At 36.2% G+C, this 71,414-nt stretch overlaps 6 protein-coding genes and 2 long non-coding RNA genes across 9 annotated transcripts in view; 4 read left to right on the top strand and 4 right to left on the bottom strand.

The window, feature by feature from the left end:
* The window catches only part of LOC125189780 (type I inositol polyphosphate 5-phosphatase 12-like), a 4,920-nt gene extending 4,613 nt beyond the window's left edge, over positions 1–307 (bottom strand). Inside the window, exon 1 of the mRNA XM_048087015.2 lies at positions 1–307. This exon is cut by the window's left edge and continues 218 nt beyond it. Within this exon, the coding sequence (XP_047942972.1) occupies positions 1–229 (229 nt within the window). The 5' untranslated portion in view covers positions 230–307.
* A 1,243-nt stretch (positions 308–1,550) lies between these two features.
* LOC125187231 (putative thiol methyltransferase 2) lies at positions 1,551–5,408 on the bottom strand. The gene is made up of 8 exons (XM_048083781.2): positions 5,182–5,408; positions 4,952–5,082; positions 3,831–3,917; positions 3,006–3,106; positions 2,814–2,913; positions 2,669–2,715; positions 2,455–2,533; positions 1,551–1,852 (listed from the first exon to the last, which is right to left on the bottom strand). The coding sequence occupies exons 1-8, from the start codon at positions 5,357–5,359 to the stop codon at positions 1,799–1,801; spliced, it is 777 nt and encodes a 258-aa protein (XP_047939738.1). The 5' UTR covers positions 5,360–5,408; the 3' UTR covers positions 1,551–1,798.
* A 10,165-nt stretch (positions 5,409–15,573) lies between these two features.
* On the top strand, positions 15,574–17,706 carry LOC148926371 (uncharacterized). Its single transcript, XR_016130949.1, has 2 exons — positions 15,574–15,717; positions 17,280–17,706. It is a non-coding gene; the product is annotated as an uncharacterized LOC148926371 (long non-coding RNA).
* Positions 17,707–32,639: 14,933 nt separating this feature from the next.
* LOC125187827 (pelargonidin 3-O-(6-caffeoylglucoside) 5-O-(6-O-malonylglucoside) 4'''-malonyltransferase-like) lies at positions 32,640–34,154 on the top strand. The gene is made up of 2 exons (XM_048084472.2): positions 32,640–33,229; positions 33,309–34,154. The coding sequence occupies exons 1-2, from the start codon at positions 32,719–32,721 to the stop codon at positions 34,034–34,036; spliced, it is 1,239 nt and encodes a 412-aa protein (XP_047940429.1). The 5' UTR covers positions 32,640–32,718; the 3' UTR covers positions 34,037–34,154.
* Positions 34,155–34,491: 337 nt separating this feature from the next.
* LOC125190229 (vacuolar protein sorting-associated protein 20 homolog 2-like) lies at positions 34,492–37,595 on the top strand. The gene is made up of 6 exons (XM_048087475.2): positions 34,492–34,715; positions 35,438–35,590; positions 35,681–35,833; positions 36,681–36,764; positions 37,106–37,265; positions 37,350–37,595. The coding sequence occupies exons 1-6, from the start codon at positions 34,614–34,616 to the stop codon at positions 37,373–37,375; spliced, it is 678 nt and encodes a 225-aa protein (XP_047943432.1). The 5' UTR covers positions 34,492–34,613; the 3' UTR covers positions 37,376–37,595.
* Positions 37,596–37,884: 289 nt separating this feature from the next.
* On the bottom strand, positions 37,885–41,157 carry LOC125190228 (uncharacterized). 2 transcript variants are annotated; one of them, XM_048087472.2, is made up of 6 exons: positions 40,774–41,157; positions 39,479–39,634; positions 39,199–39,315; positions 38,774–38,923; positions 38,355–38,413; positions 37,885–38,194 (listed from the first exon to the last, which is right to left on the bottom strand). In XM_048087472.2, the coding sequence occupies exons 1-6, from the start codon at positions 40,945–40,947 to the stop codon at positions 38,059–38,061; spliced, it is 792 nt and encodes a 263-aa protein (XP_047943429.1). In that variant the 5' UTR covers positions 40,948–41,157; the 3' UTR covers positions 37,885–38,058. The 2 variants fall into 2 exon arrangements, with proteins under 2 accessions (XP_047943429.1, XP_047943428.1); XM_048087471.2 differs by having other exon boundaries at positions 39,479–39,661; positions 40,774–41,155.
* Positions 41,158–43,773: 2,616 nt separating this feature from the next.
* Positions 43,774–45,701, bottom strand: LOC125190945 (uncharacterized). Its single transcript, XR_007171002.2, has 2 exons — positions 44,154–45,701; positions 43,774–44,044 (listed from the first exon to the last, which is right to left on the bottom strand). It is a non-coding gene; the product is annotated as an uncharacterized LOC125190945 (long non-coding RNA).
* A 15,310-nt stretch (positions 45,702–61,011) lies between these two features.
* LOC125186029 (bidirectional sugar transporter NEC1-like) lies at positions 61,012–62,448 on the top strand. Its single transcript, XM_048082333.2, has 6 exons — positions 61,012–61,121; positions 61,212–61,248; positions 61,345–61,555; positions 61,659–61,820; positions 61,923–62,042; positions 62,130–62,448. Exons 1-6 carry the CDS (start codon positions 61,073–61,075, stop codon positions 62,298–62,300), a joined length of 750 nt encoding a protein of 249 aa, XP_047938290.2. The 5' UTR covers positions 61,012–61,072; the 3' UTR covers positions 62,301–62,448.
* Positions 62,449–71,414: the final 8,966 nt, after the last annotated feature.

The following is a 71,414-nucleotide window of genomic DNA, read 5'->3' on the forward strand; positions in this document are numbered from 1 at the left end:
CGGTGGTGATGGGGTAGCGGTAGAAATCGTCCTCTTCGGAGGCGGCGGCGGCGGCGAGGATGTCGATCTCGTCGAGGCTGTGGTTGCGGGGGTGGTTGGAGTGGCGGGGTTGCTGGCTTCCGGTCATGGTCCGCAGCTGCTGGCTGTAGTAGAGGGTTTTCCGACGCGGCGGCGAGTTGGAAATCGCCTCCAGCGCATTGATGTCGGGATCAACTGGGAGATCGTCCATTTTTCTGTTATTATTATTATTATTATTTTATTCTTTGTTTGAAGAATTTTGGTGTTTTGTGGGAATGAGGAGAGAAGTTGGTCATTGTGCGAAAATTGGGAGGGAGAGTGAATGTCGGGATGTGAAAGAAAGAGTCAGAACAACAAAAATAGTTGAGGGAGGTTGTTGGCGGTTGCAAACACCATAGATTTTGGGAATGCTAGGACAGGTAGGTGGTTTGATTTTAGATTTGAATTTTAAAATTGGTCAAGAAAGTAACGAAATTTGTTCTACCATTCTGGTAAAAATCATTTCTAAATAGCTTTTCGGATAATTTAGGTGGAAGAACACAATATCGTTTTGACAAATCGGAATGATAACTCAACCAAAACAACTTTGTTTTATTTGATTGATGTGAATCAACTTAGAGTATTTTTCTCTTATATTTGATGCATTTTTTAAATACTAAAGAAAGACTGATTATGGTGTTAATTACTAGCCTTTCAAAAAAATTTCTTTATAGCATAAAAACAGTGACTTTAGGAATGACTGAGTTTTAATAAGAACTTTGATAAGTACGAGAGAGATAGAATGAAAAGGTAATTGAAGTAATAATAGTAAAAAATATGACTCACCTCATAAGAGAAAATATTACTACAATCAAATATCGAAAGACACTATAATCTGTAGGACGTAATAGAAAAATGAAACTAATTTTATGAGACAAAAGAGTGTGATTTTTGATCCTTAACACTATTCAACTTCCTTACACCAATCTTTTCTCTACTTGAGGCGAGTCTACGTTAAAGGTTCCCAAAAGGGAAATTTATGTTTTAGGGAGACAGTGTGTTGGTGTATGCGTCTTTGAAAACGAATTTTATGTATGCGTTTTTTTAAAATTGGCATAGGCAGCATAATGTCATCATCATAATCATGGAGCATACTACTCGCATTCACTTGAGGAATGAAGCATGGATGTCGTCTAGGAAACTTGAAGTCATCATCAGAATCACCGTACTGCTGCGAAGCCTTGACCTTTCTTCCCGGACAGTGTTGTTTTTTCTCTTACACGAGATGCAATATCGACTATCTGTTCACTACAAATGAGAATACTCCAGACATTCATCCTAAACAGAACCCCTTAATCCTTCATCAAGTATGTTCAAAACTCTAGGCAAGTCCAGTTAGAATGTATGATCAAAATTCTTCCCAAACCTTGCAACATGAAATTCTTTCCAAAACTTGCAACATGTATGTGACTTACCAGAATAATGGAAGAAATTACCATTTTTGGGAAATCATACGCATTACAGAGTTCAGATTTCTAATTTAGAGATGAGAATAGAAAGCGATGGGGAGCTTCTGACCTTGCTGCAAACATATTAATTACAACACTTGAGCATACAACAGCCAAAAATTTGACCTTGATCGTTACAATAGTATGTTAAATCTGGAAATAACTTTTTAGAATATGTTTCATCAAAGATTGCCTTTTTTATGACTGAAACAACCGAAACAAGATAGAGAGGCGAAGTAGTACAATATATGGATCTTTATCCCGAAAAAATGGTGTTTATCTGCAGTGCATGATCAAAGCGAGGCATGGTGTAGAGATCTTCTCCATCTCCCTAGTTTCTCTCGTCCCTGTCAAAGATTCAAGAACAATGTTTCAGAAATGTAGCAAATTTAGCATACGTTAAACCGGAAATATGGTTATTAACTTATTATATCTTCGTGCTGCCCTCATCCTAATTCTGAACTAATCTCTTACTCAAAGTATGCTCGAGTTGTATATTCCAAGAGCTAGTGATTTGTATACATCCACATAACAACATGACCGAGTGTTTGGCTAAGCTTATTTTAGACAGCTTATAAGCTCCAAAAGCTTATTAAATGTTTGAAGATTTTATAGGATATAATGTGTTGAGAGCTTATAAGTTGTCAAATTTAATTGAGCTTATTATGAGTTCAAGAGAGATTGTGTGTTAGAAAGAGAAATGAGTTTATAAGCTGTTGGAGCTTATTTTCACAGCTTATAAGTTATTTAGGAGCTAATGTTGCCAAACATTTCTCAAGAGCTTATAAGCTCTATACCATTTATAAGCTGTTTGAAGGAGCTTACTAGCTCGACCAAACACCCTTCAAGCAACATCCATTAATAAGCTGTTTGAAGGAGCTTACTAGCTCAACCAAAGACCCTCTAAGCAACATGTGAAGGACGACAGATTTCACACATAATATTTTACCTTTCGAGGAGCAATGGCCAGCTCGTTCTCTGAAATCTGTGTTGCTTCGAAACCAACAGGATGCAATGCCTCTTCATAACTGCGTAGATAGAAGAATTTTTCAACAAAAGTACACCAAGGCTTGTATGGAGCCAAATTGTAAAGAGAAAGATAGGTATTCAAAATTCAACACATAAATACTAGAAGACTAGAAGTGAGTCAGAGTGGAAATTACTCGGCAACTGATACTTTAAATGGAGGGCCGCCCTCATGGTCATCTATCTGACAAAGTCGAGAATATGCAAAATGCATAAATGATCAGATTACGGAAGTACAAAATATATGAAAAATATTGAAGGACAGTAAAATTCCTGACTAACTGGATAAATTAGTGTTATGAGCTCCCCATCCGGTTTCAGAAGGTTAGACATTTTCTTGGCCCATAATGATCTTAGCTCGGGTTCGATGGCACAGAAAAACCTGTAGAGACAATATCATAGCGACATAACCTAATGAACATTGATGAAATCACAACATACTAATATCTTGAATGCACCACAGATGAAACTTACGTATAATCAAAAATGAGATCAAACAGCTGATCCGAACACCAAGTAAAGAAGTCTGTCTTTAAGAAAGTACAGTGCTGTGCATTTGGTGAGCCAGACGACAACTACAATGTAATGCAACGATCATAGTGAGGATTTAACAACATTGTAGACGAAAACTACAGATTACGAAACTAATGTTTCAGCTGGAAGATGAAAAAAAGAAATCACATACTCCCTCCATCCCATCCACTTTCCTTTCTGGTTTGTCCCAACCAAGATGACTCATTACTAAAAAATAGAAACACCTTTATTTCTACTTTATTCCCTCTCTCTTACTTTATTCTCTCCATAACACACAAAATAAAGTTGCATAAAATCTCGTTCTGCCCAAGGAAGGGGTCATCTTCCTTGGGACGGAGGGAGTAGAATATAATGCTTAGTTAAATTTTAGAGTTATACCACGTGTCACTGCAATCCCATGAGGTTACTCACTAAAAAATGGAGTTTTGAAGAAAGAAACATAATCCTACTGTGGACTACATTACACACAAATACTATTTGCTGTAATCTTCTCGTTAAGTCAGCTCAGAAAATATACAGATAGATATCACTCGACACAAACAAAACCAGTTGTTCGGTTTGCTAGAACGAGTACTTTAATCACATAACACAGAAAAACAACACAAAATTACTTCAAATAACATCTGTATACTTTAGATCAAAATAGTGACAATCCGAAGTCTTTTTTCTAGACTACCATCAAGTCAAATTTCATCAAAATCCATAAGGCAAGTTGCAAATTTTTATAAATGTCTATTGATGAAAAATCATAAAAGCAAGTCTTACTTCTATTGCTTTCTTAATGGCAATGTCTGATACATCCAGACCTACAACATGACGCTCGGCACACGCCATTGCCACTACATCATAACCCTGCATAAATAGAAGTTTCTAATTGATAACCAAACTAGAGAGAGAAAATGTAAAAAAAGGGAACAGAAAGATGAAATCACAAACTAAATACATCCCAACCATTGAAAAAGCGGTTAAAAATCGACATATAATACAACATTACAACTGCAGCATAACAACATTGTTAGTAAACCTAGCCAAGTGGATCATCAAGCTGCAAGCATGGAGACTGATAAAGAGAGTCAACGTGTACATGATCAAGCAGCTGGTCCATTGAAAACCGAGAATAGACAATCTTCGCTCAAGAATGATGTGGTGGAAGCAGCTCCAGCTGTGATTGTGGCAGCACGAGCTGGAGCAAAGCAGAAATAATCCATTTTCGGCTGTGATGTTTGCTCTCTGACTGAATAGTCTAGATTTAGATGCTTTAAGGGTTAAGAAATGCATGATCCGAGATCCTTCTCTTGGGTCTATTTATTAGTATTTATCTTTGTAATCAGATCATTCAATCCAATACAATCTTCTGAGGGAATTTCTCTATACTTGCTTCATATCTTGTTTAATGGCTTGGTTTATTTTCCATTAGACATTAGTATTACTGTTAACAGAGTAAAACACAAAACAAATTATACATCAACCGATCCACAACACCAAATTTTGAGACACCCCTCTTCTCATGAATTAATTGTCTGGGATATTAGCCCTTAATTTCATGGAACTTTCAAAAAGTTGGGTTTTTCCCACGAACTTTACCGCGAGTTTTTTTTCGTAATTTCTTGACATCAACTTCGAGAGCTTCAAGTTCTTCAATCTTTGAGGATAGTACCCTCCAAAATTGTTCTTCAATCCATTAATATAACCGGAATTTTTTCGTTGGGGGAAAATAACAAACTCGGGTAAAGTTCGTGATATTATTTGGCAAGTTGAAAGTTCGTGGGAAAATCCCAACTTTTTGAAAGTTTCATGATTTTAGAAACCAATGTTCCCTAAAATTAAATATAAACATCCACATTCTGTTGAAGTAATCGAAATTTGAGAGAAAGAGAGAGACATACACTGCCGCAGCCAGGAACAAGAGCTCTACCCTTTGGAAGTGATCCAGTGTTGTGAAGGTGTACAAGAACTGGGGTAGGGTTCCCCAAATCCCAAGGCGTCAGACCTTCGTCCCAGCATTTGTCCCAACTATCTGAAAATTCACATTAAAATAATCCGATTTTTCTCAACGATCAAGGGAAAAAAGAACCCAGACAAAAATTTCTGAACGATTTGGTTAGAATTTAGTTACCGGCGGGGCTGGAGTGAAAAACTTGCTGAAATTTCTGGACTTTTTCAGCAGCAGTGATAGAGGGCTTTGGTTCCGGTAAATCAGTTGACATATAGTTGAAGCGTATTCGGCGATAAAAAGGTGGAAGAAGTCGAAGTGCAGGTGAATGGTATAGCTTGGGAAGGAGGGAAAATCGCATTGGGGTTTTGGATAGTTTGATTCTGAGGATTGAGATTGAAGAACAAAAATTAGTTACGAAATTTATATGGGATTTTGTAGACCATTTGTGCATTAAGTCAAGTAAACATGATAAAAATATATTGGTTCGACGGGGAGATATCTATTTCTTGCGTGATTTCTTGGGTGATCTGAGATTTTATGCTATTTTACTCTATACATTAAGACCATTTAATGGTACATTTAAAAATGATACTCCCTTTCTGTTCGTCATTAAGAGTGCCGGTCACTTTTGTGCACTTGTTTTATAAAAATGATAATAAATAGTTAAAGTGGAGAAATAGTAAAGTAAGATAGAGAATAATATTGAGAAGAGTCTTTTCTAAGTTATTCTCTCTCTTGTTTTACCATTTCTCCACTTTAACTACTCCCTCCGTCCCTGAAAATTTGTCACCTATTTCCTTTTTCGTCCGTCCCTAAAAATTTGTCACATTTCACTTTTACCATTTTTGGTAGTGGACCTCATATTCCACTAACTCATTCTCGCTCACATTTTATTGTAAAACTAATATATAAAAGTATGACTCACATGCCACTAACTTTTTCAACCCACTTTCTATTACATTTCTTAAAACCCGTGCTGGGTCAAATGGTGACAAATTATGGGGGGCGGAGAGAGTATTTATTACTCCCTCCGTCCCCCATTAAGAGTCACACTTTTCCATTTCGGTCCGTCCCCAATTAAGAGTCACACTTTATTTTTACCATAAATAGTAAGTAGGTCTCACATTCTACTAACTCAATTCACTCACATTTTATTATAAAACCAATATAAAAAAAATGGGTCCCACATTCCACTAACTTTTTCCAACCAATTTTTCTTTACATTTCTTAAAACTCGTGTCCGGTCAAAGAGTGACTCCTAATAAGGGACGGAGGGAGTATCATTTTTACAAAATGAGTGTGCAAAAGTGACCGGGACTCCTAATAGCGGACGGAGGGAGTAGATAATTAGCTCTAATGGTACTCCAAAATCAATCTCATTTTTTAATAAAAAATCTATTATTAGGTTTGCACTAAATCAAAATAAAAAAAAAATTCAAATTTTATGAGTGAAAGAGGCATAAAATAGACAATATTCTTTTAAGTTTAAGTTTACTTTAAATGGTGGGAGTGGATGTGACATTACAGTAAAATGAGTTTGAATTTAGTGTAATTGGTTGGAGATGCTCTAAGTGAAGAGAGTAAAGTAAGAGCATTCACAATAAGAGAACCCTCCAAACAACCCTCTAATATAAATTATTTTAATTGTTGGTGTTTATACTCGAGAGAATGAGAAGTGTGAATAAAATGAAGTAAAATGAGTTGTGTATATAGAGGTAAAAGGATTCACAATAAGAGCGTCGTCCTGCCGCCACGCGGACGGCGCCCCTACAACACCAAAGGCACTCCTCCTCTAATAGGCGTTGACCGCACAGCGGCAGGATGGCGCCTCTATTGTGAATGCTCTAAGGGAGGGGGATAAAAGTAAAGATAAAAGTGATTTCAATTTAGTAATGAGTAATCTTGATTTGGACATACCAAAAAGGAAAGTGGGTTAGTAGAACGCGGGGGAATGCATACTACTCCCGCCGTCCCAACTACGTTGGGGCAAAACTTTTGGTCACGGAGATTAAGAAATTGTGTTGAAAAGTTGAATTAAGAGATAGGTGTGATACGCACGGATTTTGTCTGTTTTGAATGTCAAAGTTGAATTACATGTTCATTATTTGCATATTTTTATCTATTTTGGTATCTTAATGTGTTTTGTGATAAATATGCAAAATAGAGCCTAAAAAGATACCTAAAAGTCGAAGTTTGAAGGCTGGAGCATTCGAGCCAGCAAGCGGTCTGCTGGACCTTACTCAGCAGCCGCTGGTGCTCATCCACCGTTGTCCCTGTAAAGGCCCATCTTGGATATCGTGCCTAAAAGAGGAACACGTTCAGTGATCGCTGGATTGTGCACATTGACTGCTCATAGTAGATTAGTAGTACAGATAGTTCCAGAAAAGTTCACAGCGACCGCTGGAAGTTGCCCAACAGTTCGCTAGAATCCCCGCTAGAATCGGGAGACACATTATTTTACATAATTTCTCTCCAAAACTTACCTAACTGGGATAGAAGATTTACCATATTATCATACATGACTTGGAGACTTAAATACCCCCTCAAATTTCGTCAGATGAACCTTTTGCTACATATTACACTATAGAATTATATTTGAGAGTTCCTTCCACTGTTAATCATCTTTCCATCGTACTTGGAGTTTGAAGCTTGGAATCAAGAGAAGATCAAGACTACGAGATTCAACATTTGAGTTCTATCATCTTAGTTCTTATGTTTCTAGGGTTTCTTACAAACTATGAGTTTAGTTTATTTGTCTATGAGCACCTAAATCTATTGACTTCTAGGGATGTGTTAGTAACGACTTTGGTTTATATTTCATCTACGGCTGGGTTGGCACAAAAAGCTGTAAAAGTAGAAAAAACATAAGATAATTGCAGATCCGATTCTCTAACTACCTCCTTCTTCATCTTCTCCAAATAACTATGCTAAAACAAAGTAAAAACAGAGCATGCTTCAAAACGAAATGCGAACAAGAAATTTAAGCTAAGAACTACTGGATCTACGCTAACTGATCAACTAGAGCATCGAACAAACAGAAACAAGACATAATCATGCCATTTCCAAAATAGAACATCCTAGATCTATGAGTTCAAACGCTAACTAACAAGGATCTACGAAATCAGATGTTAACAAGCTAGATCTAAAACATCCTAACAACTGCCAATTGCGAATAACATCCAACATATATAAACAATGCTCAACATCTCAAGATCTAACTACCAATTGCGAAAAACATCCAACAAAAACTTCCATAGCTTCAGAAAATAAACCATATTCAAGGCTCCAAACGAAAATACTCAAGCCAACAACTAAATACTAAGAGATTCTTAAGCTAAGATGTTCTAACCAGGGAAATATTCAAGAAACGAAACCAAATGCATCAAAACATGAATGTAAAGATTGTATCTTCGCTCCTTGGAGCTGTGGAACTACGACGAAATGTTGGAATGGACGGAACTAAGGTGCTCTCCCCTCCGAGCTAGGAGGCAAAGAGCTTGAAATAGGATTTGGAGTGGACTTGCAGCTAAGAACTCTCTAAGAACTAGTATGTGACTGTGTGTAGAATGGTGAGCTCCCTCTAGCCGCTCTCTTCTTCCTTCATGTTGCTCCCCTTATATAGTACGGCTTAAGGCTCAAATACCTAGGATATGCCTTCCATGATTTGACATTTGTGCCCTTAAAATAAATGGTGTCTTCGAATTCTATCTCCACGGTCCCCCTCCTTGCAACGCCTGCTCCGCTTGATCAGTTGGGTGGCTTTTCTGCAATTTAACTCCTTTTTACTCAATCTACGTTTGATCAGTCAGTTTGCACGACTACTTGATCCAGCAGCAACCTGCACACTAAAACTCACAATTTGTGCATTATCTCCCCCAAAAGCATGTAAACTTACCCAATAACCAATGCATGAAATGCCTTACCAAACTGCTCACATTTAAGCCATATTCGTCCTCAAGTATAAAAGAACAAGATAAAAGAGAAGAGACAAGTTTCAATGCATGGTTCCTCTTTTGACCGACACTAGAAGAAAACTAAAAAGAAAAGACTTAGACTGACTAAAACACAAAAAGACTCATATAAACAAAAACACATTAACACATACTCCCTCCGTCCCCAAAGAATATGCACTTTGGGTTCAGCACGAGTTTTAATGCAAAATTGGTAAAGCAAGAGATGGTAAAGAGAAAAAGTAAATAAAGTACTGTTAGTGGGGAATGGGTCCCACCTCATTAGAGAGAAATAGTTTCCAAAATTAGAAAGTGCATATATTTGTGGGACGGGCTAAAAAGGAAAGAGTGCATATTCTTGTGGGACGGAGGGAGTATATGCATAAAACTAGCTTAACTTGTAGCAACTGTCCCCACAAGTTTAAGATCAATCCAATTGTCAACAGTCTTTGATTCCTCCACCTCCCTTGTTCAATTTGATCAGTTTGTCAACATAGCCTTCATTTTTACCAACTGTTGAATTCACTCGGTAACTCATTTTTTATCAGAGATGTTAATACCATTCACTCATTATGTTGAACCATAGATGCTTTGAGTTCTACAAACACAAGATAGTGCCTTAAAGCCTTTCTTTGGGTTGTAATGGAGCTTTGGGGTTATAATGTATAGAGGTGAGAGTCCTAGAGGTTCTAAGTAAAAAAAAAATGTAAATAAAAGTATATGAGAAACATGTGAACTTAGGGACAAATATTGGAAACAACTTCCCTATCATGATTCTGACTTCCCACAAACTTGGAGATATTTCCTGACCATTTTGGCCTTATTCATCTATTCCCGCAAACTTGGAGATATTTCCTGGCCATTTTGGCCTTATTCATCCATCCATTTTTCTAATAGGATGCTATGATACATAAACTTGCACATAATTGTTGATTTTCTGGTTTTTACTTATGTGAGTGCAAGTTTGGCTACTTCTACGCGAATTTTTTCAAGGTATGTTTTTCTTTTCAGTAGTTTACTCACGTCCCTACCGACTCTACAAACTTATGTTACACTTTGTTGTAAATAAGTTTGGGAGAATGAAGTGGTGGACCGTGAGTTTAGGCTTTTGTTTTAGGGTTTTATTTTTGTTTTAAGTTTTTGCTTTTTGTTTTTCAAAACCCCGTAGGAGAATTTTGTGTTCTAAAAATGTTTTCTTGAATCCATGTCGTGAACTTAACGTGAAGAACTTAGAAACACGCATGCTTAGGGACACACTTTAGACTGAATTGCCGATGATATTACATTCCATCCATGTTTAAGTATGGCTTGACGTTTTGATTTGATGGTTTGGTGAAAAGGTTCATAATTAGTGAATTGCTTGTTCGCCTAGAATCATGTTTTATACCTTGTGAGGATTTGAGCCTTAATTTCTTTCTTGTGTGATTTATTTGTATTCGTGTATATGTTTCTAGAACTTGCTCCTAGTCTACCTAAGTTTACATAGTGTTTAAGTTGATTTAGGAGGATGATTGGCCATCTTTTCTAGCCTACTTTTATCCAAAATTTTTGACCCTCTCAAATTTTCAAAATTTTTTCCTTTGGAGCCAATTTTGAGTCTTTAAGCCTTTTCTTTGGAAGCCAAAATAATGGGGACAATTCCTTGGGTTAGTTAGCTTTTGTTATCTTGTTTTATGAAGGAATTGGAGAGATAAGGAGGAAAGTAGTGGTGTGCTTAAATGTAAAGAAAGTACAAGTTATGAAATAGAAAAATTCAAATTATGTCCTTGATCTTAGAAATGATGCCTATAAAAGAGAAAGAAAGGTTGAAAAAGAAAAAAAAATGTGAAAGGTTGTGAAAAAGAAAAAGAATATAAAAGGATTGAAGGAGAAAAACAAAGTGTTGAAAGTGTCTTTGGGTTTTTAGAAAAGTGGAGTCAATTTAACTCTACTTGGGATATTTTTATTTTGAGTCACTTTTTAGCCAAATATTTCTCACCTACCAAAGAGCCTACATTACAACCAAAGATAAAGACCTTTCGGACTTTTGATGCTTAATCACATCTAGTAGAGGAGTGATTAGACTTTGAGCAAGCCTATGGTAAACTTTGCATGATGCATGATTGAGAGTTATATACACATTACCTTTATACACTTTGAGAGTGAGAGAACACTTCCCATCTTTGGAAGTTTTCCATATGTGAGTGCCTGAATTCAAGGTGTTCTACGAGTTAGTAATGAAAGTGCACTAATAAGCCTTGCTTGATTTGATTGCGTTAATACATGCTTAATCTGATCTTTCATCTTTCGAGACAATTATGACGTCTAGTCCTTGTACATTCTGTGCGTCTATTCTTGTGTCTTTATTGTTTTGTTTGAGGACAAACAAAAATGTAAGTTTGGGGGAGTTGATACACTCGGATTTTGCACGGTTTTATGGCCATTATTTGGTCCGTTTTTAATGTCAAAGTCACTTTACATGTCGATTATTTGCACAATTTATCTATTTTGGTATTTTGACATGTTTTGTGAGAAATGTGCATAAATGAGCCGAAAAAGGGAGTCAAAACGAAAAGTTTGGAAATCTGGAGTCAGACGACGACCGACGACTGCTGCAAGGTTGTACGGCGACCGCCGGCGCCCAGCGGTCAGAATCATGCAGCGGCCCGCCTCGGAAATTTACGCTTGGAAAGGAGTCTCGCCCGGCGACCGTCGGAAGTCATGCGGCGGTCCGCCGCCGAAATGACAGAGTCTCTGGACTCCAACGTGGCGACCGCTGGCCAAGGTGCGGCGGCCCGCTGGTGAAGGCGGCGAATCCGACTTGACCTAGATCTGCTCCAAGATTTACCATATTTTGAAGATCTTTTCCTTCTACAATTGGATTGACTTTCCCTATAAATAGGACCTCAAGCTTCATCAAAAGAGAGAGCTTCTTTTTGCAACATAAATTCCCAGAGATTAAAAGCTAGAGTATGTCATTGTGCAAGGAGTTGAAGAAGGATTTCAAGAACATCAAGAACGACAAGGATTCAACCTACGAGTTTTATTTGCTTTAGTTTTATGTTCAAATTGTTCTCTCTTCAATATATGTGTTTAGCTTATTCCACTATGTGTAACTAAACTCATAGGATTCTAGGTGTGACATCCCTGACCGGGAACATGCATCATTTTACATATTTACACATTTTTATTTATTATTATTGCATATTTATATTATTGCTTGCACAATAAATAATATATGTGTGATTATATATATATATATAGGGGTGCATTATAATGATAACCCCAATTTGTGTAATAACCCTATAACTAAATCTCCACCACACATTTTTAAAATATGTGGTCTAGATTTAATCTAACAAAACTATCATTTTATCAAACAAAACTATCATTTTATCAAATATTAAGGGCAAAATTGTCATTTCGTTCTAAAATTTGGTGGGAAAGAAGGAAACTTGACGCTCCATGCAATTTCTCTAACATCAAACCCTCTGAATCGCGTTTCAAACCCTACGAATCGAAGGAAAAATCATTACAATTCTGGAATATGTCGAAGGAAAACGCTGAAGCTTCACCGAAGAAAGGTTGGATGAAGTTTATTACTTATTTCACTTTTGATTTTGCTCGATTTATCATTTTGCTGAAGATTTTCTCGATTTTTTTTAGATTCTGTAGTTTTTTAGTGTAGATATTTCTTACATTTATACAATATCGTTCATGCATAACAATATTGAGAACAATCAACATATTTAGATTTACATTTTACTGTGTATGCTGCTGGTGTGTGTTTTTCTGTGTTTGTGTGTGTGTTTTGCTTTGTTTACGTGTGTTTTGCTGTGTGTGTGTTGCTATGTGTTTGGTTGATCTGTTTAAATGTAGAAATTGTGATTTTGCTTGATAAAATGATACTTTGTGAATAGTGTTTTGTTTTACTTAAGTGACAAGTTATGCCCTCTCTGCTTTTTTGAACTCATTGAAATTCAGAAAATGATAGTTTCAGATTATAAAATGATAGTTTCATGGGATATGGGATAAAATGATAGTTTCATGGGATAAAATGATAGTTTACATTATAAAATGATAGTTTCATGGGATAAAATGATACTTTATGTTTGTTTGTGTGTGTGTCCTGATGCTACTGCTGCTGTGTTTGTGTGTGTGTTGTTGTGTGTGTCTCTGTGTTTTTGTATGTGTGTGTGTGTTGCTATGTGTTTGGTTGATCTGTTTAGATGTAGAAATTGTGCCTTTGCTTGATAAAATGATACTTTGGGTGCATAAAATGATAGTTTCTGAAAATGATAAAATGATACTTTGTGAATAGTGTTTTGTTCTACTTAAGTGACAAGTTATGCCCCCTCTGCTTTTTGAACTCATTGAAATTCAGAAAATGATAGTTTCAAAAGATAAAATGATAATTGCCCTTGATAAAATGATAGTTTCAGATTATAAAATGATAGTTTCATGGGATATGTGATAAAATGATAGTTTCATGGGATAAAATGATAGTTTACATTATAAAATGATAGTTTCATGGGATAAAATGATACTTTATGTTTGTTTGTGTGTGTGTCCTGATGCTACTGCTGCTGTGTTTGTGTGTGTGTTGTTGTGTGTTTTTGTATGTGTGTGTGTTGCTATGTGTTTGGTTGATCTGTTTAAATGTAGAAATTGTGTCTTTGCTTGATAAAATGATACTTTTGGTGCATAAAATGATAGTTTCTGAAAATGATAAAATGATACTTTGTGAATAGTGTTTTGTTCTACTTAAGTAACAAGTTATGCCCTCTCTGCTTTTTGAACTCATTGAAATTCAGAAAATGATAGTTTCAAAAGATAAAATGATAATTGCCCTTGATAAAATGATAGTTTCAGATTATAAAATGATAGTTTCATGGGATATGAGATAAAATGATAGTTTCATGGGATAAAATGATAGTTTACATTATAAAATGATAGTTTCATGGGATAAAATGATAGTTTCATGGGATAAAATGATACTTTATGTTTGTTTGTGTGTGTGTCCTGATGCTACTGCTGCTGTGTTTGTGTGTGTGTTGTTGTGTGTGTCTCTGTGTTTTTGTATGTGTGTGTGTGTTGCTATGTGTTTGGTTGATCTGTTTAGATGTAGAAATTGTGTCTTTGCTTGATAAAATGATACTTTGGGTGCATAAAATGATAGTTTCTGAAAATGATAAAATGATCCATTCAAAACATTTATTAATTGATCCATTCAATAAACTTGAGGTATAACACATAATCAGCAATACATAATATTAATCTAAAATCAAATTGAATACATGAAGCAAAACAATCAATAAGCTAAATAATAGAGACTGATTGTTACCTTCGGTATTTCCTACAAACTCCATCGAAAAAATTTGTGACGGCAATTGAACAAGTAATCAATGAAAATAATGAATTATGCAAGAAATATGGAAACAAAATCTGAAGACTATGGAAAATGAATCAAATCGGAAGAAAATCTGGAGCCTATGGAAACAAAATAAGCGAGAAATATGAAAATAAAATCTGGAGCATATGGAAACAAAATCGCAGAGAAGAGGAGAGAATCGAAAATCGCTGAGAAGAAACCGATGAGAAGAGCGTGAAATCTGGAGTGAATCTGGAGCGAAATTCAAAAATTAAATGAGCGAAATGACATATTTACCCTCTGCGCCTTTTTTTATTAAGTAAATCTAAGTTTGAATCTCAACCACAAGATTATAAAATATGTGTGGTCCAGATTTGGTTATAGAGTTATCATGTGATTTGAGGGTTATGATATGATCACATCTCTCTCTCTATATATATATATATATAGGGTAGTGATATAATGCAAACTTATATATTGTACAAACTCAAAACTCCTCAATACAGCTTCAACACTGTTTCAATACAATATCAGCACAGTGTAAAATTTCAAGATTTTACTGTCAACGCAGTATCAACACAATATCAACACAGCATCAATCATTGACTACCGTTGAAATTCTGTTGAAAATTTCTTGTTGATGCTTTTTTGTGATCTGTTGACATTTTTCAATGGTCCAGATCATAGTTTTGAGTTTGTACAATATTTAGAGTTTTCATTTGATCACATTCATATATATATATATATATATATTAAAATACTAAATAGTTAAGCTAAATGCATTAGTAATAATGTGTGCATGTAAATATATATATATATGTGTACGTACTAATAGTCTAATTAAATTTGTTTATGTAATTGTTCTAATATTCTTTTACTATGACTTTTGTTTACACTTATTTGTATAATTGATTTGCTCTTATTGGTATAATTGATTATGGCACATATATATGTAATATTCTATTTTTAACTTCAAGAATTTGAATTCATTTAACAAAAGGTGAGCATGACGTGTAAAATTTTATTAAAATACACGTATAGAATGTGCATGCAAAGTAGATAAGTGTAACCTTGTGAATTAGCTTTTTTGTATTTAATTACATAATCTAAAATAATAAGTTTATTTTATATATATGTATAGGAGAAGGAGAGGGTACGTGTAGTTCCATGAATTACTGCATGTCTGTCTTGTATCCAGGTGGATTAGTGAAACCATATACAAGTGGATTAATTAGTATGCTCACTATATCACTTATATAGTGTAGAAAACAAAAGAGGAGAAAAAGGTGTAAATTAGAGAAAGAAAAGGGAAGAACGGAAGAGCAGAAAATACATGGCATATTTATGATATAACGATTGAGGGTGGTAAATTAGGAGGCGAAATCAGGAGTTTGGTAGATTATCTGTCGTAATCAGGTGTGTATAAATCACATCTTTAGTTTACATATTTTATGTGATTGATTGATATGTGTTAAATTGGAGTGAATATTTGAACTATATGATATGAGCCTGAAATGGTTATGTGTTATTTGATATTGATGTTGTAAATGATGTGGATATGTGATTTGTGCAATGAATGTGTTTATCTATAGTATTGGAGTTATTGGTGGAATATATTGATGTAATTGGTGCAATGGATATGTTTGATGCATGCTATTAAAATTATTTGAATCATGGAATTAAAGAGGATATGTGACAGTCTTACCCTGGGTTCTACGGGTCATATTCAATGATAATGGACCTACGGGTCAAAGAAAATGTGCATAGAGGGGCCTTCGTGGAAAGGTCAAAATGCAAAGAGGGGCCTTCGTGGAAAGGTCAAATAAATGAAAAGGACCTTCGGGTCGTATACAATGGAAATCCCGGGTAGATACTAGGCTTGACCAGTCACAGAATAATAAAAAGAACGGAGAGGCATATGCATATGAATACTAAATTGTGTATGATATTTATTACTTCTGGTGATATATGTTTGTGAAAGAATATGTTTGATATTTGTGTGAAATTAAAGATAAGGTTTATATACACTGAGTTGTGGCTCATATAAACCACTAATATTTTTCAGTAATAAGATATCAATGATGCGTGGGTTGATGTGAGTTACAGTTATTATAAGGGTCGGCGGCTGACGCATTTTGGCAACTTCTCTTCCTCATCATTTTGCATATAGATAAATGTATAGTATATAGTGTGGTGATAGGGTCTCACTGCTTTTCAGAATGTTTTGAAATATGCCTGATATAATATGTGGATTTTATATAGTTGACACGTGGATTATTTATTTTAAATTTCGAATTTAGTTATAGTAAGTGTATAAGTCATAAGGGTTGAGGTGTGACACTAGGGCTATGTTAGTAACGACTTTGGTTATACAATTCCAATTTTCTATTTAATATTAATTTTTTTTTACTTTGTTTCTTCCCTAAATAATTCTGATGCTACATGATTGAGTGACACAATTATGTATGATTTAATATAACTTGCTTCATAATTGTGAGAAAGTTCTAGCAAGTTAGGTCTACTTAGTAGACGCTACAGTTAGCTTCCTTTAAAACGGCACTGTTAATTGAGAGTGAGGACTTTTCAAGGGTCTTAGGAGCTTTTTGGAGTTACGTGTTGGGATTGACAATCCTAATCTTGTAATCAACGTTTGCATCGCATGAGCATAAGCTAGGTGACTCGTCTTATCAAAGTAATAACTATGCTAGGGTATTGTAGTTTGGAATTTGTATAACCATAACTGTGAACACACATCCCTGGAATTCCCTTATCTCTATATTTTATCTCCGTGTTTTATTTGCAATCAGTTGTTATTTACTTTCTATTGCTTTCAGTTTTTAAAAAGTTTTCAAAATTCTCTTGATTCTCCATATAGTATTGAGTCTTAGAAGAAGATAGACAGTCTGTGTTTGCCTTCCCCGTGTTCGATATCCGGTACTGATCTTTGGCTATACTATTTCTATTATGTATACTTGCAGGTATTAATAGTGCTAAAAAATAGTGCATCAGTGACCTGGGTTGTATTATTTGGTTCGTTTTGAGTGTTACAGTTGCAATTCATGTCCATTATTTATACATTTTATCCATTTTGGTATTTTGACGTATTTTGTGAGAAATGTGCAAAATAGAGCTTAAAAAAACATAAAATTCAAAGTTTGAAGTCTCGAGCATTCGAGCCAGCCAGTGGTCCACTGGACCTTACTCAACGACTGGTGATCATGTAGCAGCCCGTCTCGGAAATTTGTGCTTGAAAGGAGAACACGTCCAGCGAACGCTTGATGTGCTCGAATTTTACACTGTTTTAAGATCATTATTTTGTCAGTTTTAAGTTGATGAGATACTATTCCTTTTGAGTGGATTATTGTTGAGATGATCTTCTAATTTTATTCGTGTTATTCCCATTTATTTCGATCTATGGTATGTTGCGTTGTTTTTTCATTTCTTTCCCACTTCTTTAACCCTCCCCTAGTCGTGATAAACTGTGTATTCTATCCTTAGAAAATGTGGTCATGACAAAAATATCTATGTGTGAAAGCCATGGTTGCGGTTCCTTCTATGCCGTTAGAACCAAACCGCTCCCGACGACCTCTCCATGTCCAGGGTAGGCCATCAATAGTTACAACAATCGACAAGCGCAGATGCAGCTGCGGAAGGACCTCGAAGCCTAGTTTTCTTTTTTCATATGGATCTGATAAGTTTCTATCGGCTTTACTTTTTAGCACACTGCCTTGTAAATCCATCTTACTTGTTTTTCAGGATTATTATAGGTTGCTCCGAGATCTAAAAGACAACCCCAGATCTGGAAGGCTCATTTTTCTCGGTAGAGCCACATCTCTCATGCTGATGATCAAGAACCTCAGATCTTACCAATTTCTACTTTATAATTCATGTTTTGTGATATTAGAGATCTTTAAAATAAAATTCTCTCATTTAGAAAGATCTTTAGAGATCTTTATTTAAATTTTTATCCCAAAATTACTTATGACTTCCCAATTTATTAAATTAATCGTATTTATTAAATTTTTTCACAAATTGCTTTACTGAATTACTCTTATTTGAATCGAATGAGGCTGATTATATTCTCCCGTTTCCCCCCAAATTATCGAAGCACGCGCTCTGGATTCTCCCCTTTCCGCCCCAAATTATCGATGTTTGCATTCTATCGAGCACTCCATTGAAATTTCCTAGGTAACTGAAATTTACCCTCTCCCAAAATGCTGTGAATTCCCAGACTTCAACTCCACTCTTTGAATTCATTTTTATAGTCATTATTTCATTGTTTCTTGTTTTTCTTCTTTGGTACCATGTTTTTTACTCACTTATCTCTGGAATACATGAAAAATGGTTTAGGAGAGGTGACTCTTTATTTTCGAACTTCTCAAGTTGTACAAAATGTTACAATTCTCTTATATTTATAGCCATCCTAATTTGTTCCAGAAATCTCGACTTCATTCATTTTATATTCTAAATATCTAAATTTTTCTCTATAAAAATCTAAATATTTTCTTAAATAATATTTATAATCTAGAGAATTCGATATCTAGATAATTCTCCTAAAATACCTAATATCTAGAGTGTTCTACATAATATCGAAATATTTTCATTACAAAAAGTCAAGTTTATTTATATTTATTCCCACAATTATTACTCTTTCATCTTCCAAACTGTCATTTTTAGTGACTTTGGGATTCAAGTCGGTGACTGTTAGAGATGAATTAGACTTCTTGAAGACCGTCTCAGTTTTGAACTGTAGTGTTACTTGATAAGAGGTAATTTTGCGTCGGTGCAGTCTCTATCGCTGAAGGGATGTATATGGTCTTGGGATATTGTGAAGATATTTTATTACTATGCTATTTGTGTATGGAGGTTGTGTTGATATCAAATTAGTTTGGCAAATAGACAATGTTAAGTCATATCTTGTCTTCAATTTGGAAAATTCATTGTTGATCATCCTCGGTTACAATATTTCGATTTACTTGGTGGTTTGTTCTAGTCTTTTGCTGCTGATCTTGATTTGGATGCTTTGGACAGGTTTAAAACTGGGTTGATTGAGGTTTCTATAAAAATAAGTTCTCCCAAAAACGGCGAAGGAAAGTTGTGTTGGTCTTATGGAGTTACAAGAGATAACCGGGCGTAATACAACCCAAGAAGGAATATAGAAAAGAACTGAAACGAAAATTACAAACGGAAATCGAAACAGTAAACTGTAGAACAGGAAATAGCCGAGTCGAGGAGACCTCTTTCCGCAAGACGAGATACGCCCCGGTAGTGCTCTTCGGATTGGCATTTCGTCCCCAAAGATAAAACGGCTACGTCTCTGGTGAAGCAGCACCGCTATCAACAGAGCTCCGGCGAACTGGATGGAGGAGAGGGCAGAGCTTTCGACAGAAAAACAATGCAGAGAGGGAGAGAGCTTATGATGCAGAATGCTTTCCAGTGTTTGATGTGTGTAGAATGCATGTAATGGCTAGCCTATTTATAGGCTCAGTTCACTGCAGGGGTCAACACAGCCTTGATGGCTATCATCAATGCTAGACCGTAACGGTCGTCGGTTACGAGGCGTTACAAGCCGTTACAGAGCTGAGAACAGAGCTGAGAGTCTGAATCTAGAAGCTTCTAGATTCGTTCATGACGTGGACTATCACGTGTCAGCCACGTTGGCTTACCGCGTGTCATACTGACGAGGTGTCATCCCGCTTGGCTCGCTGACGTGGAAACGGTGGTGGTCTAAAAAGAAATAGACCCACTAGCCGTGGGCCAAGCCCACAACTAGGCCCAAGCACCAAGCCCACAACTAGGCCCAAAGAACAGCCCAAAGACCAATTGCCAAGATCCAAGATCCAAGTCCAAGGACAAGGAAAAGGACAATGGCACGGGCACGAGCACGAGCACGGGCGCGGGCACAGGCTCGAGGCTCGCGGCTCGCGGCGGGGCGGGCGGCGCGCGCGTGTGCGCGCGTGTGGGCTCTTACAGCCCATCTTAGTCCACTATAATTGTTACATGTAATAATCCTTCTTATTAAATACTAGTTTAATAAGGTTGTAACTTTCAATGTGTGATAATTAACTCTCTTAATTATTCCCTAAGCTTCTCTCATAGCTCATTAAGTTTGCAATTTTGCACAACTTTAATCAATTATTTCTCACTCACCGGGAATCGGATTTGAGAAAATAAATATACCACGGTCATCTACTCCGAACGTAGATCGACGCTATGTCATTTAATTTTACAAAATTAAATGTCTCGTTGAAATTATAATTGGTCAGAGTTCATTGACCGAACATAGATTCCAACAATCCCCCACATGAGTGGAAATAGCCAGATGCATATGCATGCAGACCCAAGCTCAACCCTCGAGAGGTATATAAGCATAAGGATAGGTAGATTTTAGCTTTGAACCTTCCATAGTCAACGCCATCGGATACACAGGCGGCCTAGTAGCACGATGCTTTGAACTAGTCCCCCACGACGTGCACCTAGTCAATGGTGTTAACACTTAAACACCTCAACCTCATCCGTTCTCACATTTTGTGTCCTTTGCGGCCTTGGACACCACTTTGGATTCATAAGTGTGTAATTTGAAGCGGCCACACTTCACACTTACATAGGTGATTCCTACTCGAGTATCTTGCCCTACTCGGTCTCTTTGAGAACTCAATCTCCTTGAGATCTTTAGGAATCATTAAAAGTCATAGACTTATCCTCACCACAAGGCAAGTTTTTTAACACTCTATTGCTCTTTAGGGAATAGATGTAGATGAGTTTTTTCACACGAACTCTCATAGCTTAGTTTTCCTATTGAACCAAGTTCTTGGGATCTCCAGTCATCATGGTTGGGTTACCACTATGACAATTCTTTAGTTTGTGGATTTCAAACCCATTTCCTCTAGCAACTTATTCATTTGATCACGATTTAACCCTTTGGTTAGCGGATCCGCTAGATTATCTATTGACTTCACATAGTCAATTGTAATCACGCCTGTTGTGATCAAATGTTTTACGGTATTATGTCGTCGACGAATGTGTTGAGACTTACAGTTATAGAAGCCATTATTTTCCCTCCAGATAGCGGCTTGGCTATCACAGTGAATCAACACTGGAGGCACTGTCTTACACCAACCTGGAATATCCTCAAGGAAGTTCTTAAGCCATTCGGCTTCTTCCCCAGCTTTATCTAAAGCTATGAATTCTGATTCCATAGTTGAACGGGCTATACATGTCTGTTTCGTGGATTTCCACGAGACAGCCCCACCCCCAATAGTAAAGACGTATCCACTTGTTGAAAGTGAGTCCTTATTGTCGGATATCCAATTCGCATCACAGTACCCTTCAAGTACCGGGGGGTATCTCGAAAAGTGTAGCCCATGATTTTGAGTATGTTTTAGATATCTCAAAACCCTTACAAGAACTCTCCAATGCTCTTTGCTTGGATTACTCGTGTAGCGACTCAACTTGTTCACGGCACAAGCAATATCCGGCCGAGTGCAATTAGTAAAGCACATAATGCACCCAATGACCCGTGCATATTCTTCTTGTGCAACGGGTTCGCCCTTGTTTTTGCTCAAGTGAACATTGAGTTCAATCGGAGTCTTAACCGGCGCGCCATCATAGGCATTGAATTTCTTCAATATCTTCTCAACATAATGTGATTAAGTTAAGATGATTCCATCGGATGTTCTTAGAATTTTCATTCCAAGAATTACATCGGCTAGACCCATGTCTTTCATGTCAAAGTTCCTCTTTAACATGGCTTTTGTCTCGTTAATCACTTGAGTGTTACTACCCATGATTAACATGTCATCAACGTAAAGACACACTATAACGTGCCCGTTATCAGTGCTCTTAATATAGACACATTTGTCGCACTCGTTGATTTTAAACTCATTTGATAACATCACATTATCAAACTTCAAGTACCAATGCAACGGCGCTTGTTTTAATCCATAGAGGGACTTAACCAGTTTACATACCTTCTTCTCTTGTCCGGGCACTACAAACCCTTCGGGTTGTTCCATATAGATTTCATCCTCTAGTTCACCATTTAGAAACGCAGTCTTAACATCCATTTGATGAATCTCAAGATTGTGCAATGCAGCAATCGCGAGAAGCACTCGGATAGATGTAATCCTCGTTACAGGTGAATAGGTATCGAAGAAGTCATGTCCTTCCTTTTGTTTAAAACCCTTTACAACTAGTCGGGCTTTATACTTATCCACTGTTCCATCGGCCTTAAATTTTCTTTTAAGCACCCATTTGCACCCTAAAGGTTTCGCACCTCGGGCAAATCAACCAACACCCAAGTGTGGTTTAGCAAAATTGAATCAATTTCGCTTTGAACAGCTTCTCTCCAATGTAACCCGTCTGGGCCATCGAAGGCTACTTTTGTTGACGTTGGCTCTTCATCCAACATAAAAGCAATGTAGTCAGGACCAAACGTTTTTGATTTTCTGACTCTACTACCACGTCTTAGTACTGCATCACTTGGATCAGGTCTCACTCGCTTGCGTGATTTTGGCTCTTCATCCGTGGATTTAGAACTAGTGGCTTTATCCACTGTTTTAGAACTAGTGGCCTCATCTTCAATTCTTGTTTCAGAATTGTTTGGGACTTCTTCTTTGTCCTTGCAAGGAAATGTATTTTCGAGAAATACGGCATTCCTTGACTCGATTGTTGTTCCTACTGTGATAGTCGATATTTCAGACTTGTGAACAACAAATCTATATGCACTACTGTTATGTGCATATCCAATGAAGATACAATCAACCGTTTTAGGTCCAATTGTGACTTCTTTGGGCGGGGGAACCATCACTTTCGCCAAACACCCCCACACTTTGAGGTATTTGTATGATGGTTTCCTTCATTTCCATAACTCATAAGGAGTGATGTCTTTTCCTTTGAGTGGAATCTTGTTTAGGATATAGTTGGCTGTCAAAATAGCCTCCCCCCCACATGTTTTGGAGTAATCCTGAACTTAGTAGCAATGCATTCATCATCTCTTTTAGAGTTTTATTTTTGCGTTCTGCTACACCATTAGATTGTGGTGAGTATGGAGCTGTTGTTTGATGAATTATACCACTTGCGTTGCATAACTCCTCAAACGGGGCTACATACTCGCCTCCTCTATCACTTCGAATCGCTTTGATTTTACAACCAAGTTGATTCTCAACTTCGTTCTTATAATTTTTGAACGCTTCAATTGCTTCATCTTTACTTCTTAAAAGATAAATGCATGTAGCAATATCTTGTGCAGTCATCTATAAAAGTGATAAAGTACTTTTTACCACCTCTAGTTTGCACCATCCTTAAATCACATACATCCGTGTGAATTAATTCAAGGGGTTTTATTTTTCGTTCAACTGAGTGAAACGGTAACTTAGTCATTTTAGCCTCAAGACATATTTCACATTTGTCTTGGCTATCCACTTCAATTGCCTTTAGTAAATCTAAGTTCACCAATCTTTTAACGGCTTTTGAATTTACATGTCCCAGTCTACAATGCCACAAATTTGAAGACTCGGTCAAATAAGAGAAAGTAGATGCTTTATTATTATTGTTAGCCAAAGGCTTTGGAACAAGGCGCGTAGCCACACTAAGCTTGAAAAGTCCGTCGGTTACATAACTTTTTCCGAGGGACTTCCCAAACTTGTACAAAGCAAACCTATCAGACTCGAATACAAGTTTAAACCCCTTATTAACTAGTATTGATCCTGACACTAGGTTATTGCGGATGTCCGGGACATGCAGCACATCCTTCAAAGTGATAGTGACGCCAGACGTCATCATGAGAATCACGTTGCCAATGCCGAGGACCTCGGACGATGCTTGATTCCCCATGTTGATCTTCCTCCCTTCAACAGCAGTGTAGGAATCAAACTTGCTCCTATCTGAGCAAACATGAGCAGTAGCGCCGGTGTCGATGTACCAGCCGCCCTTGTTGTCAACAATGTTGACTTCTTCAGTGACCACGGCAACGAGGTCATCTTCATTCCAGTCCTTGAACTCTTTCTCAACAACGTGGGCTGCCGGCTTCTTCTTCTTGCTGCGGCAGTCTTTGGCAAAGTGGCCAATTTTGCCACACTTGTAGCACTCGCCTTCAAATTTCTTTGCAGGCTGCTTGCCCTTCCCTTTGTCTTTCAGATTTGGGCGGGGGCGTTTGTTGGAGGGTCCGCCCCGCTCCAACAAGTTGGCCTTGTCATCAAGTGGGCTAAAGCCCTTGACCTTTTGATCGATCTTGCGCACATCCGCTTCGATGCACAGCTTCACGATCAAGTCTTCAAGACTCATCTTCTTTCGCTTGTGCTTGAGGTAGTGCTTGAAGTCCTTCCAACTAGGAGGGAGTTTCTCAATAAGTATGCACCGAACAAAGTTGTCGGGCAAATTCATCCCTTCAGCCGCGAGTCCGTGGATGATCATTTGGAACTCTTGTACTTGTTCCATGACCGGTCTAGAGTCGACCATTTTGTAGTCCATGAACTTGGATACTACAACATGTTTCGTACCGGCAGCATTGTCTATACTATACTTCTTTTCTAGGCTTTCCCACATTTCTTTGGATGTGGTTACAAGGGAGTATACATTGTACAAACTATCATCTAATGCACTTAGAATAAAATTTTTACAAAGATAATCTCATTTGCGTCATGCTTCATAGTCCGCCATGACCTCAACACTTGTCTCTTGATCACTTGGCGCGGGCGGCTCGTTCTCCGTGAGGAAGTTGGTGATGCCTAATGTTGTTAAGTAGAACAACATCTTTTGGTACCACCTCTTGAAGTCAGCTCCTCCAAATTTAGGTGGTTTTTCGGCGGGTGACATCATTCTTGGTGCCAAAGGTGCCACACTTGGTCCTTGGAAGGAACCAATTCCGTTGCCCCCGAAGGAGCCAACAACATGGTTGGGCATAGAGCCCCCACCATTCATGTTGGGCGTAGAGCCCGCCATGGTCGCATTGGTCCCGAAGGAGCCAAAGCCCGTGTTGAACCCGAAGGTTCCAACACTCGCATGAGACCCGAAGGCCCAAGTAGTCGCGTGAGACTCGAAGGTCCCCGTATTCGTGTGAGACCCGAAGGCCCCAACACTCGATCCATTAAAGGATCCGAAGGAACCACTAAAAGTGGAACCAACCGACCCACTCGAGGTGGATCCACCAGTGAGCCCCTGGGTATTAGTGTGCACCCAAGGGGTTGTTGATGAAGATGGATAGAGCCCGGGAGTTGGCATCATCGTGGTGGATGCCATGGTGGAGGAAATGATGGCGGCGGTGGTGGCCGGATTGGTGGCAGCGCGGTATTGGATTCAGTCGACATCTCCAGCAAAGGTGATTAAAGTTTCGAAAGTTTTAGTTTCAGTTTTAGGTCCAAATCCCTTCAAAAGCAAGTTATATCTCGTCTTGCGATTGTTGGTCTTATGGAGTTACAAGAGATAACCGGGCGTAATACAACCCAAGAAGGAATACAGAAAAGAACTGAAACGAAAATTACAAACGGGAAACAGTAAACTGTAGAACAGGAAATAGCCGAGTCGAGGAGGCCTCTTTCCGCAAGACGAGATACGCCCCGGTAGTGCTCTTCGGATTGGCGTTTCGTCCCCAAAGATAAAACGGCTACGTCTCTGGTGAAGCAGCACCGCTATCAACAGAGCTCCGGCGAACTGGATGGAGGAGAGGGCAGAGCTTTCGACAGAAAAACAATGCAGAGAGGGAGAGAGCTTATGATGCAGAATGCTTTCTAGTGTTTGATGTGTGTAGAATGCATGGAATGGCTAGCCTATTTATAGGTTCGGTCCACTGCAGGGGTCAACACAGCCTTGATGGCTGTCATCAATGCTAGACCGTAACGGTCGTCGGTTACGAGGCGTTACAAGCCGTTACAGAGCTGAGAACAGAGCTGAGAGTCTGAATCTAGAAGCTTCTAGATTCGTTCATGATGTGGACTATCACGTGTCAGCCACGTTGGCTTACCGCGTGTCATACTGACGAGGTGTCATCCCGCTTGGCTCGCTGACGTGGAAACGGTGGTGGTCTAAAAAGAAATAGACCCACTAGCCGTGGGCCAAGCCCACAACTAGGCCCAAGCACCAAGCCCACGAACATACCCAAAGACCACCCAAAGACCAAAGACCAATTGCCAAGATCCAAGTCCAAGTCCAAAGGCACGGGCGCTGGCTCGAGACTCGCGGCACGCGGCTCGCGTCGGGACGGGCGGCGCGCGCGTGTGGGCTCTTACAGCCCATCTTAGTCCACTATAATTATTACATGTAATAATCCTTCTTATTAAATACTCCCTCCGTCCCAAGATAAGTAACCTACTTTTTTTGGGCACGGGATTTAAGGAATGGTATTTAAATAAGTTAAAGTGGAGAGAGTAAAGTATGAGAGAGAGAAAAGTAGAGGAGAGAAGAGAGAATAAAGTAGGTGGAGAATAAAGTAAGAGAGATGACTTTTTTGCTAAAAATGGAAATAGGTCACTTATAGTGGGACACCCCAAAAAGGAATACGAGTTACTTATCTTGGGACGGAGGGAGTACTAGTTTAATAAGGTTGTAACTTTCAATGTGGGATAATTAACTCTCTTAATTATTCCCTAAGCTTCTCTCATAGCTCATTAAGTTTGCAATTTTGCACAACTTTAATCAATTATTTCTCACTCACCGGGAATCGGATTTGAGAAAATAAATATACCACGGTCATCTACTCCGAACGTAGATCGACGCTATATCATTTAATTTTACAAAATTAAATATCTCGTTGAAATTATAATTTGTCAAAGTTCATTGACCGAACATAGATTCCAACAAGTTGAAGTTATTGAATGCGATTCTAAAGCATTCAACTAGGCTGAAGAAACTTCGTATCAACGCTTTTGACTTGGAAACCTTTGGCATAGGAGCTGGCTCTTTTTTTTGATGATTTGGATACGTTTGGTTGGAAGAACAAGAATTTGGTATCATTTGTCTAGTTTTTTTTATCATTTTGACTGTAAATGATGGATTTTATAGTTGAGTTATGCAAATGTTGGATTTTGTACTTGGAGTGTTGTGGATATGAATTTGATGTTCTTGGAAGGTTATGTTAATACTATATGTTGAATTTTGTAGTTGGATTTCTGTAAATGTGGAATTTTGTATTTTGGTTTTTAGTATAGTGAAATCTTGTTTCCTGCTGATAGATAAATTTTGCAGGCACCCTTGTTAAGGCTACGATTTTGACGTTCTCGGAAGATTATGTTAATGTTGATAGTTTAAATTGAGCATGTCAAAATTTTAATGATTACTATGAGTTAGTTGATATAGTAATGCTGAAAAAAGGATGGGCATAATGATTGACAGTAATATTAACATTCTTAAAATCTTAAATTAAATTCAAATCACTGGTCAAAATGTTGATAAATTATTAGTAAAACAGTAGAAAAGTAGTAGTAATAATTTATTTTGTCTTTCTATAATTTTAGTGAGGAAAATGTGGGGGAATAAATTATACACATAAGTTTAATTTTAGACAATTAGAATTCAGATAATATCTCTGAGAAATTTATAAAATCATAGTAATAAATTTGTAACTGATTTCTATCTCGAAATACAAGAAAACGAAGTTTCAATTTTCGAAAATATTATCAAGAAAATTCATTGAAATCTGAGTAATTTTATACCAAGTACAAAAAATTGTAGTTACTCAAAGTTTATAAAATTAATTCACAATTTGATTAGCACACAAAAGTAATTACGAATGGAGCCTATGCTATAAAATCCAAAATGAGCTGTAATTTTGTTTCTTGATAGTATCGGTAAAATGAGTAATTTCATTTTGTCATGACAAAAAAAAGTAGCATAAGTCCATTAATTGAACTGGACATGACTAGCTTGTGTATAAGTAGGTAGCGTTCGGTTGCCATGATTAATACCATGAGACTATCCATCTAGAATTAAGTTGTGGGATTATTTTAGTTGGAGGGTGCGGCTATAACTAATTATCATGAGACTATCCATCTAAAATTAAGTTGTAGGGGTCAATCTTATGAACCAAACATGATACATATTTAATCATGAGATTTAATCTTGGCAACCGAACACCACCTAGATGTTCATATATCTCCAACAACATATGCACATCATTCTCATTCTTTTAACATAATACATGTTATTCATTTTAATAGGAAACGCACTCTCCTCAAATTGCGAATACGACCTCACGGTGATACTGTGGTCATCCCTTCCTCGAACACATTTCTGGCCTTGTCGAGAAGGCCTCTTCTTATGTACTCCCTCTGTCCCAACTAAGATGACACGTTTTCCTTTTTAGTTTGTTCCAACTAAGATGACACATTTCCTTTTTTGGCAACTTTTTCTCTCCAATTAATACACTCAACCATTTTTCCCACTCCTATTTAAATATTTATCTTTCTTTCTCTATCTATTTTATTGCTTACATTACTTTTTTCTCTCTCCAATTAAATACATTAACCAATAACTTCTAAAATCTCTTGCCGACTAAGAAATGTGTCATCTTAGTCGGAACGGGGGGAGTATTAATCTTCCAAATAAAATCACCCCTATTGAATTTAAAACTATAAATCTATCATAATTCATACTCCCTCCGTCCACAAACAATAGATCTATTGTTGTTCGGCACGAGTTTTAATGTAGAATTGGTAAAGTAAGAGAGAGGATGGGAAAAAGTAGGTAAAGTAAGAGAGAGAGGGAGAAAAGGTAAGTAAAGTATGAGAGAGGGAAAAAAAAGTGGGAAAAATATGAGAAATAAACTTTCCATTTTTAGAAAGTTATCTATTTTTTTGAACGTCCCAAAATATCAAAAATGATCTATTTTTTATGGACGGAGAGAGTAATATCTAAACAAATAAAATACGCCTATCTATGGAGTATCGAATAACATCTGAGATAATATCTCTAAAAGTCAACTAACCAAATCTTAAAGCAATTATCAAGTAGTACTGATAAATTAACACATTTGTATATACAATATTGGAAGTACTAACTCAATTTTATAAGAATAGATCATATTTCCTTTTTCATCCATCTCATACAAATATTTCACTTTTATTTTTAGCAACCTTTTTCTTATTCTCTTTTATTTTCTTCGTCTCCAAAGAATATGCACTTTAAGTTCAGCACAGATTTTAATGTAAAAATGATGAGGTAAGAGAGAGATGGAGAGAAAAAGTAATTAGGTCATATTTGGTTGACAAGAAAGTAAAGTTGGAAAGGAAAATTATTCCAGGAAAAATGAATCTCGGGAATATGATTCCTAATAAATTCTTTCCCGTGTTTGGAATATATCAAGATTTTATATTTTACATTTAATTTAAACTCCAAACTAAAAATATACTACTACTTATTATTTTTTATCTATAAAAAAAAAATTAAAATTTTAATAAATTATTATTACAAATGATAATAATTATATTTATTATTACGATGGATAATTTAAATATGAATCACCATCATAATATATAAAAATATAATTTTCATAATAGTTACATGGATTATTATAATCATAAATGGTTATAATAATAAATAGATTATTATTATTATTATTATTATTATTATTACTATTATTATTTAAATTTATTAAATTATAATAATTTTAATTATAATAATTACGGATATTATAATTAAATAAATTATACAATTTAAATTTCACTGCGATTTTATTGAATAATTATTAATTTATAAAATAATAGTAATAATTATTTATTATTATATCATTTATATTATAATTATATTTTAATTATTTAATAAATTATTAATTACTATTATGATAATAACATTTATAATAATATAGTTATAATTATAATAAATTTAATTATAGTTATTTATTTTACTGAAATTGTGGATGATTTATAATTCTAAATTATTATTAAAATATTATATTTAATAATAATAATAATAATATTGCATTAAATATGTAAGAATTCCAAAGTTGGAAAAGAGAATACCTAAGAAAAGCTAGGATTCTGAATCCTGGAAAGTTGTACTCCCTCCGTCCCAGCTAAGATGACACATTCCTTAGTCGGCATAGGATTTTAAGAGTTATTGGTTAATGTGTTTATTTGGAGAGAGAAAAGGTGTGTGTAAGTATTAAAATAGAGAGAGAAAGAAAGATGGATATTTTAATGTGTGAGACAAAGTGGTTAAGTGTATTAATTGGAGAGAGAAAGTTTCCAAAAAAAGGAAATGTGTCATCTTAGTTGGTACAAACTAAAAAGGAAAACGTGTCATTTTAAGTGGGACGGAGGGAGTACTAACTTTCCTTGTTCCCGGATTCTGATTACTTTCCCAGTTTAATTAAAATTCAAAACAAACACAAGAATTTAAAACGTAAGGAATCAGATTACTTTCTCAAATAGAATCCTGACAACCAAACATGACAGTATTGTTAGTGGAGAATGGACCCACCTCATTAGAGAGATGACTTTCCAAAATTAGAAAATGGATATTCTTATAGGGCTTACTAAAAAAGAAAAAAGTGCATATTCTTGTTGGACGGAGGAGAAAATATTCCACATACTAGACATACCAAGGTGTATATATGATGTGGTACATCCCACTAAATATAATACTCCCTCCGTCCACGAAAATTCGTCCCGGTTTGACCGGGTATGAGTTTTAAGAAATGTAATGGAAAGTGAGTTGAAAAAGTTAGTGGATTGTGGGTCCTACTTTTAAAGTATTAGTTTTATAATAAAATGTAGGTAGGAATGAGTTAGTGGAATATGAGGTCCACTACCAAAAATGGTAAAAGTGAAATGAGACAAATTTTGGGGGACGGACGAAAATGAAAAACTGAGACAAATTTTCATGGACGGATGGGAGTATTTAGACAAATGGAATTCACTCTCCAGCTGGAAGAATGCACTACCACGGAGTTAACGGCACAAAATATGGAAAATTTGAATAGTATACACAATGCCCCACTAATAATATACACAATATATATACGCATGCATAGTATATATATGCATTAAAGATCCAATTTTTACGACTTAAATCACCCATTAATAATCTTTCATATCAATTAAAATAATTCAATACTACTAAAATACTAGTAGTACACTTTATTAGATTTAAATTATGTATAATTTGATATGAACTCATACAATTAAAATACTACTTACTATTTATTACTTATTCCGTCCAAACTAAGCTGAATCGCATTCCTTTTTGAAATATCCCAACTAAGTTGAGTCATTTCCCCTTTTGACAAAAAACAAAACATCACTATAATGATTAATCAAGAACAGAAGGATTGTTAACTATAAGGCGGAAACATACCTTGATTTATCTAGAATTAAATAGTAAAATTGCACACCAAAATTGTATTGCAACACCTATGGATTTTCCAAACGATCAAAGACCATAACCTTACGTCCCTACCTAGCTTATATTTATATGCATATAAGAACTTTTATTTTCTGTTCGATCCTTCAAGAAATAGAAAATCTCATATAGTATCCACGCTTATTTTCATAATAAACTAAATACATTTAATTTTTATCAGATTACTCTAATTAGGTGAATTCCAAATTTCCAACAACACATTATAACAAATTAGGTAAATAATTCACGTGTTCATGTATTTATATTTGATTACTTGTACTCCCTCCGTCTCGGAGTATTAGACTCACTTCTTTTGGGCACATGATTTAAGGACAATATATTTAAATAGTTAAAGTGGAGAGAGTAAAGTATGAGAGAGGGAAAAAGTAGGGGAGAGAAGAGAGAAAAAAGTAGATGGAGAATAAAATAAGATAGATGTTTTTTGCTAAAAAAAAAGAAATGAGTTAATATGTTGGGACATCCCAAAAAGGAAAGTTGGTCTAATACCTTGGGACGGAGGGAGTATTAATTTTCTAACAGAGGATGTGGATTTATAGGCGTTTAGTAGCAGTTATTCATATTATAAAAACACTTAAGGATTGGGCCGAAAGATATAACTTCTCAACTAATCATACTTAAATAATACTCCCTCCGTCCCCGATTAAGAGTCACACCTTGACCGGGTACGGGTTTTAAGAAATGTAAAGAAAAGTTGGTTGAAAAAGTTAGTCGAATGTGAGACCCACTATTTTATATTGATTTTATAATAAAATGTGAGTGAAGTGAGTTAGTGGAATGTGAGACCTACTTACCATTTATGGTAAAAATGAAGTGTGACTCTTAATTGGGGACGGACCGAAATGAGAAAGTGTGACTTTAATCGGGGAGAGGACGGAGGGAGTACCATTTGTTCTTTGTTCTTTGTGTGTTATCATTCACCAAAGTTAACAACATGAAAACTGACAGCCTTAGATATTTTTAGTGCTTGTCTTGTCGTCTATTGTTTGATACTAAAAAATACAGATGCTTCATGTTTGAAATTTGAAAACACTTAGATCTAGATTTACACTTTCTTGTTTAGCAACCATGAGAGCAAACGTAGTAAGAAGAAAATTGATCAAACCATCTTCCCCAACTCCTCAAAACCTCCAAAACTACAAAATCTCATGCATAGATGAGCTTGCTCCATCCACCAACATCGGCGTCATTTTATTCTATCCATCAAAACCACCCCGAATAACTCAAAAACTCGAAGAATCTCTGCAGAAGATCCTCCCACAATTCTACGTCCTTGCCGGAAGATACATAAAGACCGATCAGTCCATCAACTGCAGCGACGAGGGTGTCGAGTTTGTGGAAGCAGAAGCCCCAGATGTGGAGCTGGCCAACATTGTCGGGACAAGTGAACAACTGAACGATCTCCTTCCACGCCGATCTCACCAAATGGATGGAGAATCGGATCCTCTGCTTTCAGTTCAGATCACACATCTGAAATGCGGTGGATTGGTGATTGGCGTCAGCGTCTCGCACAGGATATTCGACACTTGTTCACTCTCGACGTTCATTTCTGCCTGGTGGAATGCCTCCAGCAGTTCAGGTGAGAACATCAGTCTTGCTGCTATCCCAACTTTTTATGAACATCAGTCTTGTTGTTATCCAACTTTTTCCTCCAGCAGGTCCTGATGCTATCCCAACTTTTTATGAATCTACCGCGCTTTTCCCTGGAAGAAATTGGTCTAAAGTGGAATCTTCCAGAACGGAGGGAAATCATGGGATAGTGTGTAGAAGGTTTTGCTTTAACAAGGAAGGTATAGACAGGGCTAGGTCGAAGTTAAGGGTTAAAGACGGGGGAGGGATGGTTTCGAAGGTGGTGGTGGTGTCTGCTGTGATAGCGAAAGCGCTGATTGGCCGATCTGGAGACGGCTGTTACATCAGTCATGCAGTTAACATGAGGGGGAGAACAGTGCCACCTCTGCAGAAACATGCATGTGGTAATATTGTGTTGCAGGCGGTTAGCAGCTGCCCTGCGGGGCCAGAGATGGGGATTCAGGGACTGGTGGATCTGATGGAGGAGGCTATTGGGAAGGCCATAGCAAAGTGTAGTCGGATTGGTTTTGGCGGTGCCTCTTTGAAACCGGTGGCGAATGCACTTCCCGGAGTTGGTGCCACGACTCTATGGTTTAGCGATTGGAGTAAGTTTGGATTCTATGAAGCGGATTTCGGATGGGGGAAGCCGGTTTGGGTCGGTGTCGCTCCAATGCACGCTCAAGACATGACGATTCTGATGGGGAACGGAGATGGGGATGGAATTGAGGCGTGGGTGCATTTAAGCAAGGAGGATATGAAAGTGTTTGAGCAAAATCAGGATATTAGACCTTTTGTAACCTACGATAGTAATCGATAGTGTAATGTTATTTGCTTCCTTAGTTTTCGAATTCAAAATTCATTTACAATTAAAACACCAAAGTATGTAGTTCTTGGATTTAAGATCATTACATTATTAGTGTTGTGTTTTGATGCTAGCCTCCAACATTGGATCTAGATTTAAAAATATTTCAATATTCAATTACTTATAATGCTTTTGAAAAAGTTGACACTTTAGTTTTAAATTATATCTCAAAGCTCTACACTTTTTTGGTATGAACAAAATTTTTAATACTTTCATTCAACACAAAATTGATTTATTTTTAATTTATTCTACCAAAGTTGAAAATTTGAGAATCACAAGATAAATAAAGCACTCATTAGTAATTCTATTTCTTAATTTTCTTTTGAAATTCTATATTGTTCTGCGATCGCATAATAATATAAATTCACTACCTTTTGAAATCAATTTCTCGAAATGAAAATAATTAAATTATTGGGAAATGGAAATTGGCTACAGTCTATTTCAATTTCGTTTTTGTCCAATTCCATAATCTCCAATTCTCCATGATATCTATTACTCATACTACCTTTCTGAAAGGGATTGAGTGAATGGAATGGGGAATGTGTTTGTGAAAAAACCGATGATCACGGAGGTGGACAGAGCCATTCTTTCCCTCAAAACCCAACGCCGCAAGCTCGGTCAATACCAGCAGCAGGTGCGATTTCATCGTGTTTCATTAATCTTGTTCTAATTAATGTATGAACTCAATTTGAGTTTTTGTGTCGCTCTTCATCATCTTCAATTTGTGTGGAATTGTTCGAATTTGGGGATTTTTTTTTTTTTTTTGTGAACTTATCCCCGGGGACTGCTAATCTGTAATGGGAATTGATTTAGTAATATTGATTGCTATGATTGGAAATCATAGCTGATAATCCCCTTGTCTTTAGTTCATAGGGGATGTATCCAATGTTATATTCTCTTTTACTAAACAACAGATAACACTTCTTTAGGTACTCCCTTATAGTGGGGCAACCAAAAAGAAAACGACTCACTTATAGTGGGACGACCAAAAATAAGATCACGACTCGGTTATAGTGGGACGGGGTGAGTAATTATTGTTAACGGATGCAAAAATAACCTTGTGGTGATGTTATATTTGAGCAAAAATCAACAAAATTGATTATTTTGAGATCATGACTGAATGGCTGGCAACGATTCCACTTTAAGCTGGGATCTTAAAAATCACCAAGGATCATTATGTAGTAAGTATGCTGATTTTTAGTTGTTAAAACTTAATCAACCAGTAATCAGCACTGGTCATTAGGTAATAAATAGGCTAAGTCATTGTCATTGTTTAGTGATTTTTTTTCCTTGACAAGCTACTGGTGGTCAGTGTCATATGAGATCTATTAACATTTCTGCCTTTGACACTTTCAGCTAGAGGCTGTCATTGATGCTGAAAAGCAAGCTGCAAAAGATTTACTTCGGGAAAAGAAGAAAGACAGGGCATTGTTAGCATTGAAAAAGAAGAAGGTTCAAGAAGACCTATTAAAGCAAGTTGATGGCTGGCTTATCAATGTAGAGCAGCAAGTAAGTCTACTTCGGCCAGGTTCTCTTCATTTTGGGTGGTTTCTTATACGTATTAGATTTGACATGTATATTCTGCTGGATTCACTTCAGTTAGCTGATGTCGAACTAGCAAGCAAGCAAAAGGCAGTTTTTGAGAGTTTGAAGACTGGAAATAATGCAGTTAAAGCGATGCAAAGTGAGATAAGCCTTGATGATGTTCAAAAACTGATGGATGATTCTGCCGAGGCAAAAGCTTACCAAGAAGTGAGTGTCACTATCTCGTCATCCCATTTCTACCTGACATTGCTACAGGGTTTATTTCCATTAATTGGGTAGTAAATATTGCTTTCACTGATTCATATTTTATACTCCCTCCGTCCCATAAAAATATGGGCTTGATATGGCACGGGAATTAAGATAAAATTGGTAAAGTAAGAGAAAGGAGGAGAAGGGTGGTTAAAGTAGTGTTAGTAGATAGTGGGACCCACATTATTACTAGTGTTTAATGGTGGTATAAGTTGTAAATAAGTTGATGTATAGGGGTAATAAATTGGGATAACTTTCCAAAAATGGAAAGTGCACATATTTTTATGGGATCGAGGGAGTAACTTAAATCACACTTACCCAGCCAGTCAGTCAACTAGTATTGTCTATAGAATTCTTTAGCGTATAAAGTTCTGTGGAGTTTTCACTGCTGAAATGGTTCTGAGTCACATGGTTGATTGGTGATGTTTCTTCCATATTGTCATATATTATACTTAACAAAGATTCAATTCTTTTATTTCTTTCACAAGAAACTCCTAACGAGTTACTGTCGTTTTTTCCACATGTCAAAAATCATTTTATCTTTTGACTACCAAGCAAGTGCAGATTCCTTTTAAATAGTCGGCCTTGGTGAAGCAATATAACAATATCTTCAATTCTTTATGCTACCATCTGTCCTTATACTTACATCAGCACCTTGCAAGGCATATTACCTAATTAAAGAAGAAATTAGGATTGTATATAATATGATTTGCCGTGAGACCTGTATTATCTATCCACTTAGGCATTGTTCTCTACTTTTCCAATGAGTCTATACTCCCTGATTTTATTTTATTTTCTGGTGTAGGAAATTAATGCCATTCTGGGAGAGAAGCTATCGGCTGAAGATGAAGAGGAAGTCTTAGCGGAATTCGAGGGTCTAGAGGCTCAGGTCTTTATTTCGTTTCCTTATGCCACTGTTATTATCTCAATTGCTTCAGTTTTCGGTTTGGAATTTAACATGAACGTAGTTATAGTACTAGAACATTATTGTCCAGTTTCTGTTGGGTAGTCGTTTTATGGAAAGCATGATGGTTGTTCTACAGACTTGTAGGATATATTATTAGCTCAATACAATCTTGTGTATGCTTTTTAGGCAAGTTTCGTATGTTATATATGTGCTGGCACGGTTGGATCTAACCGCAAATCTAAACTATTGTATATTGATCTTCAACATGAAAGTTATGTATAATATTAAATGCTGTGAACTAAAGGAATTTCTGTGTCGTACAGTTAACACTCTTAGATCTGCCCAAAGTTCCGTCTGCAACACCAGCACCTTCTTCTCAAGAACAAGAAGACGAGCTGGACCTTCCTGATGTGCCAACCAAAGCCCCAGCCGTATCAGAAACTGTTGCTCATTCTTCATCTGAAACTTCTGAACATAGAAAAGGTCTCTCTCTCTCTCTCTCTCTCTCTCTCTCTCTCTGCATTGTTAAGGCCAGACAGTTTTATACCCTATTTGTATTGACTGCAGTTCTGGAGGAACCATTACCTACTTAATGTCGTGGAATCTCCATGATCATGGGCCTTGTTTATTTATGCCGGTGACACTCTTTTTTGTTTCGACTATCTTGAGATTTGCAGCTGACCGGCATTGCTTCTGCTTATCATATGCGATAATTGTCATTTATATTGCTGACATTTTGTAAATTCTACTAGCTATATAAATATTATCAGGATTCTTGAATGCTCAAGTATGAGGTAAGATTTTAATTCTTTACATTTTACCAAACATTTTGCATCACGTTGACAGCCTCACTGGTCTATTAAATTCAAATTGTGGAGCATAAAACCCTAATTATAGATGACCATGTTGTGCATTAAGATTTATAAGTAGTAATCGTCAAGTTAAAATTAAAACGATGTACAACTTGTCAAGTAAAATGTTGATTAAAGAAATGGGAACTTAAAAAAGGTTGTTTAAATTAAATTAATACCGCCAATTATTTGTTATGCTTCATTGAAAATCATGCCCTAAATAGTGATGCCTTTTCTGTATAGTCAAAAGATGATGAAATCTATCATATTCCACCCAAATATTTGGAGGGGTTGGGCCACATATATTTCAAATTTCTCTAAAATCTGGATAGAAAAAAAAAAAAAAAAAAAGCATCTGTTTTGTGCATTCTACTCTACAAGCAAAACAAGATTTCAAGTTATAAACTGGGCGAGCAAAGCCTCGATCAATCCAGATAGAACAGAGTAACAATCTTCCGCATGTTCTTCGCCTCTTGACACGTCTCCATGAGCAACCTACTGTCGTGAAAGGCAAAACAGATGACCTGCTGCACTTGAGAGATGATGTCCATGTTACACAGCCTGCAACAAAGTTTTGCCTATTGACATGAGTAAAATCTTTGCTTATGGAATGACTAGGTACACAAGTTAGTTTGAAAGATCAATTTTTTTTTCCTTCACAAAACTGCATGATACTTCAAAGCAAAGGGCAATGAGCAGTATCGATGAAACGAAGTGCTACCTGCTAGCCTCTATCAACGGAAGATGGTCGTTGTAAGGCTTCTCTATCACATTTTTTACCTGTAACCCAAAGAAAAAAAAAAAGAAGCTACATATTATTTTTACGAATTAATTTCTACATAGTTCTAAAATAATTGAATACATGGCATCAATGCTCTTTCTATCTTAGTTGATATCATTTCCTAAACTAGCAACCCCGTCTTGTATATGAAATTATAGTGGCATATTTTAGTAATTATAGACGGGAGAGAACATTTATACGCAATAACAAAATTCCAATAACTCAAAAGGAATCACAACAGTTATTTCATAGTTATAGAAGATATCATGGAGAGGCAAAATCACAATATTGGATAAGAACATAAGCAAAATTTTATTAATCCCGGCAAATTTAGCATTAATCATATCTCCAGATCTTACTTTGGAAAGTAATTCCTGACTCTCTGGAGGCTGCTTTTTCAAACTTTGTGGAAGTATCACAGTTAGCAGTTCTGGTTTTTCAGCTCGAAGAGCTCCTCTAATAACAGCAGCATTAGTCCCCGATGCTCCTGAAGAGAAGATATGGTTTTTCTGCAAAGAAAACAATGGAGAATTCACAGTATGAATTCATAAGGAGAGCAGAGAAGAGTCCGGAGCATATGCGATTGAAATAAGCTCGTTGAGTAATAGGAGTGCTAAACATTTGGTTTTGGGGTATAGGGTATGAAAGAGGATTTTCATTTAGAGTCCAAATAATGTTTGAAATGAGAGCATTGTTGTATTATTATATTGTAAGATTATTGAAAGTTTTCAAATGATGATGCATATATGTAATACTTATATTTGAAAATGTTTCAAGTACATACAGTTATGACCAGTGCATAGCTGAGAATCTCAATAAGTTCTTGGTGCATAAACCCCATGTTTCGTGTGCCAAAGAAACCAATTGCTCTGGGGCCTTGTTGTTGAATTGCCAGTAATTCCTAAAATAAAAACATAACAATCCATTGTTATATGTTGCTCATTAATCTCGGTTTAGTATTCTAATCCAGTCAAAATGGACCTTAATTAGCGGCGTACGTCAAGTTTTGACAAAGCCATAAAAAAGGACATGTCTAAATGATTGAGACATAAATTTGCACATACCTGTAGGTAGTCTACATCAGTGGCAGGTCTATACTCAGACACCATAACAGCTCCAGACCCTTCAACAAGAGACTGGGCTTGAGTTGGAATCTGAGTCGAGACTTCCTCATCTGAACCTAACATCTGGATGTCATCTCCCAATTCCTCTATATTTTGCTGTGGTCCGTCATATCCAATTAGAAACTATACCACCACACAGAAAACACAGGCCCCTGGTAGTAAATGATTAGTGAAAACCAACTGATGCGTGGAAATATATGTCTAAGACAAGTGGATTTCACTAGAACAGTAGAACACCACAACATGAATAGACTTTGTGTTCCACATAGGTAAGAGTTGGAGGGGTTGTTATTGGTCAATTGCCGTATAAATACACGTTTCCTTGTTTCATCTTTCATCGTGGAATCATTCAATCATTTATTACATTTATCCTCAGTTGGCATGATCATTTACAAGTCGACACATGGACTAACAACTTATACTCATAAGTCATAAGGCTAGGCATAGTAATGAAATCTTTTGATCACCCATTTTCGGAAAGCCCTAATTACGCACAAATTCAGCTGAAACAACCAACTAACAACAAATCACCATCCATTTTTCAAGCTATCCAATGCACATTCATAAGATGCAACGTACTATCAACATTACAAGACTAAACTCCACTTCTGGAGTTCTCAAATACTAGAAAATTGATCAAAACAGAATTAAAAAGTCTTGCAAAAATTAATTCTTGCATTAAAGTACATGTGCATCAATTAGATTAAATAATTGTTGGTTATCAGTGAGAAACATCAGGCTTCGAAAGCTTCCAACATTATTACCAAACTAGTTTCTTTCCACAGATTATATTATCAAGATCTGATCTTGTTGCTTTTCTAAACAATGTAATTGCTAATTACCAACAAAATGGTAAGAGTTCCTTTTAACAACAAAAATAAATTGATGACAATCCAACAGTGGAAAAACAAAAATGGCTACAATGTGTAAACAAAAAAACAATAATCTATGGCTCCCAAATCAGCTTAAAATACAGCTATTCAACAAAAATCAAACCACTAATTCACTCATAAGCAAATGGGAAACCTAAAAAACAGAACCAAAAAACATAAAACAAAGAGAAACGACAGATAATCCACCAAATTAAACCAAAGCTGAAATCTCTATCCCTTTCAAAACAATAATTTGCAAGACCCATTTCGCAAAACCCCCTTATGCAAAGATTAAACAACAGCTACTCGCATTTCCAAGAGAAAAAGAGGCAAAAGAAGGAGAGAGAGGAACAAAAAAGATACCTTTTTTATCCGTACAGAACGGTAGCAGGAAGCGGCAAATCTTCCATGTCCAAGCGAAGGGGGTGAGAGAGAAACGAAATGGCTGAGAGTAGTAGCACTAGCTGTAATGGGAATTGCTGTGGAAAAGTGAGAGAGTCTGAAAAAATCAAAATGAGGAAGTCTCAATAATGCCATTTCTCCTCTTTTTCTGTTTTCCTCAAAAATAATGCTTAAATGTATACAAATTTGATTTGTGTTGGTTGTAAACTTGTAATCGAAAAGAATTAATGAAGGTTTTGCATTTGGATGGCTCCTAGCTGTTGAGAGAATCTGCTTCTGCTGCCTTTGTTGAAAGAGAGAGAGCGCTTGGATATGATGTGATTGTGAAGGAAGAAAAGAGAGGACTCTTTTTCGCCTCTACCTTTTCTGTCATTTATTCTTATTGCTGTTTTAAAATTATTAATAATACTAAAATAATCTTTGACCTTGTTATTAATTGGAGTGTTTTTATTTTCTCTTTTTGAGTTTGACCTCTAGAATCTCACCTTTTTTTCTTAACTTTTGCCCGTTTTCATTCGATTTCAAGTATTCAACTCTAAACTGCATTTATTAAAAACAAGAAAAGAAAATAGAAGCGCCTAAAAAATGCATGAAACTTTGTCCTTTTATAATTTAATCCAAAACTTGTCAATTTTACAAATTAATAGTACTTCCTCTCCTACGTTACATTTAATATATTCACATTTCTTTTTCAATTTGTCCTATATAAGACGTCTATCTTCCGTTGTTGGAAATAAATTCATCTCTCATCTCTCATCTCTCCTCATTAAAACACACAACTACATTTCTTCTCTCTACTCTATTATACTACATTCGTCTCACATTAAGTGTCACATTTAGCGTGGACACGTGTTTTAAGAAATGTAAAAACAAATAGGTTGAATAAGTTAGTGGATTATGATTCCTACTTATATATATTAATTTTATAATAAAATGTGAGTAGAGTTGGTTTGTAGAATGTAGGTACTTAGCATTTACGGTAAAAGTGAATGTGACTCTTATTGTGGAACGGATCGAAACGGCAAAATGTGACACTTATTATGGAACAAATGTAGTACTAAATAATTTTTCTTAAAATTCCATGTCACTCAATATTTGTGCATATTTTGAGCGGAACTAAGGTAGTACTTGGTAAAACAAAATAATAAAGAGGCCATAGAAAAACAAATAATGAGTATATTTGGCAAATTAACACAATCACAACAAACGTGTGAAGTGATGGTCACAGTCTCAGGCCTCCTGAAGGACAATACAATTGGATCTAGAGGGGCAGATTTGCAAGGATAGTCAAAGTATCAAAAAATTATCGAATTGTAGGTTTATTTAGTCATTTTCAAAAAGTTGTCTATTTTGCTACACTTATTGATCTCATTTACTCCCTCCGTTCTATAGTAATGAAGACATTTCTTTTCGGCATTGAGATTAAGAAAAATGTGTGTAATGTATTAAATAAAAAGATAAAGTAAGAGTGATAAAAAAAGTAGAGAGAATAAAGTAAGTGAAAAGAAATTTGTTGACTTTTACTAAAAAAGGAAATGACTCTATTAATATGAAACGTACCAAAATGACAAACTGACTCCAGTCCACTACTATGCAACAGAGGTACTCCCTCCGTCTCATCCGTCCCACTTCAAGAGTCCTGGTTTACCACTTTTGGATGTCTCACTTTAGGAATCCCGGTTGGAATATTCCATAAATGGTAATAGGCCGCACATTCCACTAACTTTTTTTCACTCACATTTTATTATAAAACTAATATATAAAAGTAGACTCACATTGCACTATTTTTTTTTCACCGACTTTCCTTTATATTTTTAAAACTCGTGTCAAATTCAAATGGGACTCCTAAAGTGGGACTGGGGGAGAAACATTTAATTTTTAGAGAGGTAATCTGTTATCACTGAAATTTCGGTTAAAACCACCACAAACGACCATATACTAACAAAATAAATAATACTAAGTACTAGTGACAAATTAGATAAGTACCTGCAATATTGTGTGATGAGAGTTCACAAAGAACAACTCTGAAATGTAGTGACAAATCGAAGTGGTACCAGTAGCAGTAGCTAACCACAGGAAACCAAATCGTTGCATTAGAAGGAGACAAAATCTGAAATGTAATGACAAATCGTTTTCCAACCGTGAGAATACATTTGAAGGTGAAAAAATTCAACAAATAAATTCAGAAACTAGTTGTTAACTCTTACAAAAGATCATGAATCTGTCCGGATGAAATAAAAGAAATAAAGGTGAAAAATAAAAAGCTAATTCATCATTGGTCAGTGGTCGACAAAAAAAACAAATAATGAGTATATATTCAAACAAATAAATTTGGCAATATTTTGAAGAGTAAAGGTAAATTTTGGTCCTAAACATATGGCTAAAATACGACTTTGGTCCAAAACATTCACTTTTTTTAAAAACGGATCCAAAACAAATGAAATCTGTGTTAATTAGGTCCATTTTTGACAGTTCCATCAATTTTTTACGGTGAACTGCCGATTGGCTAAATGTTGACCCAATTACACAATTTTGATTACTGTAGCATATATATACGTTTTTTTTTGAAAAAATTAAAAATGCAAAATTTGAAAATGCAAAATTAAAAATGTAAAATGAAAAATATAAAATTAAAAACAAGTTTCTGATATTAAAATGCAAAATATATGGGATTCACTTTAAAACTTTCATTTCTCCCTCTCTTTCTTCTCCAAGAACCCTACTTTCATCTTTCTCAGTAACACCACCATACACCATCCGACCGACCCATCGGACATGGCCGACTCGAGGTGCAGCAAGGGTTCCTGTAATACCCGCACCATTAGTTTGCTTTCGATATATTAATGTGGAACTAGAAATGTAACGTCCTCTCTTTTCGTGAAGTTTTAGTGGATCTCGAGCCTTTAATGAAACTTAATCTTTTTAGTTGCGAAGTAAAAACTAAAGAAGTAAGTGAGCAAGTTAAAACAGACTAAAGACACACTTCGGAAAAATAAAATGTTTCGAATGGCATTACATAGGCAACAAAATGAACAACTAATGGAATAGGTTACATGGATCAAAGTCCTTAAAGAAAGAAAACAAGGAAAGGAAAATATAAATTGTGGAGTGCATTTCGGGCCTTTTCTCCAGGCCCAATTTAGGGCCCGTTTCGGGCAGCCCGTCGGCCCAGACATTCAAATCCAGGCCCGCTCGAAGTGCAGCTAGGTGGGAGCTAAGATTCCTCTCTCACCTGCAAGATAAAAACAAGTTTTAATGGCTAAGGAACAAGAGTAATTAAGGGACTACTATTAGAAGGGAAGAAACAATCTTTCTTTTGCTATGGAGGACCAAAGACTTACCCAAAAGAGGCAAGTCAAAGCTGCCATTTTTGCTCCTCCAAAACAGCCCCTGTGCACCAGCTTTCCTAGTCACACAATCAACCAAAATCAGTTTTGAGGGGACTTGTAATCTCCAACTAAAGACCAAATTGCATTTAGTGTAGAGTACTACTAAATCACAAAAGTGAGATAGGTTTCAACATGAGGACAAGTGGGAAATCAGCTTTCAATTAATTCTCCTAAGGTACAAAATCAACCTATAAAACCCCCTCAACCCCACCGTTAGACTCCCTTCAATACACTTGAAATTTCAGCAAATTAAGAGTTAGATAGAGAGCTTGGAGTAGGATTCTGCAGGCTTTCTTACAGCAGCCCTGCATCCTTTAGGTAACATGTCTTCCTCCTTCCTCATCTCCAAGAATCTCTCTTCATTCAAAAAAAGAGAACTCAGTTTCACCCCCCTTTCTTTGTCACTGCAACTAGGAACTCTAAAGGAGGAGGGCAAGCTTTGTTTTCTAACAACAAACACCAAGTTAGTAATTTCTCCAAGAGGTAATTTCACCTCCACCTTCCTCCCAACCAGAATTTCATGTCATCATGTAGTAATCAAACCTAAAGCATGCTTAGAACACCACATGATAAAAGTAAAGGGAGAAAAAGAAACATTAATGTTGCATACAACCCTCTGCCTCTCTCAAATTTTCATATTTAGGATAAGGGAAATTCTTTTCATTTTACTCCTGCAACATAGACACACATGCTGGAAACTCACTCCACTAAAATAAACAAGACACAATAGAGAAGCCCTTAGATTAAGAACATAAATCACTTTATTTACAAGTTTCCAATTGAATCGTCAATCACAAACTCAGAATTAACGGAGTAAGTAAAGGGGCTAAAGGGAAAGGGACTTAGCTTAGGAAGTGGGCTGTCCGGCGACGGCAACCCCGGAGCTTCCACGCACAACGGAGAAGGAGGGCCGGAGAGAGGACGCGCAGCGCTAGGAACTCCCCGACGCTTGCTCGGCGGTGGCACTGCGATCTCCGGAGAAAGAGTCTCTACGGAGAAAAACAGAAAAGGAAATGAAGGGAGAAAGGCGACGCCTTCTCTCCCGTTGGTAACGCCGCTACCCTCCTAATCAAAGGAGACGGAAGAGTATTCACGGCGAGTTGCAGAGAGAGAAAGAGTGGCGGAGGTTTGAGCAGCTGAAGGGGCGGTCCGGCCGAGCAACGAACAGCGTTGGTCGACCGCGAAAGGGCTCACTCCGAGCGAGAATTCGCCGGAGAAGACGAGAGGTGGACGAGGTGTTGTTCTGTCCGGGAAAGAGAGAGAGAACTGGACGGAGACGGAGGGTGATGGCACGAGCCGCCGGCGACTCCGTGACGCCGAGGAGCTGGAGTCAGCGGTGCTCCGGCGACCCAGGTGGAGCGGCGATGTAGCCGAAGAAGGAGGGAGAAGAATTTAGGGATATCTACTTTCAATTTGGGGATTTTGAGAAGTAAATTTAGAAATGAAGGAGAGGAAGAGATCGGTGGAGTTGGGAGCAGAAGGTTGGGCTGACATTTTTTTTAGTTGGGCTACTTTTAAATTGATGTTGGGCCAGTGATAAAATAAAGTATTTGGGGCCATGATCTATTAAAGTAGCTTTGGACTATATTTTTATCAAGTTGGCCTGCAGTGCCTAATTAAATCATGGGCTCCTCTAAGTTACTCCATCAAATAATTAATACTAAGTAATGGTTTGTTAACTAAATCCCGAGAGGATAAATAAATTTCGACGAGATATACGGAAGTAATACTTCCTAACTTAATGGAATTATTTCTTAAACCTCCACAATGAATTAAAACTACTGATTTAATTAATGTTCAAGAATTTCTAGAAACTTTTTCTAGAAAAATAAGAAAAAGAATAAAAGAACACGCACTTAGGATGCATTCATGTTTAAACTTAATGAATATCTCAAAATCTAATCAAGTATTATTTTATTTCCTAAAGGGACGTCTTCACACGTCATCTAAGACCAAGTTAAAGAACTTACGGATAGAGATTTTGCTTTGAGGTGGGCATTCTTTCAAAACGTGATTTCAGTATGAAAATGTGAATCTTTGCTCAAGTATATTGTCATGCCATGTTTTGTTTTATGATTACCTATCTGCTTGGCTATGCCAATTTAGTTAAATCGAATTCGGGTCCCAGTAGGGCCGCAAACCCTACTCGGACTAGTGTACACATGAGGGGACCGTGAGCTAACAAAGGAGTTGGCCGGTCCAGTGACCGTCGTGGAATGTGGCCACATTCTCGGTTCACATCAGTTTCAGATATGGTATATCTATGTTATGTGATTGCGCAATCAAATCTTTACTCAAGGAAAAGTATTTTAGTGACTCGGGTCTTTTAAGTAAAACCCCGTGATCACTCAACTGTGGCATTGACAATTAAAGATAGAACCATTTTTGGCAATGTGCCCACTGAGTATATCAAATACTCAGCCCTGTATGTTATTTTCAAATGTGCAGGTTGAACGTGGACGAGCAGGCGAAGGTGTTGGGACAAGCTTTTTAAATAAGTAGTTAGGTAGCCCAAAGTAGCATGTCTTCATACGTGCTATTTTGTCTTGGACTCTTCCGCTGCAAATCTAGAAGTATGTGCTAGAAAGCTATGAACTTAGTCTTGATACTCTGAACACGTTTTGACTATGTACCCATATGCCTTTGATACTATTGATTTAAGTGATTTCATCCTTTTATTGTTGTCCCTTGATTATTGAGAATTGTTTAGTCGCGAAATAGCTACGCTCACTAGCACTAGGGAGTTGTGGTCGTGACAGTTCCGGAGATGGCAGCGACGCTCAAGACTTTCGATTTAGCTACGTTTTTTGCAATTGCAAGAAGGTAGCGTAGCTTCGAATTGTCACCAACCAAGCAAAAAATTGAGAAATTGATGAATGTTATGTCGTATTGGCTATGGTTTGTTGTTGTTGTAACAATTGTTTGTGTATTCAAGAAATTTGATGGATTTGAATGCAAAACCCTAATTTTGAATGGTGAATTTTGAATTTTGGATTAATTTTGAATCTGAATCTGAATTTGATTTTGAATATGGATGGATGGATTTTGAATCTGCTACATACCATTATGAGATGGATTTTTAAATTTCGATTAGAAATTCTGGATGGAATTTTTATCGTGAATCTAAATTAGAAAACATACAACTTAATAAATGTCAAAGTAGTCCATGATATTCATAATCAAGCTCAAATAGGTTCTGAACATTTTACAATAATTAGATGACTAATTTCGAGATTAAGCCGATTTACATTTTGCTAATCGATGGTTGACCGTTAAAAATTGACGGAACCGTAAAAAATGGACCTAATCGACACGAATTTCATTTGTTCTAGACCCATTTTTCAAAAAGTAAAGGTTTTTGACCAAATTCGTATTTCGACCATATGTTTAGAACCAAAATTGACCTTTACTCTATTTTTAATCATGTTCATATATTTTTAAGAATCTTTCAAATGCATATGAACTGATACCGACGTAACACATAACTAATTTTTATGTTGAAAACCGATAATTATATTTCATATTACTCTCTTTGTCCCTTATAATTTGCCATCATTTGACCCGCACGGGTTTTAAGAAAGTGGGTTGAAAAAGTTAGTGACATAGTTCCTATTTTTATATTATTAATTTTATGGAGTAATAAAATGTGAGTGAGAATGAGTTAGTGGAATGTGGGGTCCACTAAAAAAAATGGTAAAAGTGAAAAGTGACAAATTTTTAGGGACAGACGAAAATGGAAATAAGTGACAAATTTTTAGGGACGGATGGAGTATAAAGCTAATGAGTTAACTGCCTCATAAGTCTCTAACGTTTGTGCTTGTGACACCACAGACCCGAAACAACAAAAAGAACCTCAGATGACCCTAACGTTTAATATAATAACGAATGCAGTGTTTTTAGCCACTTTTCGGACGAAAATGCCCAAATGATTTGAAGAGCATTTTTGACAATCCCTAAAGTCACTGACATGAATTCTGTCAGCAACTTCTTAGAGCATCCCCATCCGTGCTCTTAGCTAAGAGCACGGAGGTGGGCCCGGACCCACTTTTATTCCTTGTCCTTAGCTAAGAGCACAACACCCACATCCGTGCTCTTAGCTAAGGACAAGCTCAAGGGTCCCACCATTCTATTATTCAATTTAAATACTCCAATTTTTAAAAACATTTCTACATTATAAAAATACATTATAAAATAAAAATTACATAATTAAAATCCTAAAAAATACAAATTACATAATTAAAATACTAAAAATAAAAATACATAATTAAAATAAAAAATACATAATTAAAATCCTACAAATTAAAAATTACAAACGTGGAAGACTATTCCTCCAACCCCAATTGCCTCTTGAGACCCCGGATCAATTGCTCATGTGTTGCAAGTTGTTCCGGAGTCATGTGAGACGTATCGGTCATATGGAGTTGACTCAAGATGGCCCACAACGAGTTGGTCGGGGGTGGAGGAGGCACAAAGGGAGCGGGGGCGGCGGCGGCGGCGGATGGAGTCGGGGCGCGGCGGCGGGTGGTCGTCGCCTTCTTCCTTCCGACCGGCCGGCGGGAACCGCTCGGGCCAGCGTCGGGGCTACCCAAGTTAGTTCCGGCAAGTTGGGTAGCCACATCATCGGAGGAGGATAGAGCTACCGACCTCGACCGTTTGCTGGAGGAGCTGGAGGAGGATGCTGCTATGCCGCCCCTATACTTCGGATGTTGGCGCCCCTCCTGCCAACAATCGAGGTACTTGAACGGTTTGTACTCCTCCCGTTGGTATGCCGCCAAGGCGGCAGTGATGATGTCGAGCTCGTTCGTGCCGCTTCCCGCCGACCGCTCTTCCTGGAGGTAAATCCCCTGGAACTTCCCGATTGCCTCGTTGCATCTGTAGATGCAATTGCGAACCATACTATCATTGCGATATATGGTTCCCTCCGGCCGGGTTTCATTGTAGAGGCGAGTGATGCGCCACCAATAAGTTTCCCCGGTTTGGTTCGTGCCGACGTCCGGATCTTCGGAGACTGCCAAGTAGGCTTTGAACATCGCCATCATCTCACCTGGAGTGTACGGGGTGCGGGTGCCACGAACAGGAGGAGTAGGACCAGAAGTAGGAGTAGGAGTAGAGCTGTTGCTCCCTCCCGATCAGGGTTCGGGTGCCCACCCGAACCCGAGGGCGTTTAGGTCGTGCACCGGGTAAGGACGGTAGCCACCCGGAGCTTGCGAACCTTGTGTTTGAGGAGGGGCCGTAAATTGGGTTTCCGGACTATATCCGGCCTCGGAGTCGAACCAATCGTGGTTCCAACCGCGATTGCCGGAGGGGTGATCGCCGGAGCCGGACATTGTGTAGTGTGGTGGGAAGTTAGATGATAGAGTGGGAGGAAAAAAGATGAGAGAATGTAGATGATGATAGTATAGATAATAGATGAGAATGTGATTTTTTTTATGTTGGAGTGGGGGTATTTATAGATGAAAATGTGAATTTTGGGGAAAAAAAATTGAAAAATAAATTAAAAGTGGGTAGAAAACGGATATATTTTTTTGGGAAGTGGGAAAATATTTTTTTTTATTTAAAAACATTTTTTAAAATAAATTTCGAATTTTTTAAAAAAATAAAATAAAAAAAATGAAATTGCCAACGGCTATGCCGTTGGCCAATTAGAAGCTGCCATGTAATTGTGCTCAGCGGCACGGACGTGCTCTTAGCTAAGAGCAGCGCCGTGCCGCTGGCACGGGCGGACAAGCTCCAGCGGCGGACGGACGGCACCGTGCTCAGCGGCACGGACGGACGAGCAGCGTCCTCTTGACCGCTGCGGATGCTCTTATGTGATTTACTAATAAGTTCTGGTACTTCGTACGTGATTAACGTTTTTTTATTATTTGCAAAGAGAAAAACTTCTCATATCCATTTATTTCTAGTTAGTGGTAAAAATATACTGGTTATATCATGTAGGGAATTCACTGAGAAATAAAAAAAATACGAAAAAGTGAAGTTATTTATGCAATAAAATATGAATCAATAATACACAAAATAAAAAATACTGTATTTCACATTTAATTAAATGATACAGTAATTATTTTCTTGAAAACATTGACATTTAAAATATATTTCATTATATACCATCGAGCTAATTTGTTACTCTAAGTCTAATTATAAGACGATTTTTATGATTGATATTTTATTGAGAATTTTAACTTAGCTCAAACTGAAATTTTTAACATCATATGAATATTCAATCTTTAGGTATAAAATTGGTTCTTGTTTTTTATGATAAAATTGAATATAAGATATTTTGAAATTATTCAAGCATATGATATTAACTATTTAGTCCATGAAGAATTTTTTTTATTAATAATAGTATTTGAAATTACGAGGACGTAAATTTATAAATTAATGCCGCAAAAATAGGATATTTTCATAATAAAATTAATGACAAAATTTTTATTATCTATGAAGTATCAAAGCTTATTAGAAAATTGCATAAGAAGTTACTGATAGAATTATGACAGAAATCATATGTCAGTAATATAATGAAATGACAAAAATGCGCTTATAAAGCATGGAGGTGTTTTTGTCCGAAAAAACATCATTTGTGATTATATAAAACATTAGGGTTATTTGGAGTTATTTTTTTTTATTAGGGATTTGTAGCGTCACCGGCCCAAATATTAGGGATTAATGAGCAGTTCACTAGAAACTAATATGCTCAATTATGGCGTTAACATTCAGTTTCACAAGCAAATGGCTTCTTTTTGCTCCTTGCTCAGTAGTCAGTATACTGTGATCTCAAAGTCCTTAAAAGTTGTTCCATCTTCAGTTTTGATTATTCCTTGATCCTTGACTATTAAACATTGCAATTTAAAATTTTATGTCCAAAAGAAATGTATCACATATAATGGAGCAAAAGAAGTGTAATATTTAATTAAAATTGTAACACCTCCCAGCCGATCGTCCGTCTGCTGAGTAGGTGATGTCACAGTTCCAGTATCAAGTATGACAATTAAAAATTTTCATTTTCTGAATTCAAATCCACATATTTAAATCATTAGCATTAAGTGTTTAGTGAAAGACTAGGGTACGCGGACCAGACCACCCATTTAGGGTGCAGACATAGAATCAAATCACCGCTCAAGGTGCAGACAGAGAATCAGATCACCCATGAGGGTGCAGATAGAGAATCAGATCATTCACTAGAATTAAATATTTTTGCAATTAATATTTAATAACTGCTAATCTTACTTTATTTAAAAATCCCAGTAGTTTCCATGAACACCTATTCTTATTCAACATTATACTTTTAGGATCAACATATACATAAAACCATCAGCTATATTAATTTAATTTTTCCTTTCAACTTTAATATTCTAATTAAATTTCCAATTTCACTTTTTCTCACTAAGTAAATTCTATAGAACACAACACGTGACCAATCAAACCCGGGAGCTATTTCCATTTTTCCAAGAACCGCAAATAAATTAATTCATTAGCTAAATAAACTTAATTTCCCTTTTTATTATGCTGCAACACTAATTAATACCTATGTTTTAACATCAAGCTAATCTTATGTTCTTGATTGATCCATTTCGTATAATCATTTGCTTTAGGCGTTAATCTCATCATTTCTGTATAAATATAATTTAGACACTCTCATAAGTTCTCAACATTTTCATAAAAATCCATAGCTCATGTGAATCTCAAAATAGTTTGGCTTTAATTAATTAGAGTTCATACAAATTTCATTCTTCTTCATTAGGTATCTTTATATCATGTGACCTATATTTATCTAAAATATGTGAGAATTAACCCATACTTATAGATCCACTATCATTATATAATCCCTAATCTTTCTTTCTTATGTAATTTTTGTTAAAATATATAACTCCTAAAATATACTCCACTATACAACCTCGTTCGATCACATATTGTAGGGATCAGATCACTCGGGATTCGATAATTACCGGGACCTCTTTATTGGTCCTTCACATTGCTTCATCACAGCCTACAAGGTTCATTCCTGACACCAAAGAGTTAGAAACAACTCATTAGTCAAGGAGCAAACCAGGTTGCCTCACAAGACACCAGATGGCAAGCCAATTAGTCTTAGAGGACTTTTAGTTGCCTTGTGATCTCAAATAAGCCAAGGCTTAATTGGATCATCAAGGTCTTTCCCCCGGGACATGCAGATGCACATACTAACCACAATCAAAATGCAGCCTTTTAATGCAAGAAAGCAATTTCTCCACAGGTAAGCACTTAGTGCCCATGTCTGCAGGGTTTTTATCAGTATGCACTTTATGCAACAAAACCTCACATTTTTCAACAACATCTCTAATGAAATGGAACCTAACATCTATATGTTTAGTTCTATCATGAAAAACAGGATTTTTGCACAATTGAATAGCAGACTGACTATCAGAATAAACAGCAGGAGTATTATGCAAGAATTTGAGTTCAGAGAGAACTCCCTTTAACCAAATAGCCTCCTTCATAGCCTCTGTGATGGCTATATATTCTGACTCAGTAGTGGAGAGGGCAACTATGTGCTGCAATTGTGATTTCCAACTAATACAAGACCAACACACAGTAAACACATAAGAAGTAGTGGACTTTCTCTTGTCCTTGTCATTAGCATAGTTAGAATCAACAAAACCACATACCTCAACACCATCATCACACTTAGAAAAACACAGACCATACTTGGAAGTATGTTTCAGATACCTAAGCAACCATTTAAGAGCCTCCCAATGCACAGGTCCAGGATTAGACATGTATCTACTTAAGCAAGAGACAGCATAGGCAATATCAGGCCTAGTACTAACCATGAGATACATAACAGAACCTATGGCATTAGAATAAGGGACCTTCTTCATAGCTTTCACATCAGACTCAGACTTAGGACACAAGTCCTTACTTAGCAAGAAATGAGCAGCTAGAGGAACAGAAGCAGTTTTAGCACCAAGCATATTAAACTTTTCAAGAATTTTTTGCACATAAGGTTCCTGATGAAGAATCAGAGATGAGGACTTCCTATCCCTTAGGATATTGATCCCCAAAATCTTTTTGGCATAACCAAGGTCTTTCATGTCAAAATTATCACAGAGAGCAGATTGCACATGTTTAACAGACTTCATGCAAGGACCCATAATAAGCATATCATCCACATACAGCAGCAAGAACACAGGCACTTTATCAAGATCTTTCACATACAAACAAGCATCAAAGGAGCTCCTAACAAAGCCTAACTTCTGCATGCAAGTATTGAACTTAATATTCCACTGCCTTGGAGATTGTTTAAGACCATACAAAGCTTTCTTAAGTAAACACACATGATTGGGAAAGTTTGGATCCACAAAACCCTCTGGTTGTTTCATGTAAATGGGTTTATCCAAGTCACCATGAAGAAAAGCAGTTTTGACATCCATTTGCTTTAATTCCCAATTAAAATGAGCACATAAGGCAAGCATCACTTTCACAGTAGTAAACTTAACCACAGGAGCAAAAATTTTTGTATAGTCTACCCCCTCTTGCTGTGTAAAACCCTTTGCAACCAACCTAGCCTTGTACCTCAACCCCTCAATCTCATCTTTCAGCTTAAACAACAACCTGCAGTCAACCACAGAGGCACCAGGGGGCAGAGGCACAAGAATCCAGGTTTTATTAACATACAAAGAGTGGATTTCTTCTGTCATAGCTTTGAACCACATGTCCCAAAATTTGGACTTCTGAGCCTGCTTATAAGATTGGGGCTCATTTCCATCAGACTCAAAAACATTAAAAGCAAGATTAACCAAGTTAACAAGGCCTAAATACCTAACAGGGGGATTAGGATTCCTTCTGACTCTATCTCTAGACAGGAGGTAATCCTTCAAATCTGGACCAGGGTTAGGAACATGTTCAGGCTCAACAACTTGGTCATCATGAAGAGTCACATTTTGGGGTTCAGGCTCAAGCTGAGGCTCAAGCTCAGGTTCTGGTTCAGGGTCAGGGGCTATAGGGTTTGTATTCCAAAAGTGCTCCACCTCACTTGGAGCATCATTAGATGGCTCCACCTCAGTGAGAGTGTCAGTGGACTCCACCTCACTAAGAGGCTCATTGTCAGCACTTATGGGAGAGGTATCAGGGTCATACTTAAGACAGGGGAATTCTTCCTCATTAGAGACCACATCCCTACTTATTATGACCCTAAAACCTGGTTCACTTCTATTCCAAATCCTATAACCCTTAACCCCTTCTGGATATCCAAGAAATACCCCTTTCTTGGATCTGGGATCCAGCTTATCAGTTTTAGAGTGAATGAAAGCACTACATCCAAAAACTTTTAAATGGGATAAAGAGATTTTCCTCCCAGTGAATATAGACTCAGGACATTTACCCTTTAAAGGGACTGAGGGAGACCTATTCACCAGGTATGCTGAAGTCAGAAGGGCTTCACCCCAAAATTTTTTAGAAAGACCACTTTTAGACAAAAGACACCTAACTTTTTCCAAAAGAGTTCTGTTCATCCTTTCAGCAACTCCATTTTGCTGAGTGGTATAAGGAGTGGTCTTGTGTCTTTTAATTCCAAACTTGGAGCACAAAGCATCCATTTGGGAATTACAAAATTCAAGGCCATTATCTGTCCTAATGACTTTAATGGTTTTTCCAGTTTGATTTTCAACAAGATTTTTCCAAGTCAAAAATTTTTCAAAGACTTCAGACTTATTTTTCATTAAAAAACACCAAACTTTCTTGGAGAAATCATCAATTATGGACAGAAAATACACAGACCCTGAATGAGAAGAAACAGAGGCTGGTCCCCACACATCCATGTGGAGATACTCAATAACACTCTGACTGACATTGTCAGTCATAGGAGTGGGGAAGGTAACTCTGTGTTGTTTGCCCAACACACAAGGTGTCACAAAAGGGGAGACTATTTTGAAAATCATTTTCAGATAACAACTCATTTTTCTTCAAAATATTAAGACCCTTTTCACTCATATGACCAAGTCTATTATGCCACAACATGGCCTTATCAACCCTAACCACATTAGCAAGATTACTCACACAGGCCACAGATTGAGCAGAACACACATAGAGATTACACTTCTTCTCAGCTTTAAACAAACACATAGCACCCTTACAGATTTTCATAACACCCTGCCCCCACTTACCCTCAAAACCTTCTTGTTCTAAACATGTACAGGAGAGCAGGTTGTAACACAAATCAGGCACATATCTCACATTCTTCAAATTAAGCACATAACCATTACTGAATTTCAAACACACTGTACCAATGCCAAGAATCTGACACTTTTTGTCATTTGCCATAGAAACAAAGGTATTTACCATAGGTTTGAAATCATAAAACACATTTTTGAAAGGAGAGATATGATAGGTGCATCCAGAATCAATTAGCCAGTCATTAATGGAAAAAGAACAGCCAAGAGTAGAGTTAACAGAAAGAATATCATGAGTCATGAAGCAACACCTTCAGAATCACTATCCTTAGCCAGGTTAGCCATGGAATCCAGTTGATTATTATTATTTTTCTGCTTTTTAGGATTAGGGCACTCCTTTTTATAGTGACCAACCTCACCACAGTTAAAACATTTTCTATTAGCCTTAGGATTCCTGCTCTTAGACCTGGACCTACTATTGCCCTTCTTTTTACCATTCCCATTAGAGTTACTGTCCTTATTACCCCCTCTATTTTTAGATCTGCCCCTAACATTTAAAGCCTTTGACTGAGCAGTTTTAAAAGCTTGATTTTCCTTAAGCTCAATTTCTTTGGATTTTAAAGAACTAATGATTAAATCAAGGGGGGCAGAATCCCTACCATACTTAATGGCAGCTTTAACATCATTGTAAGAATCAGGGATAGCATTCATTAGGGCAATGCTAGTATACTCATCAATGGTTTTGTCACCAGACCTTTTAATGTCTTGAACAAGTTTTTGAAAAATGTCAATATTATCCGCAATGTCCTTTGAAAGATCAAGTTTGAACTTAAAGAGTTTTTCCAGCAAATACATTCTTGATGACATTGAGGTTTCAGTATACAGAGTATCTAGTTTTTCCCACAGCTCAGAGGCAGACTCAATGGTACCAACCTTTCTAATCACAGAGTCAGAGAGGTTGAGTATGATAATAGACCTAGCTAATTCATTCATTTCTGCAATCTTATCAGCAGATTCAGTGTCAGGGACAGAGCCCTCAACAGATTTGAAAACTTTTTGCTGAATTAAAACACACTTCATTTTCTGTTTCCAAATCACAAAATCATTTTTCCCATTAAAAGGAACAATGCCAACTGGCTGGGACATTTTGAGAAAGATTTTAACACACACAAAAGTACCAGTAACCTAGAGAGCACAGCAAGCAACCCTGCTTTCACAGAGAGTGGTCTTAAACACACAACAGTCAAGTAGACCACTTAGAACAGATATGCAGGGGTTTCTCATGCAAGAAACACAGAAGCACTTATACAGCAAAGGCGCACACGCACAGGAGTCACCTCAAAGTGATCTCGGACTCAAGATTCAAGTCCAGAAGGAGTTCCTCCCTATCTGTCACGTGTACCCCGGCAAGAGGATTTCCCAGTTCACAATCACCCAATGTATGGGGGCGCAGGGGGTCACTCAAGGCGGTTAAGGCACAGGGTGGATAGGCAATTTACTCAACGACACAGAGTCAAGCTCTGAGATACACACTTTGAGATTAAAGAGACACTCAAAGAAAAATAGCGACGGAAGCAAGAAAGCTGTAAAGAGCAACTAGAACATGCAAAACAAGTAGGAGAACAGAGAGCCTAAGCCACGGCCAGTGGCAACTACCAGCAACAACTGCCCACCCCTAAAACTAGAAAGCTGTAAAAGTTTTTGAGATCAAGCCAATTTACCAGAGCGGAAACCCTTCATTAAGGAGAATCCGTCTTACCTCAGAGCCTGTACCGGAGGCTGAGCCTTACTCTGACGAGCCCACCTCCTTTAAATTTGCGACCCGGCGCGCCCAAGTGATCCCCCCGTGGCTCTGATACCACTGTAGGGATCAGATCACTCGGGATTCGCTAATTACCGGGACCTCTTTCTGAGATGGCTAATCTCAGAAATTACAAGCCAAGTACAAATGGTGATACAAGATTACAAGTAATCTAACCCACTGAGATATCTAACAATTACAGGTATCAAACCCTAATTGAGGCCCTAACACTTCCAAGATTTCAACCAATCTTGAATCCACGTTCTTGCCCAATTAGTACCTGCACGCTCAAGTAGATAGATCAGTTAACAAACGCAAGACTCAAGGAGTCTAGATCAAATCAGAAAAGAGACAAGAAATCAGAGATATGCGGATATGGCTCAGGTCACAATGTGACTATGCTCTGCCAAGGACCTCCTCAATCACACTGATTCATCCAAAGGAGCGTAGTGAAACCGTCTGAATCAGAGATCTACCAAGACCTCACTGATGCTACCAACGTTGCCGTCTCAACACGCACAACCCCCTCTACACCAAGAGAACCTCTCTAATACTCACGAACTCACAGATCCTCACAAGAACCCAATGAAATCGCCTCCAACTTAGCAGATCCAACAAACAAGTTAGATCTAGCGTTGGACTTCGCAAGGCCACCGAAGAGGTAACCTCTGCTAGTGATTTCACCGGTTGAAACACTCTGAAAGACTCAGAGAAACACTCGAAGAGAAGATCTTGGACGAAGAAAGGAAACCCTAGAAAATCGCCAGAGAGAGAGAGAGTTGAAGGGAGAGAGAGAGTGTAGTCTCGAATAATTGAATGAGAGAGTCGAAGAGACTCATCAGATATTACTCACAAAACAAACACACTCAATATCCAACGGCTAGGAGGGGCGATCCGCGTGGAGTTGCAACGTGGCAGCAATCCAGCCACTCTCGAGTGTAAGGCATCGACCAACCGGGCCTCAAGTCTTTGGGCCCAGAAATTAATAAGTCATTGGGCTGAACACATCCAAGCCCAAGACACCATTATTCAGATATGGTCCATTAAGTCTCACACATATATATATATCTATTTTTCAAGAAGTAATTGACATTGCATAATGTTCTTATAATTCTTTGATCCTAGCCTCCATAATTCATAAACTCAAAAATTCATATATGTCCATACTACATAAAATAAACATTAGAGATGAAAATTACCTCAGTTACACGAACTCATAGAAAATCTCGATTGCTCCCAAACACACAATTCTTATAGCGAATTCTCCTTGAAATATGTCCTATGGATTATATGCAAATTTTCTTCTTTTTTTTTGAGAGAGGGAGACCGAGAGAGAGAGTAAGGAGAAAGATGAGGGGTTCAACTCATTCCTCCTCCCCTTCCCAAGATGAGTACTTTTTTTTAAAAAGAATACTCTTAGCTTCCTCTAGTGAATTCTCGATGATGGGGTTTGGTGCCCCTTGCACAGCGGAAGACTTGTACAAAACAAATAAATCAGATATAGATCTGTTTGACCGATTAACCGATTAATCAATTTACATGTTAAACAGATAATTGCATGTTAGAACGCAAATAATTCATGCTTAGAAAAATATAAATCCTAAACGTGATTTCTACGGTTTAGGGTTACCGATTTTGATTCTCCAAAGAATCGTCGATTGCTCGCACCTTCTCCACGTGATGATCTTCAATACTAGACCACAGATCTTCTCTCTGGTTCCCAAACTGTATCTCGATATCAGGGTGGGCTGATCTTATCAAAATACTAGGACTCGAATAAAAAAGACAGAAAATTCCTCACAGAGGAGAAATAAAAGAAAAAACCGTCTCCTTCAATAATGAGAGGGACGAAAATTTCATGTAGAAAAGTGATTTATGTCTCATTTATTCTCCTATTTATATTAAGTTCTTATTTGGGCCCAGACAGGGATCTATGGAAGGTTTTGGATATGGGCTCCCCCAATTTGCTTTTTACTAATTAAATTGAACCCACAATTTAATACAAGCTTTAATTGGAATATTACGAGTAGCCACTACAGAAGTAATATTGAACTCTCCCCATCCAAATTCGAAATTACAAGTAATCCGGGTTTCCACTTTATTTATTATTTATTTCCCGCGCTTAAGATATAAATGTTCATTAATTAATTAATGTCTGCTATGGACTTAATTAATTAAAATCTTATTAATTCCAAGAGTGGACTTAGCAAGAACACTTATTTATTATTCATAGAGCGATAAAACTCCAACTGGCCAGTTTTTTGAATAATAAAACCTTGTTCGAGCTCCTCTTGAGAACATTATCAAACGAGACTCACCTCGCGCAAGTTTCAACATAATAGCAATCCTAGCACCGCTAGATATTAATCACCACTACCCAATATATTAGGATTATTGGGTTGCGAAAAACCCGCACAATTTGATAAGTCAAAGTAGTGCATAATCAATACCGTATGCTCAATACTAACATATGTAGATTAAGAAATAGTATTTTATCAAGACCTAGTCTTTCAGTAGATAGCATAAAGACACGTCTTGCTGATCCGTTCAGTGCTATACCACACCAATGTCATCTTATTTCAGTAAGGCTTAGAAATAATCGGACTGACATTGCAACCTTTCACGATAGTTATCCAAAGCCTATCTAGGTTGTGAAATTCTTCTTTCTCTTTTGCAAAGCATTGCATAGAACTAACCGTGTTACCTTAAAGTGGACGTCACCCACAACCGGTCTACTAAGAAAAAGACTTAGGCTTTGTTTACTTCTTATGCATTTAAATGTTTGTAAAACATCTTATAAATGCAAAAGCAAACACAATGTAATAATAATAGCGATTCTATTCGTGCGAGACTTGCTCAAATAATATTGAATCAGGTTAAAAATGGATTGTAAAGTTTTACGTATAGAAGCAAGATTCTATTTGCACGAAACTTGCTCGAAACATGCTTTATAGTGTACCAACCCTAACACTCGACTCATCCCTTTTCTTTCTCTCTTCTATTTTTCTCTATTTGTTTAACTAATTATAAGATGGTTAAATTAATTTCTAGAGAATTCCACCCACTTCATGGAGTTGAGGACTACTAAAATCTTTCCAAGACTAAACAAAATAAACCGACACATGGTCATTCTCATCCCTACTCCCTAATCACAATAATTCAAATTGTTTAATCTAATTCAATTTTTTTAAATTCCATGAAAATTTAGTTAAAGAGTTATATCATTGATGGTAATAAAATAAATCATTAAACTTTATTTCTTTCATCAGAATAGTACATTTCTTCTAAGTCCGTTTTTTGGATGTTACAAAAATAATACATTTTTCTTAACTTTGTTGGTATTTAATTTAAAATTTTAATAATTTTATAAACTATTATGAAATAATTAGCATGTAATTTATTTTAAATTAACTCATATTTATAAATAGATTTTCAATGTAAAATATAGGAAATTTTCGATTATACAGAACACATACTCCATATAAGTTGCACATCATGTCTAAAATATACTAGAAGATTGACAATAGTGTTCATTTCTTTCAGATTAGTTAATATAATCGTACCAAAAAAATTTAATCAACCAATGTATAATAAGACAAAATAGTGTGAGAGAGATTTTGTCAATTGGGTCTTTGGCTCGTTGACATACGAAAAAAGTGAAAATCAGTTAGATAAATTTCGGTAATATTTATTTGATACTACTATTAACTAGGGTTAGCAAGTACCATCATTTCATATACATGATAGACTTCATCTCTATGACTTTGTGACTACTCATACACATTTTCCACTACACGAAACTACCTAGTTCTCTGCTATAAATAAGACATCAATTCCCACATTAAATTTCAATTTTCATTGTAATATTTGTTCCAAGTATTCAAAGAGCTTCACCAAAAATATTTGGAAACAAAGATTAGAGAAGAATGGCTCTATTTAGTGTGGAACACTTGGCTTTCATATTTGGCCTTCTAGGTAATACTAATAATAAGCTTTCCTACTTTGTAGCAATTAGATGATTTAGTTAACTACATTGATCATTATTTTTCTTGCAAAAATTTGCAGGGAACATTATATCATTCTTAGTATTCTTGGCACCTATGTAAGAACCTAAATTCCTATCTTTTTCAATGTTAATAAATACAAATATTTGTATGTTAATTAGTTTGTTAATATTAGAATACACACATATGCACAGGCCAACTTTCTACACAATTTGGAAGAGGAAATCATCTGAAGGGTTTCAAGCATTACCATATTCAGTTGCATTTTTCAGTGCTTCCTTGTTGTTATACTATGCTTTCCTTAAAACCGGTGCCTATATGATCATTACTATAAATGGCATTGGATGCTTCATCGAGACCGTTTACCTATTGATATACGTAGTATATGCACCTAAGAAGTCCAAGGTACGTAGTGTACATACCTTAACCAATTGTTTCTTAATTTCTAGTTGCAAGAACATTATTCTCGTACCGAGTTCATGACGATTACTCATTTCACCCGTCTCAGTTGTTCACGATGGGTTTCATTCTCATATTCAACGTTGGCGGCTTAGGGTTGGTGATGACGGTTTCTTTACTAGCTTTCCATGGTGCCAATAGGGTTTCTTTGGTGGGATGGATATGTTGTATTATAAACCTAGCTGTATTTGCTGCCCCTTTCAGCATCATGGTAACTTATTTTAGTTCTTAATTATTTTAAAAAAAATTCTACTATCATTTTTACTTGATATGAGAATTTATATATGTTGTATCTTCGTGTTCAATTGGGCAGCGGCGCGTGATCAAGACCAAAAGTGTAGAGTATATGCCATTCACTTTGTCCTTGTTCCTAACCCTTTGTGCTACAATGTGGTTTTTCTATGGATTCTTCATAAATGACTACTATATTGCAGTAAGTATCTAGGGTTGGATAAATTTAACAACATATTCATTATATCTCTACCTTAGTATTTTTTAATAATTCTAATCTTCGATTCAGTTTCCAAATATTTTGGGATTTTTGTTCGGGATTGCTCAAATGATCTTGTACTTCGTCTACAAAAATGCTAAGAAGGATGATACACTAAATCTCGAGGTCGATCCCAACAAGGATGTGGAGAAGAATTTGAGCCTTGAGGAAGCCAAAGATGTTGAAATGATGTCTAAATGATTTGAAGATGGAGGGGTCAGGATATTTCTACAATAGCTATCGATCTATACTAAATATTTAGAAATTATCCAGCATGATATTGTTACTGCACATGCTAAATAAATTCCATTGTGAATATCCTTTTTAGGATTTTCTCTTAGCTATTTCATACTACTTAGGAAAATTTACACTATGTAAATTTGGATTAAATATCGGATACTATTAAATACTACTAATAACTTTCAGAAAACAATAAAGAAATAATTTAATCATTTAATAAGAAAGAATAAATTTGATTAATGAGTAATTAAAAGTATATGGAAGCTTCCTAGTGTTGGAATCATGTCCGGTGAAGCTATTTGACCGCGTTGTACATGAGACAAAGTTTTAATTTTGTGAAATTAAATGGTATAGAATCGATTTATTTTTGAGTAGTAGATGATTATGTTATATTCATTTTTTTTAAATCTATTACCATTGAGTGAGAAAATAGTGGATTAAAGTTTGTCACTGGGTGCAAAAGTGACAGACTATGAAGCCTATATTAGCGCCTCCACCGCCACCTCATGTCCAGTATCAGGTGTCGTGGCACTGTGTGACATGGGACTGGGGCAGATACCGTGAACTTATATCTATTCCAGTTTTCATTATGACATTGTTGTACGAATATTGAATGTTGAATATCTCCCGCATAGACTTGTTGAAGTAATAACAACACATTGTTGTAAATGTTATTGGATTTAAAGCTCTACATCTGAAATATTTGCAAATTCCTTCTACTTATATTAAAACTTTCCAAGATCCCTTCACGGCATCCAAGTTGATAGAGATAAATTGGACAAATACCAACCCTAAACCCTAAGATGAATTATTAAATCCTTTGTTGTTTAATGAAATTCTTTATTTCAATTGGTATTTTATCATGAAAAGTAGACATAAGCTAAAAAAAAAATTATTCAGTGTTTCACTAAGATATTAATAGGAATTGAATTCTATTTCATCTCTTCCTTAAAGAAAATTAAATAATTAATTCTCAATAACCAATGTTTTAAAAACCGGATCGATAAGCGAACCGACGAAGCTACTAGTTCACGGTTCAACTGGTCGGATCGGTTCAACCACTGGTCCGACCGTTTTAGTGTATTATATATAATTAAATATATATTATATAAATATATACAAATTTATAACAAGATATGGTTGAATTTTAATCAAAATTTATATTTATAACATTAAAATTTAGTGATTTACAAAATGTTAGTATTAAACTTAGATGATAATAAGCATAATGAAGTTTTAATAAGTTATTAATATATATTTAAAATATTGAAACTTATAGTATATAATTATAGGGGAGCACTAGGGCGCCCCCTTATTTAGAGTTACAACGTACATCCAATCTGGTGCTGCCATGTGGCACAAAACATGCAATATTTTAAACACAAAAATGCAACCTAGTTGTATATGCATTTCCGCAGATTGCATTTTAGTTGTAGGTAAATTGCATTTTATAGTGTTGAGTTTTGCATTTTCACATAAATTGCATTTTATATTGTTAAGTTTTGCATTTTTCACATATATCAATGCAACCCGTCTTTATATAAAATGCAATTTATGTGAAAATGCAAAACTCAACAATAAAAAATGCAATCTGCATATAACAAAAATGCAATCTTTCATTTATAACTTCTACAAATATATATTGCATTTTAGTGTTTACAGTATTGCATTTTTTGTGCCACATGGCAGCACCAGATTGGATGTACGTTGTAACTTTAAAATTAGTTGTTATACTAGTACATCCCTATATATATATATATATATAGGGGTGCGTTAAAATGACAACACTCTTAAAATGACACTGTGACACCACGCTAGACTGCAATATTATATATGCTAGACTACAATAGTATAAACGCTAGACAACAATCTACAACAATCTTTAGATTGCAGTCTATCGTATTGGATATTGCAGTCTAGCGTATTGGATATTGCAGTCTAGCGTATTGGATATTGCAGGCCGCATCACCTTGCAGTCAAGAGTATTGGATATTGCAGTCTAGAGTATTGGATGTTGCAGTCGCGTAAATTTACCCTTGCGAATTTTTTATGATTGCCACGTGGCAGCTGATTATTCGTCCACATGTACAAATGATTGGCTAGGAATGGTGGTATGGTGTTATTTTAAGATGGGTTGTTATTTTAACACATCTTACCACCATTTATAGCCAATCATTTGTACACGTGGACGAATAATCAGCTGCCATATGGCAATCATAAAAAATTCGCAAGGTTAAATTTACGCGGACTGCAACATCCAATACTCTTGACTGCAATATCCAATACTCTTGACTGCAAGGTGACACGGCCTGCAATATCCAATACGCTAGACTGCAATATCCAATACGATAGACTGCAATCTATAGATTGTTGTAGATTATTGTCTAGCGCTTATACTATTGTAGTGTAGCATATATAATATTGCAGTCTAGCGTGATGTCACAGTGTCATTTTAAGAGTGTTGTCATTTTAACGCACCTCTATATATATATACACGTCAATATTAAGATTTAGTGAATGATAAAATATTAGTAGTATTAAGTTTAATAAATAATTTATACATAGAATAGTAGAATAAGTTAGTTGGTTTTAAAAAATACTAATAAAGAATAGTATTACTAATGAGATTACTTAAATAATATAATTCAATATTAGATAAATGGAAGTTTACTTATTAAGTAAAATTAAGGTTATTATTTTGTCATAACAAGTGGAGTGGTACAGTGGTAAAAGGGATGGATTTGCAGCCCTGAGGTAAAGGGTTCGAATCCCTTGGAGATCAATTTTTTTAAAAAAGCGCCTCACAATTGAAAAAACCGGTCTAACCAGTTTCCGGTCCAATCGGCCGGTTCACCTAGTCCAAAACGGCTCAACCCTCCACCGGTTTTATATGGCGAATCGGACCTGAAAGGTCACCGGTTCGCGGCCGAACCGGCCGGTCCAAACCGGTTTTTAAAACACTGCCAATAAACTGTCCTTGCGGTCTACGGATCAGATTATCTATATAATATACAAATGTTTAACTACGATAATAATTAATCATTATTTTAATTAATTGGGGTGTGATCAATTGCTAACTTTCTTAAGTTGCTAACTTGCTAACTTATCAATGCAGTGTATTAAAAATGTGAACACGATGACATTAAAATGTCAACACATAATTTTATTGAATTTCAATATAATGTGTTGATATTATATGTGTTGACATTTTGACGTCACCGTGTTAACATTTTTAATACACTGTATTGATTAGTTAACAGAGTCAGCAACTTAAATAGTTAGCAATATAACGCACCCCTGCTAATTAGTAGTTTTTCGACCCAAGTAGGTCCACGCTATTTTTTGTGCTTTTTTAGGTTTATTAAAAGCATCAAATAGAATGGTTTATTAAATATTATAATCTTGAAATTACAACTAATTAAACTTATTAACATGCAGTACTCCTTAATTATCTACCAATTTATATTGCTACTTAATATATCCTTGTATAGTGCTTGTTAAACAAAAGTTAATCCGCTAAAATTAAATATATGATTCGTCAAATCAAGGTTGAAAATACTATTCGTCAAATACAAATTAATTCCCAAACCAAAAAAAAAAAAAAAACTATTGTATGTATGGAAGATGTGTCACTTCGCAAAAGATTTCGAGCAATCAAATGCCAACACCATGGACATTCACTAGGTTTTCGAGTGCTTCGTTTATAGAGTATATATTTAACCAAAAATTGCGCAATTTTTCGACACGTAGGGGACAACATATACAAAACAAACTAAAATGTGAAATTAAAACTATGATGGTAATATATGACAGGGTTGAATATATATACAAACATCAAATTATGATATGGGTCAACTGTGGTTGTCTTAATTCTCGTGTTTATCTCATGAGCATTGTATATACGTATGCACATAAATTCTACGTTCATAATGGGTCTTTTTAGATATTTTACATTTGAAATTATCTTATGAATATTTATTAATATAAAATAAATTAATATATTATATTGTCAATGATTTAAGAAAGATTAAAATTTTCAAACTGAATCTTGAATACTTAGGAAACGATTATCTTTTTTATTGTAAATCTACACAGTTATCTCTAAATTAAACTGCAATATATGAAGTTAATCATGTGTGGATTTATAGTAATTAAATAATGGCTATAGAATATCTTGTACAAAGGAAATGTATTAAATTAAAAGGGAGGTCGAATTATGTAATCTGAATTCAGATGATAAATTAATAACTTAATCATGATAATGACAGATTAATATTCCTTATAAACTGTATAGACATATCTGAATCTCTTTGGGTCCTAGCAAATACACTCCATCCGTCCAGTATTACGAGATCTTCGATCGGGCATGAAATTTTAGAAATGTAATATAAAATGGGTCAGAAAAGGTTAATGGAAGGTGGATCATATTTTTGTATACTACTATTAATTTTATAATGAAATGTGAGTAGGATAAAGTTAGTGGAAGGTGAGGTCTATTACCAAAAATGATAAAAAGTAAATGAGACTTGTATTGGTAAACGAACGAAAATGACAAAATGAAACACTTATTGGTGGCCGGAGCGAGTACTCATTAATATGGAATGCTACTATTTGAAAATTGAAGAAGAATAAAATCACAAAATAATAGTCCGTATACTACTCCATTCGTCCCACAATAATATGCATTTTTGGTTGGACACGAATTTTAAAACGCAGTTGATAAAGTAAGAGAGAAGTAGAAAGAAAACGTAATTAAAATAGTAATATTTGTTAGTAGAGAATGAGTCTCATCTCAGTAGAAAGAAAAGAATTTTTAAATTTAGAAAGTGCATATTCTTATCGGGCTAGAGATACCCAAGGTTTATGATTCGGATGGTTAGCAGCAATATCGTAACCGTGAGATTCAAATGGAACCGAAACCGTCACTTTTGGAACTGTGGGCCGGTTCAGGTTCCAAAATTCCGAAACCACAACCATGTCGGAACTGCGAAAAACAACTGGAAAACCGTGAAACCGAGACGGAATTGCAAAAACCCCCGGAACCCGGCGGTTCAGAATCGTAAAAAACCACCGAAAAATCATCGGTTCGAAACCGAAATCGACGGTTTTGGAACTAGAACCGTAACCACTAAACACCCTTGTGGTTCGGTTCTGGTTCGGCAATTTCCAAAATCGGAACCGCAGGTTTCGGAACCGTAAACATCTCTATGTTAGACAGATTAAAAGAGAATGAGTCCATATTCGTATAGGACGAATAGAGTGTTAAATATGCACCAAGAATATATATAATTAATTAATGGCATAAATTTATTTTTGGATAGGAGAGGATTTTTTATCCACTATATATAGGTGGAGATCAAAATTCCCATTACATGACATTAGAGGATTTTGAATTTCTCAAGTCGTAATTTTTCTCTTTTCCTAGATTTAGAGTTTGATAAGATTATTTTTCTACATAATAATTAAACTCTTGACTAATGATAATTGGATAGAAGAATTTGAGGTTGAATTCAACAGACTGAGTGACGTGAGTAGCAGAACCGCGTAGGATAATTAATAGCTAGGAACATGCTTAATTAAGATCTTTAATTTTAAACAGATCAACCACCTGTTAGTTGGCAATTCTAAATTAGATATTACTTTTATGAAATTAATTCAAATAATTGAAGATATTTCCACCTGCTTTTTGTAATATTGTGTGTGTAATTAAGATATGTATAGTCAAGCTCGCTATGAATAATTACGAATTTCGAAAATATGGAATGATTCTGGTGACTAGGCCATATAGACACATTATCACCTTTGGAACATAAATTATTTAAGCATGAAAATGGAACATAACATAATAACAATAATCTTCTGCTTTGTTGCAATTCTTTTCGTGCATATTATTCTTACGTGACACGTATATTAAATAAAAAGAATCATAGCCTCATAGGAGATGCCAATCTATTACCACCAAAATTTGTCAACGTATTAATCCTGTTTAAATTCGATGCATCTTCAGTTCATATAAAAAAATGTGCGCAAATCGCAAAGTACTAAGTTCCTTAATTAATAACTCTTTATAGACTATTTTGATACATATTCTGCCAATAATAAAATATTTTTTTAAAATTAGCTAATTTTTAACTTTGATTGTGTGAATGTTATAACTGGGCACCTGATTTTTAAATCAACCTTAACATCCGTATGTGTGTGCGTGGTCATGGCATCAAATCTCAATATCTTAAAATCTCATGTTTAAGCAAAATGTCTTAACTACCATAGCACAAAGGGAGTACTACCTCTCTTATATTATAAGTGTTTCTTTTTAGTCCATCTCATTATAAGTGAGACATTTTTTATAAGGCAAAGAGTAACACTTTATCTACCTCTTACTTTATCATTTCTCCTATTTTTTTTCTCTATTTACACTCCTAAAACCTTGTGCCCAAAATAAATGTTTCACATGTAATGGGCCGGAGAGAATACTATTTATTGTTTTACAAAAATGAATAGAGAAATGATTTCCTGACATTTACTTATTACTCTGTCTAACCACCAAAAATAGTCACATAGGTGGACGATACGATTTCAATGACAAAATGGTAAAGTAAGAGAAAAAAATGAGAAAAAATAGGTAAAGTATGAGATAGAAAGAGAAAGTGCATAAAGTATGAGAGAAAAACTTTCTATTTTTGGATGAGACTATTTTTTGTGATGAGATAATTTTTTTGTGACGGAAGGGGCTGTAACGACCCGCCCATCTAGGGTATATTAAATGCGGCGATCGTTAACTAGGTGGACTTAAATGCAACAAGATCATAGGTTAAGGTTTCATTTAAAGGAATTTTCCCTAAGTATTTAATGAGCAACTAATCAATAAGAGAAGAAATAATGCCTTAGCAATGAGATTCAAAGAAAAAGGGCTATCACAATTAGCGCTCTCAAAATGACAAGGCGTCAAAATAACCCCAACTGTATCATGTCTCAATATTCCAACGAAATAAAATAGTTCAAACTTCAAATGAACGATAGTAAGTTTCATATTTTTCAGCGGAAACAACCAAGAGAAGGTGAAGCTATGTATGAAGACACAACTACACACGAAGTACCACAACAATCATTTTATTCAATTATTCCGCTCAACACCGCCAACCGCTCGTCACTGCTCAACCTGCACATAGGGAAAACACATGCAGGGCTGAGTACTATAAACATACTCAGTGGACTTATGCCGAAAGCAGATTTATAAACAATAGTAATTATCATGCCATTTTCAAGTGTCCATCGGGGTTTTATCTTTAGAAAGGCCCGAGGCACCAAAATATATTCTTTATCAAATATCACGGTCGCGCAACCATTTTTCACATCGGCGTTTACCATATCCTCATTCTACATGACAAGAAATGCGGCGGCAATCCAGGTCACTAGATCGGCCGACCCGTACGCCAGCACCCGGTCTAACATTGGTGTACACTAATCCAAGTAGAGTTTGCGGCTCTACGAGGATCCGAATTCGATTAAATCAATAGTGGCATAGCCACAAGGGATAGGCACGACAAAACAAATCAAGGCATGATAACACAGATCTCATTCTCATCAGTAAAGATTTAGGACGATGTCCTTATTTTAAAAGAAAAGCCCACCTCGTCGGCTTAGCTCGAAAGTAATCTCTTCTCCTTGTTTATCACGCTGAGAGCGCGAATTATCATCTTTAAATTAGGCGTCTCACAAATCAGTTTCGAACATTGATTCAAAAATCATGCATGTTCCCACGTTTCCCTTTTCCCACTAATTTGTTTTAATATCACCGTTCAAAAACAAAAATACGATTATCATATCGCTTTTATTCGCATAACAACTCCAGATTTATCATCAAATCGTGTCACGCATGAGTGTTTTTCACACAACACACGCACACACAACACACATACCGAGGCATGCACACACACACACACACAGTTTCACACACACAAACCTATTCATCCCAAATTCATCAATTGATCTCCCCTTCACTTAATCTAAATGCATGTGGACTCAAAAACACCGATTAATCGGTTAGATGAGAAAAGATAGATCAAATTACCTCTTCTTGATAAAAACAATCGGTAGAAACAACGTAGAATCTTGACTCTTCAAAGATTCTTGAATTTCAACTTCAATTCTTGGTAAAGATTGAAGAGATCTTGAATAAAGTAGAAAACAAGTTGAAGAAGTAGTGGAAGGAGTGGGAGGCGTTTTTCTTCAAGAGAGAGGGGGCGTGTATTTTGATTTTTAGGGTTAGGATCTCTCTTATTTATAGAGTGCAGGATATAATATCTTTAATTAAATAAATCAAAGATTTGGTAGAGATATGGGAGAGATTGGCATTAAAATGGTTGAGAAATAAGGGGATTTTTGAATTCTAGGCTATTTATTAGCCTATGATTTTATTTGGATATTTTACGGAGTAGAATAAAATATCACGAAGCAGAATAAAAATAATAAATCCTCCCAAATAATAAAGGAAGTGGCGTGATTTTGGCTCCTCCCACAAGGGATTTAATTTCAAATATTATTTAAAAGAAGATATGGCAAGATCTTCTTAGATTTGGCAAGATATGCTAGGATATTTGAATTTATTTATGGAAGAGAATAAACAAGAGATCAAATAATATAATAAAATAATCTCTTTTTCCCAATAATAGGAGATTTTCGAAAATCTCCTTGACACAATCACGGGGGCCGAAAATTTGTGAAATAAATTAGGAATAATCGGACTTTGGATTTAACTCGGATAATTATCTCAAGTAAATAATTAAATCCAAGAAAATATGATTTCTTCTCCAATATTGGTATGGGTCGAAATTTCCAAATAAATAAATAATGTTCCTATTTAATTTTCACTCATTCCTTAGGAAAATAATTCACCGCAATATTATTTCACCCACATCAAAATATTCACATATTCGAATTTCACCTCCACTTCACATTTTCCAACGACTTTGACCATTCCACGGTCACGTCATATTTTCCACATCTTTGACTTTTCAACGCCGCGTCATATATTTGACTATTCAAATCAATCTCAATTCCACAACGCAACTAGGT

The sequence above is a fragment of the Salvia hispanica genome, chromosome 5, assembly GCF_029641045.1.
Source record: "Salvia hispanica isolate PSC_SH4W2 chromosome 5, Shi_PSC_v1, whole genome shotgun sequence".
NCBI classification, from domain to species: domain Eukaryota; kingdom Viridiplantae; phylum Streptophyta; class Magnoliopsida; order Lamiales; family Lamiaceae; genus Salvia; species Salvia hispanica.

What these genes read in the sequence shown, in the direction of transcription:
- LOC125187231 (XM_048083781.2), bottom strand. Translation starts at nt 5,359, where the DNA reads ATGCGATTTTCCCTCCTTCCCAAGCTATACCATTCACCTGCACTTCGA. An exon ending in CCATTAAGAAAGCAATAGAA is followed by an intron (nt 3,107 to 3,830) that starts GTAAGACTTGCT and finishes ATTACATTGTAG; the next exon opens with TTGTCGTCTGGCTCACCAAA. An exon ending in TCATAACACTAATTTATCCA is followed by an intron (nt 2,716 to 2,813) that starts GTTAGTCAGGAA and finishes CGACTTTGTCAG; the next exon opens with ATAGATGACCATGAGGGCGG.
- LOC125187827 (XM_048084472.2), top strand. Translation starts at nt 32,719, where the DNA reads ATGAGAGCAAACGTAGTAAGAAGAAAATTGATCAAACCATCTTCCCCA. An exon ending in GAATGCCTCCAGCAGTTCAG is followed by an intron (nt 33,230 to 33,308) that starts GTGAGAACATCA and finishes TTCCTCCAGCAG; the next exon opens with GTCCTGATGCTATCCCAACT.
- LOC125190229 (XM_048087475.2), top strand. Translation starts at nt 34,614, where the DNA reads ATGGGGAATGTGTTTGTGAAAAAACCGATGATCACGGAGGTGGACAGA. An exon ending in TCGAGGGTCTAGAGGCTCAG is followed by an intron (nt 36,765 to 37,105) that starts GTCTTTATTTCG and finishes TGTGTCGTACAG; the next exon opens with TTAACACTCTTAGATCTGCC. An exon ending in AACTTCTGAACATAGAAAAG is followed by an intron (nt 37,266 to 37,349) that starts GTCTCTCTCTCT and finishes TATTGACTGCAG; the next exon opens with TTCTGGAGGAACCATTACCT.
- LOC125190228 (XM_048087471.2), bottom strand. Translation starts at nt 40,947, where the DNA reads ATGGCATTATTGAGACTTCCTCATTTTGATTTTTTCAGACTCTCTCAC. An exon ending in GCTATGCACTGGTCATAACT is followed by an intron (nt 38,924 to 39,198) that starts GTATGTACTTGA and finishes TTTTCTTTGCAG; the next exon opens with AAAAACCATATCTTCTCTTC. An exon ending in GTCAGGAATTACTTTCCAAA is followed by an intron (nt 38,414 to 38,773) that starts GTAAGATCTGGA and finishes TTTGGGTTACAG; the next exon opens with GTAAAAAATGTGATAGAGAA.
- LOC125186029 (XM_048082333.2), top strand. Translation starts at nt 61,073, where the DNA reads ATGGCTCTATTTAGTGTGGAACACTTGGCTTTCATATTTGGCCTTCTA. An exon ending in TTTCATATTTGGCCTTCTAG is followed by an intron (nt 61,122 to 61,211) that starts GTAATACTAATA and finishes AAAAATTTGCAG; the next exon opens with GGAACATTATATCATTCTTA. An exon ending in TTAGTATTCTTGGCACCTAT is followed by an intron (nt 61,249 to 61,344) that starts GTAAGAACCTAA and finishes ACATATGCACAG; the next exon opens with GCCAACTTTCTACACAATTT.